We start from the raw sequence: 70,411 nt of genomic DNA on the forward strand, positions 1-70,411 counted from the left end.
CAGAGCAGCATGCACAAATGATCACGACAATGTCTATCAAGTGACAAGTGAGTCTACTGCAACAGCATTCAATATTATTTAGTTCTATGCAAGCAACAATACTTCTAGAGTAATCTTTGATCATCGTTGGCTGAAAAAACGTCTCTGGCAGTCGTGGTGCAAATCCATCAGCGGCCCGTGGTTCCTAGGTATGTACTCCCTAGAAATGACGCCTTTATCATCATACATATTAATGGCAACTTCATCTATATAGGATGATCCCATTTTCTCACGTGATCGCTCTTTGCTAAGGGGATTAAATTTTCTTGATCACACCTTGGTGTAGTAGTCGTTGTAATCACGTGACTAAGGATATTTGTATAACAGCATAACGCATATGATAAGAGTATCGTTTGCTCGACACTTCCATCAAAATTTAGGTAAAGTATCTAGTTATCTAAACTATAGCTACAGAAGACCTGTGTTTGTGTGTGTGTGTGTGTGTGTGTGTGTGTGTGTGTGTGTGTGTGTGTGTGTGTGTGTGTGTGTGTGTGTGTGTGTGTGTGTGTGTGTGTGTGTGTGTGTGCGCGCGCGTTCTAGTACACCCAACAAGAGTAACGCCCACCTTCACAAACATACGGGCCTTTGTGTCAGGCGTAAGTCTGATCTACATAGTTTTATGGAAAATTCCTCTATTCCAATGTTGCTTTGAAAAAGCCACTAGAGGAGCTAAGCTTGAAGCAAGCACTAGTCGCTTTGAGCATAATGTACGTGGCACTGCAGTGGAGCTACCTAAAGAAATTCACAGACACCGAGACTAAAAGGACGTTTACAAATGTGTGCTATGGACACTGGGCACTCTAACTGTCGCCACACAAGTATATCGCATTTTTCAGAATGGCCAGTACAGCTGTTGTGTAACTACTTAGAGTTGCAATTGTCTAAGGTTGGACAACTTTCGGTTTCTATCTAGGATTCAGCAACGCTTGTGGACTCACAGGTGACAATTTCATTTTTTCAGCGTTTTTCGTAGTTTTGGTTACAAGCTGCTGGCGAACGTTTCTGATTCGTGACGTTGTCTCCAAAACGCCACAAGAACAGCCTGTCTCTGCTGATTTGGTAGATCATCACACAACAGACGGTACCAGTCAACACTAATTTGTATAACAATTATTAAAATAAACATGCCAATGTTTACTAAATATAGTACCATACTTTCAAGAATTATAAATAAAATATATAAATTATTTAAATTATTAAAATTGTAATATTTAAAATATTAAAAATTATTATTCAAGTTTTCAAAAATGTAAATATTAAATTTTAGTTAGCTGTTCAGTGTATGTGCTAAGTCTGTAGGTCAAACGTCTTCAGCTCAAACGAGCAGCCTCCCATCGGACGGATTGCATGGACCCACAAACAGAAGTTCGTCGGAGAGCTGTAGGTGCAGCTGCGAACCTTGATAACAAAGTCAATGACTCGCTGTTGTTGCAGGTATTGTAAAACCCATCTGTTTCTGTACTTAATTGCTTATTCAATATCTAACCCATTTTCTAATCAATAATATCATCACAACCTCCATACATTGATTAGCTGAGACGTTCAGTAGTCTGTGCCTGTTTGATGAAATGTTGAAAGAATTGCCAAGCAGACGTTAGAACTACTCCTTTTGTGCATTAATTAAGTAAACTCTAGTCTGTCACAGTTGCTGCTATAGTTTGAAACGCATCTTGAATCACATTTACAGCATATCAATAAACCACATTCCAACTCTTAACAATTCATTAGACCTGAACCAGGAGTACAAATACTCTCGAAATAGTAAATCAATTGTTAGACTAAATCTGTAGTAACAGATTGTAAATTGTTGATAATTAATCACCAGTCTTTTTGAGAATGTGGGTTGCAATCCCGCTCCTTTCACCACGTATCATATCCTGCAATGGTGTACACATTTACACTACAAAAACTGTCAATTGTTAATATCAACCCTTACAGATGAGAATAAACGTTGTTGGGAAATGTAGGGTTTCCCTGATTAACCCAGCTAAATTTTTAACAAAGGTATCTTGATTCATGGAAGTCATTTCGAACTGGCTCAGGAAAGTTGAGCACATGTTGTTGCTTACTTAATTAAGTTACCATATTGCATCCTTATTTAGTCAATGTAAAGGACAACCGGATTTGTGAGGCGTTCCCTGATTGTTTATGCAACTATGTTTAGGTCCCCAGCAGTGAGGGGGATCCTGTGGCTCTCTGTACGCAGGCGTGGAATTACGCGTAGGTTATGGCGTCCTATGGTGGCCAAACTGTCAATCTAACGGACAAGATCGGACAGCTGCAACTTCTGCAGGTTGATACTTGGCACCATAAAGTAAACAAGTTTGTTAGGCGTGCTATAGGGCAGGCGCCACGACGTGGATATAGGCGTGTCTGCATTGTCTAATCTTTTAATTTTAAATTAACGCATGCACATACGTTTTTTTGCATGCTCCACTGATCAAGTACAATAGCCTCGTTACAACGATGTAGGAAGAACTAGACAGATAGTTTGCAGCTCCGTCACTGGACTCCCTGTCTGTCTAAACAGGAACATGAGACGTTGCGTCATGCTTCCGCTCCTCGTTTTCCGTTGTTCAGCTTCCACTCACCGCCTACTAGGGCCTTTATAAATCATAACTTCTCATGGTAAAGTCTCCATGTCTGTGCGGCACTGCATGAGTGTTGCCATGCACAGTCAGCACATATACGTAAGCTCTTTTCGGACACATGGAACACAAGACACACGCACACATAAAATTAATTGTCTTGCTACACAACTTAGTCGTGCACTATGGCCGAGTAATTCCCACCAGGTTTAATGTAGCTACAGGAATGTTAGTCACGTGAGTCCACCTAATCAATGTGATCCAACAGGAACGTACTACAATAGCTTACTAGAATACCAAGTTTGAACTTTAGACAAAAGACACACATTTCACTGTTTTTGTTGGCACAGTATTTTACGTTGTCTGAAATCTGTTGCTTTCTTGACAGGTTTCAAAAGAACTTGGAGACCTATGGGAAGAAATTGGCATTGCCTTAGAAATACCAAATGGGGTCTTGAAAAACATCGAGCATAAGCACAGGGATAAATTGGATAAGCGGCTTTTGGAAGTCCTAAGACAATGGTGTGATGGTGAAGTTAATCCCACTGTTGGAGCTCTGGTGGAAGCCTGTAAATGTAAAGGAGTGAATGCAGAAGTAAGATGTCAGAAAGCTCTCGGTCTTATTCCCAAGTAAAAACTGGATTCATCAGCTCACATCAGTGTGATGACTTGTGTACAACTTGCACGTCTTTTATATGCTGCAACATGTCAAATTGCATTGCACAAATGCATTCCGAGCAGCATTCATTAGCTAGTTTTAGTGTTTTGCTTTTTGCTTTTTCATGATAGCTATATGCCTAGTACCTATAGACTCATCCCCAGTCCTCATTCACGCTAGGTTGCTACACCACTTGCGCTACCTGTCATGTGCGTGTCTAAGGCATAGACATAGGAAGTTTGGTGAGATTGGGGGGGGGAGAGTACAACCAGGTACTGCATTTTAGATATTGTTATATTAGTTGTAAATATTAGGTGGGCCATGGCCCCCTGGACCCCCGGTTCCTACGCCTATGTAAGGCATACACTAAAAGTCACAAATGAAGGACTGTAGTCTATTTCCAGGGGCAGCGAAAGATCCTTTGGATTAGGGGGGAGATAAAATTTTTGTAACAGACTGCCACCATTTTGATTGTAACTAAATAGAGTTGTTTTGTCATTGATTAATCTGTGACAGAAGTAGCCAGAGCAGCATGCACAAATGACGACAATGTCTATCAAGTGACAAGCGAGTCTACTGCAACAGCATTCATATTATTTAGTTCTATGCAAGCAACAATACTTCTAGAGCATTCTTTGATCATCATTTGTGAAAAAAGTCTCTGGCAATGTCTCTCTCAATCTGATTAAATACATAGTTGCCAGTATTGGAGGGATGATGCCCCTATCCCCATATTGCCCCTCCTGACCCGGTTCTTTCGCCACTGATTTTTTATCATTACATCCATCAATTTCTGATTTCTCTCACAAGTTCAATTAGTGGACTGTAGTACAGTATAGTACAAAAGACTAGATGCCAAAGTCTCAGTGCTCTGGCATTAGTGTATGTTCATAGTTTCAAGCAACGAGACCTCTCAGCTCCCTACTGTTTGGCGGAAAAACTGGTCTGGCTATGGGAGACTAACATGTGTAAATACAGGGCCACTGGAGCCGCTATGGCACTTCCATGTTTTGTAAAGGAAAGCAAAAGTTTTCCAAAAAATTCTGGAGTTGAAGAGTTGGTATGCTCCGGCGGTTGTGAATGCAGGCGAGTATGTCCAATGCCTAACTGAGATCCATGCATCATGTCTGTTGTCGAGTATCTACTTAGTTTTCTGTGTTTGGTTAATTTTATTGGTAGCTACAATTACTTTGATCACACCTACTAACGTGCGTTACTATAGGCCGCAACACTTTACATTTGGAACTGATAGTTCAGTCATGAAGTCAACATCCGGGGTGCATTTCTGTACTATTGCTTGGATGTGTTCAAAACATACTAACTCTGATGTATGAACTGGAACAATAGATATATGTTTTAGCCTACTACTGTACAAGAAACAATTCCTTTTTCCCTCTTGACCAGACTCCCTATTGCAATAAAATTCTAATTTGTTAATTAACATAACTACAAGAAGTCAGAGTTTGTCGCAGTAGCTTAGTAAATTTTTTCTGTACTTATTAATTGCTTCTAATTAGAACCTAATATCATACATTATAGCCTAACATATATGCACGACTACATGAAGTGTTGGTGCACTCGACCTTCAGAGCTTCATCGATGCTTGAGCTACACTACCATACAAGCAAGATCCAATCACGTGTTTCTGTGCTTCTTGCTTGCCTCTTCACTTGACTTCTGCCTTGGATGCTTCTTACATTTCCTTGCTCGTTCGAATGCAAGTTTGATTGGTGAGTTCTCCACACTTGGTGCAGCACCAACAGAATCCCTTGATTCCTCAACAGACCTCTTGGATAATCTCCTAAACTCCTTAGTAACCCATTTCACTACACACCCACACATTTCCTCTTCAATGTCAATCCTTTTACGACCTTTCACAGACATTCCATGATTGGCTCCGGCCACCCAGTAAATAGCTGGCTGCGTTGCCATCTTAGCTGCTACCTCTGTGAGTACCTTCTTATCACACATCTCATCAGAGTCTCCACTTAGAAATAGTGATGGTACAGCCAAAGGTAACAAATGCTCTTTTCGAAGCGCTAAGGGTTTGGAAGGACAGTAGAGTGGATAGGACAAGAAAATACACCCAGAAATAAAATCTGACATATCTGGTTCACACGCCAAAGCAGCAGCAACTCGAGCACCCATTGATCGACCTGCAGAGTAATGTGTCAATGAGAGTCGAGTCTTAATTGATTTGATTGCCATGAGGCGATTTCTTACAACACACACACACACACACACACACACACACACACAATGCAAACATATCTGTCACCACGTCTGCAAATGACTTAATTAAGTTCGAAACTAACAAGGAAAGAACATGTTCGTTGTTAGCCTCAGCTATTCAATGTTTCTGTACTTGAAAAAAGTCCTGTCAAGTCTATATGGTCTGTAATCTCACACTCTTATAGTTACATCATTTTGTGAACATAGCATTTTTGGTCTATTTAGAAAGTATTTATTGATAATCATACAAACAGAAATTGAAAACAGAGAAGTAGAAACAGACAGCCATTCTAAGCATAACTGACAAGTGCCTCATTACAGAAATCAGACTGCAGCATCAAAACAGTCCAGTCCTCACCTAAGCTTTCCCAATTACAAACTTTCAATCAGTTGAAACTGCTAATCAGTAAAGCCAAGAGCTTACAAGACAATAATAAACAAATGTCATGTATTGTCAACATTGAAGAATCAAATAGTTACTTCTAGAATAAGCATTTAATTCTCACCTCACTTCAGCAAGACATTAACTTAAAACATCAAATTTATTATATAGAAATCATTAACAAGAAACAATGTAACCTACATAAGGTGTCCCAAAAGTCCAGCCTCTAATAAAAAGTAAAAACAATACCACAGAAGAGATTATTATTAATTTATCAATTATCATTATTAGTGTAATAATAATAATTAATAATAATCACTTCTGTTAGTTTATTAGTTACAATACATGTGTAATTAAAATGGCATTACAATGATGTTAAAATCTAGGAAAAACAAAAAGTAAACAAAAACTATATCTTATGAAGCCACTTTGCAACACATTATACATACAGTAAAGGCTAGACATCATGTTGCTTTGACACTAAAATAAGCCAAGGTCACGTAATACAACACCCCATTGCTAACCTCTTGTAGAAGGACCACCCAAGCAAAGGAAGGCCTATAAAGTGTCAAGGCTTTACAGACTGTATAATTAATTAATTAATAATTAATTAATTAATTAATTAAATAGCTACTGATAGTTAATGGCATGGGAAAATGTAAGACATACAATATACACTTTCAGCACGCATCAATATTTACCAGCAACAATGACATATTTCAATTGAGGATAGCAACTTCGAGTCCAATTCTAAAAAAAAGTTCTAAATTAGTAAATTAATCATGGCCATTCACATGCACTATTCCTGGTCTTCGTACCAGCACAGTCCGGTATGCCTTCAGACGATGCTGCATAGCGGGCGGCTTGCAAGTAAATCGAACACACAGAAACCCGGCATTCGCAACAGCTTTGGCGACAGCTGTCAGGTGCGGCATGTTCATGTCTCCTCCTGCTCCGTGTGTTAGCAGAACGGCTTTAGACTCTGAAGATGCACGCGACTTAGTAACACAAACTGGAATCGCTCTACTAGACGTAGACTTTTCATTTCCCTCGAAGTAGACATCAGTCTCCGTCTAGAAATTGTAGTACTAATGACAAAACGGTTTTAGAAACAACTAAGGAAAGCAAAGGAAACCTCGCTTATATCTTTGACAGACAATGACATTTTAATTTTGGTAAGAACAGAGCCACCACAAACTTGCCTCGTTGACCAGGCCCTCTGTGCGCGAACCTGAAAGGGCATGCGCAATGCAAGGTAGAGTACACGCATTTGTAAGCTAGTACACAATATAATTATCTCTAAAAGAATGTTATATTATACAAGTCTTTGCACTTGTCAAATGTTTCCATACTAAACGTATTTTGAGTACACTAAATGCTGACAGTAAATGTTCCAAAAATCCATCTGTACATGCGTGTTAGTCTCCTTTCTGCAGGTATTAATTAATTAATTAAGGTAACCTAGTTACCTTTATCATCTAAAAGATAATTGTATTACCACGGCATAGGCACGGAATTAATTCCACATCTATCAGTACTTAGTATACTGCATGTTGTCATATCAATATAAATATCTATAATTATTGCCTAATTACACGTCGCTGTCTGAATGAAAGCAGTTCAACTTGTGTTTCCAATTTGGTCGTCCACTTCCATGCAGCCGTAGACGTACCCACTTCTCGGCATCTGAAAGATCGCTTCCATTGTCATGATCAAAGGCAGACTCCTGACTGACGCCTGAATCTTTTCTTGAAGAGTTGCAAGTCTCGTCTGCACTCAATGTGTCTGAAGTACCCTGATCACTACAAGTTAGTGAACTGCAGCTCTCGGGGTAGGCAGAATCCAGCCTGCTTTGAGTACGAGAATGGGGCTGCTGCAGCAGCAGTGAAATACCTCTGGAAAAGTCGGCAAAACAGGGAAGTTGTTGTAGGTGTACACAAACAGAGTTGTCAATATCGCAGTTGTCAGGAATGAGCCAGTCACGCATGTGACATACATCTGTTTGAAGCTGCCTCGCACCATTCACACTAAAAAGGCAGTAAAGCATCACCGCGATTTGAGGCAACATATTAATGTCCTAAGCAACAAACTATGTCAAATTTATAAACTCATGTACAGACTAGCCTTATATACATGAATGAATCTCACAAACATGACAGAAATCAACAATAATGGATGAATTTAATCTAACAATCAGAGAACTTTAATAAAGGCCAAATTGTCTGCCTTCATTCTACAATAACTCAAAGAATACAAGCCCAAGATATTCTTGGTGTCACGACCAATTCACAGATCATCCACCGACGTAGGAAACAAGGAAGATGAGGGACTGAAGCCCTTGCTCAGTGTAGGAACTGAACCTTTTTGTGCCAAAGACTTTTGAAAATCTGTATATGGTCTGGCAACTGAGGTAGTCTTTTTGCTTACTCATGATGACATCGACAGTAAAGCTCTCCCCCCTCCCCCCGCTCGTGAACATCTTCCTATGCCACTGCAATCTATCTGTTACTTTCTGTCACATGTGATTGTATCTAGGATGAAGGCACAAAAACATGAACACCAAGCTAAAAACATACACAAACAAACAAAAACATAAAAACATACACAAACAAACAAAAACAAATTCTTGTTACTCTTTACATACCGATACTTAACAAGCTACTGCCATCTTGAAACAAGTACAGTCGTGTGTCACTTATCCGACACCTTTGGGACCGGCCCCCTGTTGGATATGTGAAAATGTTGGATAACCAAAGCTGTTATGAACTCAACTATTGTTCATATTAGATGGCAATTTTTTCCACATTAGGTATACCGAATGTAGATGTAGAATGAATGTAGATGTAGATGAATGTAGAATATGAGAAGAAACGCTTGAACTCACTCTCAAACTTGCTTCAAAAAACAACTGACATGCACGTGGATATACATGTACTGTACACATACTCAGCTGACCAGCAACGTGATCAACCACGTGACAAGCTTAACCTGCCGGTTAACCGGCTTGTTGGATAGGTGATCTTCGAATAGGTGACACCGGACTGTATTGTATGCATTTTCAATCGCAATCAGTTATAGCCTTTTAGTAGTTTGTATGTTGACAGTCAAACATCATACTCAACAACTGTGCCTGAGACATTGTTATTCATGTAATTTGAATGCAACATAAACGCACCTGAAGATAATCTTTCTTTCAAACACATGCTGTTTCAAAGTCTCCACAGTGACTGTGACTGCAGTAGTTAGCACTTGTGACTGAACTTGTAATGGAAAATTATTCAAGCCAGACAAAAACGGGTAGAGCAGCTGAAGAATAGCAGAATCGATATATTCAGAATGTGCATTGATGCCCTCTGTCATAACAAACCAATATTGAGAGACATTTTGAACACAAAATATCTATTAATTAAAGCTTTGCATGTAAAAAATATACCTTATGTATTGAAGAAAATCTGGACATTGTATTACATAGTAGGAAAAGTGTGCAAGGTGATCAAATCAGTACCTTTTGCTTTGTGTCTCCAGATCTTCTTGGATGGAAAAGCTTGATGCCAGAAATCGTGACACATTCGGTGACAGTCACACTCAAACTGATCTTGGAATTCAGTTTTTAGAATCTAAATACAGTACATATGTAAAATTAGAATCCCAAAAGCTGTGTTACATTGTCAGCAAGAAACATAATGCAATTGCCTGACAGAAGTGCATTGCCTTTTTGCAGGTTGCTTCAGCCAATAGTCATTAATTTATCTATCCTGTAAGTTTAGAACTGCTAGGTAATTTACCTAAAATCCTTCACTTTTTTTCCCACATCGACTTTGACAGCAGATGCTACTTTTTAAGTTTACTTCTAAAAAGTACCAAAACTGTAAGAGTTAGCAAGTGCTATAATATCTAAAGCACAATATGTCAAAGCATTTTCTTGGAGACATTCAAGAAAAAGGCATCTAATACATAGTTACGTCGATTAGTTAAGACTGCACTGATATGCCAATTTTACTTATTTTCAGAAAACTGATAACCTAGGCCAATCTACCAATAGCCAATCCCTGTCATGTTGACAACTTAAGTAATTACCATTGATTCATATTCCTGGTAGTGGTGTAGGTCTTCGTACTAGCGCAACGCCATGACAAAATAACTAACTGCAAACATTGCAGACAGCAAATCGTGTGTCTTAATTCTCTCAAGTGAAATTGTTCCAGATAGACGGTCACTTCTTTAGCTCCGAACTCATTGCTACATGCACCTCACACGCCAACCATACTACACACGCATATAATCTTATCTGTATTATCAACTGCAACCAAACAAATTCCGATACAGTCTGACACTAGCTATATCAGCTGAGATATCTGATAGCAAATCTGATTTTTGGTCAAACATTACTATTAGGATGTCTGCTTCTCTGTAAATCAGTCAATCCTGCATTTATGGAAACAAATATATCTTTTCTGTGTGTTTGGCCATGCTGTAATTTTCAATAACACGCACTTACTTAATTAAAAGTAATGCAGAATTGAGTTTGCCAAATGCAAGTTTTAATTAATTACAGTTACTTTTCTGTCTAAGATTCTCACCATGATTTTATCCAACAACTGCATGCCCAAAATAGTCACGTGATGATAACCAAAATGGCCACAATTGCTGACACTCTCAATAACTGTCTTTAGTTCGTCTGTCTTCTTTTGAATGACAGGAAGATCACAGTAAATCAACAAAATCATCTTGCTGACATTCCATGTTGACAAACTTTGACCTGATTTACTCAACAGCCACAAGTATGCATAACGAAGAGTTTCACACAGCCGCCACAACGTGTGCTGTAGTCCAGACACTAGCACGGACCGATTCAAAGTTGGTAAACAATGACACGAGTTTGTCTTTGAAAGGTGCTCGGTAATGACTTCAAGTTGTGATTTTAGTTCATCAAAACAATTCAAAAGGAAGTGTGTTGTTGATGTTAAGACAGTAGGAGTATCTACATTAGTTTGACTTGGCAGACATTTGTCAGATGCTGCAACTCCAAGAACATGACAAAAACCTATACAAAAATATTGTGCACTACAAACATAGCAAACCCTGAAAGATGTCCTACGTTTGTCCCAGTTACATTCTTGATTGAAAAGTTGCATATGTGAATACACTAGACAATACAAGAAAGTTGCATTTACAGTGCTTACAACGGAACAAAAGAACAGACAACAAACAGAAAAATGAGGTTACAAAATGAATAAACGAATAGTGAATCCGACCAATAAACACAGAACACAGGAAACAAAACATACGTGTTGCTTCATAGCTGTAATATGCACATGCATGAATACACTACTGTTTCTAGATTAGAATGCCTAATTCATGTTAACAAGTTACTTAAACTAGCCACCAATTTGACATCAATTACAAATATGCATATGCCTACAAATTAGAAAACTAAAAAGATCTCTATCAATGAACAGCCTGCGTCCATGTGCTAACACAGTCGCCGTTGTATCATGCCTAATATCTGATTTGCTCCTAACTTGTTACATTTGCATATGTAAACTTCAACTCTTCCCCTGTACTGTACATGTATCTGTTGGGATGCTTTACACCCTCTGTGCATAAATCTTAAAACTGATGCATGTCTGCAAAAACATACAAACAAACAAACAAAGACACAAACAGACAGTCAACACAAAAAGTGTATCAAGCAAAGTCAGTTTACAACAAATGAAGTTGATCATCTTAATGCAGCAAAAGCTGCAGACTTTTGAAGGAGAAACACCATTCCGTTGTAAAGATGCAATAGGTCATTCTGGAAAAGCTGGTAACTTAATTAATGCCAAAACAACTAGCATTAATAATATATTTATAGCACTCAGTATTGGCAAATAGTCAAAATGATGCTCAACGTCATCTGCTGTACCTTCCTCCTGTCCTTTCTCGTTGTTATTAGTCTGATTATAATTCCAGCTCTAGTAAATTGACTTACAACAGACATGTCACTGGTTTCCAGTTGTTGACTTGGCATGCCAACAATTCGGTTTTGGCATAACCATGCATGGAATATTTAGCACGCTATGATTTTGTCTAGAAATAATTCTGTGGAGACCCATTGGAGTGTTAGAATAACAAAATTTTTGGAACCATATTTAACGAATATAGCTCAACGGTGACAAATGCAACAACTGGTCAGCACGAATAAAGTAAAAAAGCCCACCACACAGACTCGGAAGGCTGCTGAGCACACAAGCAAGGGCATGTTGTTTACAGCCAGCTATGGTTTACCAAACTATCCATAACTGAATTAATGTAAAGACAAACAATAGATCACAAGGTAGACAGAAATGTAACTAACAAACAGTCAAACAATATAAGCCACAAACATCTTCAAACAGACAATTTACCTGCAGAAAGCCACGAGACCCGAGTTTCATCGAGCAAGTCCTGCTTAGCACGTAGCATACCACACAACGTGGTCACAACACAGAGTTCAAGTATACCACCCTTCACACACATAGAACACCCTGTACATTGAGCATCATCACACCCAACTCTCCCTTTACTACAATAGCCACACAATGTCAGACGATCTTTCCTCAAGTGCCTACAAAGATCCAAAAGTAGTGCCTTAACATCTCCGCCCAAACACTTCACAGCAGTAGCAGCAACACAATCCAACGTCTCGGACAGACTCCTAACATGTTCCTCTACCTCTTTGCCGCCATCACGAATGAATCTAGTAATTTCCATTGATACATATAGTGCTTGATAGTGCAATAAATCACTCAACACGCAAGAAGCATTTATCGCCAACCGAGATATAACATGCGGATGTTCGTAAACCGACAGCAAGTAAACTATTGTCTTCAACGGTCGTTTCTCATTACGATCACAAATGTCATCCATGATGCTGCTGTACTCAACGGCACACGACATCAAGTTAGACATCTCATGACTGTCCTCTACTCTCCAATACACGTCAAAGCACTTCATCTTGATGTCTGACAACAAGTCCCCTAACAATGGCAAGAGAGTAGTTAATATCTCCTCGTAAAATGCACTAGAAACAAGATGAAGGTAACGTTCTACACGTTCCAAAACACTCCGAAGCTCAGATATAGTCTTAGTACAAATTTTAAAATCCGGGTATTTTCTCTGTACTTCTTCGCCTAGCGTCAGTCTGGTTTTCAATCTCTCCATCTCTCTGCATTCCAATAGCAGAGATCGTTTGCACTCTAGATCGTTTCTACGTTTGTAGGATTCCGAAAGGTCTTTGTAAGCGATTGTTAGACGATTCCAGCCCTTTCTGATGTCGAACACGTGTCTCTGATGGTAAGACAATGGCAAACACATTGCCGTCTGGCGCCCAGGAATTAGAAGAAAATCGGGTTTAAGTAGACCGATCTTCTCTACGCCATCAACTGCGGACGGAGTTCGACGGCCTCGTATCGGTGGCAAGAACGTCGAGAGTTTAGCGTCCTGCTGATCGGCTGCCATTCGACGCATCAGGTGACGTGTATCTATGGAAACGTTCTGCGCAAGCGCAAACGACAACGTTTGCAAATGCTACTTGCGCAGTCAGGGAGTTAGTGATCAAGCCTTGTTTGCAAGTTGTAAGTTCTTATATGAGTAAATTAATTTTTTCTCATCAATAAAGAAGTATCTAATATGTATTGTAATTTTTGGAAATTGACAATATCCATGAATGTTAATTAATGTATTTAATTAATTGACTATTTTTGTTAAATCGAAGTTTAGCAAATTTCGTTACACAAACAACGTAACATTGAAATGTATCTTTCTTGCAAACGGATCTATTGCACTGAAATTTGAAATATATCAATATATCCTGTCTTGGTATCTAGAAACGACGCCAATATGTAAACAACTTGAGTAGATATACAACTTATAATTGCTTGCTGTGATCGAACGCCATGTTTTTTATGTTTTGACTGGAGTGACTGTGGGATGTTTTTAAGGGATTGAGCTATTTAGATATACTGGAACAGGAACATTGACCATGATAATTAATGCTACGATTTTGAGATAATATTACTTAATTTCATTATTAATATAAGTGTGGTCGTTTTCTTGGATACACGTATTGAAATCTAAAGTTTTATGCAATTTGCATATTTGAATTATGCATAGATTTACTTTACCTTTAAATTACTGTATTTTCTCTCTCCATGCGCATAGTGACAGGACTACGCGAACATTGATCTGAGTGAATTTATAGTGTTGAATATTTATTCAATTGTCATTGTACATTATTGCCATTCATGATGCATAGACAGAGGTATACAGGTCGTTGAAATAGCTTAATCAGAAAGTTGTTTACGCATGTTACACAGTCAGCAAACTAAAGTCTCATATCAACCTTAGGCGCGCATGCGCTATGGCTACAATATATTTGAGAGCAGTAGTGTGAAAATGAACCCATTTTCAGGGTACATTTCAAAAAATGACTTACTTGTGCAAGTCTGTGATCAATGCCATATGATGACTGTCTTGTCACTCGATGCTGTTGCTAACATCTTGCCATTGTGACTGAAACTGCAGCTTTGTATCCAATTTTTATGGCCGCTCAGTATGACCAGTGGTTTGCTTTCTGTCATGTATGTGTTCCATATTGAGATGGTCTTGTCGCCAGAACCAGCTGCTATCATTTGCCCATCAGGAGAGAATGAACTGCACTGAATGGGTCCTTCGTGCTGATCTTTCATGTGATTCGTCACTTCTCCTACCATCACATTCCACACTCGCATGGTGTTGTCTGAGGCAGTTGCCAGCCTGCTGCTGTCAGGCGAGAATCTGCAAAACTTTATCCCTCCGAAGGGGTCGCTCAGCTTGTGTGTTGCTTTACCTGAAGATCTGTTCCACAGCCAAACGCATTTGTCTGTAGAACACGATGCAATGAGCAGATTGTCGGGAGAGAAGTCGACAGACAAGACTGGACCCTTGTGAGCTACCAGAGATTTACTCTTCCCTTTCTTGTCCAAGTCCCACAATCGAACTGTCTTGTCATTGGATGACGATGCAATTGTCTTGTTATCTGGAGACACTCGACAGTCTGTGACTCCATCGGAATGACCAGTAAGATTCAACAAAGGCTTGTAACTATCGAGATGCCACAGGATCACTTTACAGTCGAGTGATGAGGAAACAAACTGGCTGCCACTCGGTGAAAAAGAAACTGCAGTCACTGCTGCTTGGTGGGCGTTTAAGCCTTTGATCTGTTTGCCCGTTTTTACTGACCAGATTATGATGACTCCGTCCTCAGAACCAGATATCAGCAGTTTGTCGTCGGGAGAGAATGCACAGCCTAGAACTGCATCACTGTGGTTGGTTAGAGTGAATTTGGGCTCTCCACGAAAATCTGTGCTTTTGCCTTGCCCCATTGCGTCTACAAATAAACAAATCTGTTTGAAGAATAATGGGGCGGAATGACACGCCCCAGGCTAACATGTACATCACGTGCACTTGAATTGTTAAAAATAGGAAGTCGATCTATAAATGATATTGCCTCTCCTATTTGTAATTCAAGCTGATAGAGCGGAGAAATAGGTTTTATTTAACATTGTCATGTCAGCATAGATATACCAGCATTGACAATCAATGGGATAGAGTTTGAACGCTTACCATGCACCTAATTAATTAATTGATTAGTTAAATATATTGTAAAGTTTATTTTTAAAATTTCATTGATTTAATATTTGGTACGCTTTTTTGAAAATGACTGCATTTTATAACTTTAATTAAACTTTAGGTGCAATGTTAATATGGTCACGTGTGGAGACCACGTGTGCCAAGCGAGCCGTCACGTGATCAATCTTGATGCCTGATGGCTGCTAGAACTGCTTTCGCCTGCATTCGCTCGCTACAGTTTACATCAAGGTGCAATATCTAGTTTCTAGACTTGAATCGGATGAACATGAGCAACATACAGATGTTATGTAACGTTTAGGTCGACAAGACGTCTTTCTCTTCTACAGAAACATCTGGTAAGCACAATGACACTGCGGTATCATGCTTCAGTTTTGCGTTCGATGTCCTAGTGGAAAATTGTTATCTACCTGATCTAATTTTAGAACTATGTGCGCAAAAGAATTTGTACAGTATTACTGTTTTTGTTATTATTGTTATTATCACTGGCCAGTTTGGCTGTGGTAGTACTAGTACATTGTATGTGGAGACATTTGTTGTATGATTTGGAAAAAATAAATCAAATAATAATTTAAGTATACTAAACATTATTTACTATTATTATTATTGTATATAGAAACATTTGTTGTATGAATTGAAAAATATAAAATAATAAATTATTTTTATTTATTTATAAAGTTTGAATTATATTATCTAAACCTGGCGGTTGCTCAGTTTTACAGGGTTTGAAATTATGGTTAATTGTGTAGGCAGCTGGTAGACATTTTTCTGTTGAAGCAATGGATGAAGAAGTGATTGTGGAGAGATGTGGTAACGCTGCAGTTATCACACTCAATAGACCTAAAGCTTTGAATGCACTGAATATGAACATGATCAAGATCATTTATCCTCAGCTAAAGGTCAGTTGTCTGCCTTTCTGATCGCTCATCTATCAGTTAATTTGTTTGCATGTTTGCCGTTTTGCTGGATTTTGTTCAATTTATTAAGTCCTTGTGTGGACATGTGCAGTGAAAGCATATAATAGTTATATTATAGTTTGTGTGTGGGTGTGCATTTGTTACTGTGGTATCTACTCTACTGCTACTAAGTGTTTTCATGGGTATAATACAGTATTGTATTTTTGGATTTCAATTGCACAAACAGCTAAGCTTTTCAATTATGTCAGTTTTCTCAAAGGCTACTGCAATCCATCCCTGATATTTTAACTAAAGCCCTGTCCACACTAGGCCAGAATGGATCGCACTGCACTTTGAAAACGATACCTTCGCCGCATTTTCGATATCATGTGACTGATGACTAATGTGTATGTGTGGCTTCTTTGCTTGTGGAAAGCGGTGATACAGCGACGTAAGGTGAGCGAGAACAAAGACAAGTAAGGACTGTTAGATGTTAAGACTACATATGTAGCATACGTGAAGGTAACGTCCACTATTTCTAATTGGATTCAATCGATCGTGATCGAAACCACCTCGCAATGTGGATTGGATTTATCGCGATCGGAGCGCAATCCAGTTGCAAGTGTGGACATTGTTGCGGTTGGATCTCGATCCAGTTGCCAGTGTGGACAGGCCTTAAGTTCTCGCATACTCTAAGAATGTGTGAGTGTTTCTTGTTGGAGCTATTAAACAGTTTAGTGTTTCTTACCAAGATTTACATAGCCAACTGATATGTCTATTATCATTGCATTAATACTTCAGTAACTTTAGTTTTACTTATTTTTTCTAGCAACCTTATTAACAGGCATCTTGGCACTTGATAGGAGGAAAATGATTGACTGTGAAAGTTGATCTTTAGTTTACTGCTATATGTGCAGACAATTGATTTTCCAGGAATGGATGTGGAAGGTGATGTACTAGCTAGGTAATTATAGAACATGAGAGGTAGTATAATACAGTGACTCTAATTAATCTTGTTTTGCATATGTGGGATTTCTGGCTGTTCGTTACTTTTTGTGACATGATTTTATGTTGTGTTAAGTAAACATTAGATTCAGATTTAATCAGAATATTCCGTGCAACTTATTGCATTTATAGATGATGGAAAATGATCCAGATGTGAAAGTTATTATTATGAAGGGTGCGGGAGACAAAGCATTTTGTGCAGGCGGAGACATTCGAGGTATTATGTTATTGATATATTTATAGCTCCTGTGTCTTTGATACTGTGTAAACGAAGCTGTTGCTGATGGGAAGAAATCGGGAAATACAGTACCATCTGAATTCTTTAGAGAAGAGTATAAACTCAACTATGCTATTGGTTGGTCTACTTTAGAATTACGCTATTGTAAAAGTCTTAAGTCTGTGAGATTTCTGTAGGAACACTGAAGACTCCATATGTTGCTCTCATACATGGAATAACAATGGGAGGGGTAAGATATAAATTAATAATTGTTTGAAAATGGTTGTGAAATATTGCAAGCCACGGGTGTTTGTTATGTGAGTTTGTTTATTGGTTTTTTATTATCACATGGATGTATACCGTACATGCAGACTCCATAGTCTAAAATATTAAATGAACTTATCAGTTCTTTCTTAGAGGTTTTGATGGAAAATGTAAGCATGTTCAGCAATTAGGTACCTGTATAAGCAAAATCTCAGTCTGAAATCGCAGACATACATAGTATAAAACAGATTTAAAGCCTTTCATTCTGCAGATGATTGTTCATTACACAATGACAAGAAAATGAAGGCATTGTGCTACAAGACAAATATGTCTGAGAAGAATACACTCACAAATTTATTTATGTTAAAGTTTGTTCATACATTTGTACCTGATGTGAAATTTCAGAATCCATCTTTTGTTATAATTGATGTGGTTTGATTGCAAAAAGAGATGGTTTCATTGGTTTTGTAATTAATTGACTGTGCGAGTTCTGGATGGGAGACACAACATTTATGGCGTGCTTATAGGCAACCATATATGCAGCTCAAATCAAATCAGATCAGCATATTGTGCCATTACGTGGATTCTTTGTGAGACATGACTGAGTGAACCTCTCTTACAACTACTCTTCTGTTTGTTCTCATATCTACTGTAGGCATGCATTATCCGTTCTTAGTTTGATGACTATCTGATCTATACCTTTTACTACTATGTCGTTGTCTACTTTAGTGGAACATTTGGGTGTTACTTGGTAATTGATTATTTATACGTCTTGATATAGTATGGCAATACTGCATCATTATCTAGCTGCTAGTCCCATGAGTCTGGGAATGTCTGAACAGAATTTAGTAGACATGATAACAGCATTCTTGTTGGCGGATTTATTGCATTTTACGTGTCTTGGTAACAGAAGTGAATCTGGAATCGCAGAGCTGGCAACTAATTGGACAAGAGAGGAATGTGAAGATGTATCAGTATGTAGTCTAACCATACTAGATTGTACCAATCTGTAATCTCATAGACAGTTTATAATGAGTAATGCATTTAAAGCAACGTGTTAGAGAGATGTTTCAACTGTATATAGATGTGACAAACTTTTAGCAAAACCTCAAATACAAAGTGTATATTTTTGGTTGCTTGTTGTCCAAATATGCGTATCAGAAGTTTATGTTGCAATAGCAGCATTATTCTTATCTAGGGTGTTGGTTTGTCTGTTCATGGCATGTTTCGTGTTGCCACTGGCAAAACAGTCTTTGCGATGCCTGAAACAGCAATTGGTATGTGTTCTCCAGTTGCTACATATGTGGATATATTTATTACTTGTGAAATTTAATTAGTTCTTTCCTCTCTGTGTAGGATTTTTTCCAGATGTTGGAGGTGGACATTTCTTGCCACGGTTGCATGGAAGGTTGGGACTCTATTTGGCTCTTACTGGTAGAGGATAGTTTATGTCATATTGTATTCTCGATAGCAAATTTTGTGTGTATGTGCGTAATGCAGGTACACGACTAAGAGGTCGTGATGTGCAATTGGCAGGTGTTGCAACTCATTATGTTGATGCTGACAAGGTTGTCTGATGTGATGTATTTGCAAGTACTTGTACATACTACTTGTGTGTGTGCATGTGTGTTACCCGTAGTGTATATTGTGTATCTGTTGTAATGGAAAGTTTTAGTCTAGTACTGTCTTGTTTCTATTCAGATTGGGGACTTAGAATCACAGCTAATGTCTGTAAGTTCAGACAATGCATTAGAAATTGGCAAAATACTGGATGATGTTCACCAAAAGGTTGGTTTGTTATTTATTGTCAATCTTAGTGTATTGTGTTGAAATAAGAACTAGACACACACACAGACCCATGCACACACACACACACACACACACACACACACACACGCACGCACACCCTGTTCATCGGTAGTATGTGACAAATATTGCTTATCACATGGCTACGAGGGTGATATCGGATTTGTCAGATTGACTCATGCAAGGGTTATGAGATAATTCCCAAGTTCAAGCTAAGGGAATTATCAGGTAGACGCAAGAATGGAGTTTCTGACAAATTCGATATCGCTTGAATAACATGACATAACCGATTTATATCTCGTTCACGGTTGCGATGTATGATTCCAAGTTCCAGCTTTTCTCACCAATTTGAGCATGTTAGTTGGGCAGCATCTTTTGTGTTCAATTTCTATGTCAAGTGACTAAGAATTGTTGTTGGATGTGTATAGCAATTGACGTGTGTGTTGACAACTGCACAGGCATCGTAATTAGCCATTGTCCAGGACGACGGGCTGACAATTATATCAGCCAGGGCTGATAACCTATATCAGACCATTGTCCTGAATGATGAGATGATATAGGGTTTACCATCTGGCCAGTTTCTTGGAACTTCCCTAGCAAGGATATAAGTTGATTTGGGAATAATTTGAGTGGGTAAAAATGTTCATTCAAACTATATATATTCGTCAATTTTTATGGCAATTGGCTTTTTGATAATGTAGTCATTAATATAACTTTACATATCAAATTTTGATAAAAATAAATATTTTGGGGGTATTTTGTGTTAAACTTTTTAGCTAGCAGAATTGCACTGATATTTGTTCCGTGTAATTTGATACTACACACAAGGATCAAACATTACATTGTATCAAAGAGTACATGTTATTTGTTCTGCTGACAAAATAATACATTGTTGTTGTTTGTTGACAATGTTATATTTCATTAGCTTTCTTACATTATTTGTCTATGAAATTCGCTGACGGGTTCATTGAGAAAAATTAATCAGGGTCTCCATCAAGAAAGGAGACCCTGGAATAGTGACAACGTAGGTCAGAAAGGTTGACCATACTTTCTACAAGACAAACAGATTTTGTAAATGGAGGCAGTGTGAGGTGTTTCAATTTTAATTGGTATTAATGTGGCAGATGAATGTCTGGCCATATTTAATGTGTGCTTTAGCTTGTCTGGAATTGTTCATTCTTGAGTAGCTGCTATTATACTAACATCAACGTAATTTGTCTCTTAAATGTCATTAATTATTCTAAAATACCTATGTACTTTACGTCTATTTTTGATAGTTTTATTATGAATCCCGGTTACAGAGAATTTATCTATTTAGATGTATAAACTGTTTTGAGAATTTGGCTTTAATTATTCGTATGTCTAGTTTGTGTAAATCAATTTTTTTATTAACCAATGCCACTAATCAACTTGCCATCTGTATGTGTCAACAGAGCTCATCAGAGGAAGCCGACTTCTCATTGAAGAAGCGCTTGAATCAGATCAACAGGTACTGAACATGTTCAACATTCTATTTTGCTCTAACATATAAATGTTGGTTTTAGATGTTTTGAATCAAATTCACTAGAAGGCATCATGGATGCTTTACACGCTGATGGCAGTGATTGGGCAAAGGAACAACTAGTCGTAATACATCATTTTTCGTCAACTATTTGCTAGTTAACCTGCATAATGTTTGTTTTCTGTTGAAGACGTTGAATAAAATGGTGAGGGGTTGTTTGTGAAGGCTCTTTGTGATATTGTTGTTGCAATGTGTGGTTGGTATCAATTTTGTCTTGATACTGTAGTCACCAACGTCTATGAAGGTGACAATAAGGGAGCTTGAAGAAGGTCGAAGACTTAACTTGAAAGAAGACCTAGAGATGGAATACAGAATTAGTCAGCGATTTATGGTAAGATGGTGTCGTGGGATTGGATTTGCATGAAAGCTTAGTTTTTAATTGTTGTACAGGATGGAAATGACTTCTTTGAGGGAGTTAGAGCAGGTCAGACATATGATGTCATGTATAGAGTGTTGTGATGTTTGTCAGTTGTAATGGGGTTCTAGTTGCTGACTTGTTTGGAGGTCTCCCCATTGGCCATTTTGTTTCAATGTGTGTTTGTGTGCTTGTTTGTTTGTAAATTCCTGTCTTTGTCTGTGTGTCTGTTTATGTGCAATGCTTGGTGTGTGTGTGTGTGTGTGTGTGTGTGTGTGTGTGTGTGTGTGTGTGTGTGTGTGTGTGTGTGTGTGTTCGTGTGTGTGTGTTCGTGTGTGTGTTTGTATTTTTGTTGTGAGTGTACACGCATGTGGATGTTTCTGTGTGTATATGTTGTGTGTGTGTGTGTGTGTGTGTGTGTGTGTGTGTGTGTGTGTGTGTGTGTGTGTGTGTGTGTGCGTGTCGTGTGTGTGTGTGTGTGTGTGTGTGTGTGTGTGTGTGTGTGTGTGTGTGTGTGTGTGTGTGGTCTTTTTGTGTTTATCTATTTGTTCTAGTCTATACGAAGTTAAGGCAGCCCTAACTATTCAATTTTTTCCAATACTTTCAGTTCTTGTTGATCGAGATAATTCACCCAAGTGGAAACCTTCTTCTATATCTGCTGTTACTCAAGATGAAGTTGGTACTTACTTTCAATCCCTTGGAGATCAAGATCTGAACCTGCAATGAACTAAACTGCACAAATGCTAGGCATATCTGTAATACAGGAACTCGTTCATAGCCTTTGTATATGCAGTTCAAGGACAGCTAAGTACCGTAGAGACAGAAACCTGTTTTTTCTACTGCATTTCAGACCCGATCTGAAATCAGAAGTGCTATGGGGCACTGAAGACCTGTGGTTATCCTCGAACTCTTAATTTCTTGACCAAAACACGATTTCAATATTTAACTAGAAGTTACAGAAGGATGAAGCAGCTTAACTTTGACAATGTATAATTGATTCCAGTCTTTGGTTTGCTTCTGATTCCACACCACACTGCGCTTGCCTTGATTTTTTCACAGTTCTTTGATATTCATGGTACCATTCACCGGTTATATGCTACCCACTAAGTATCAAAGCACTAGAGCTGTCTAATGCATCTCACCTACTGAAAGGATGACCAGGTAACAAATACGGAGCGAGTTTACCTGCAGAGTGAAGCCAAAATCAATTTGCACAAGGGTAGGTTATTATCACCTTCCGCAAATTTTTGTGTACAGCAGTGTGGTAGTTCAAATGTTTAGAATGGAACAGCAGCAAGAAGCGAAGAGCCGAGAAATATGAGCATGACACCTTGAATGAGACGTCTGTGGCTGTAGAACACGGTTTGAACAGAAGGTATCGTTCGTTTCGGTGTGACATGAAGCTACGCTCTAGTGTTTTGTCCTGTGTGTATGGGTAGTAAGTATATCACCAGGGATATGGTACCCTTGGTACCAAAACACCGGGGTATACCGAAGTGTTCCACCGATACTGCAGTGTGGAAAATATGGAATTATTTTGGCTCAGACAGACCAAACCTAGGTAGGATATTCTTGTATGGTGTTATATGTCTAATTGAGTGCCTCCCCACTCCAGCCATTTTGCATGTTATGTTTTACAACTAACTTCCAAGGGAGAAATGGCGTTAAAGGCAGGTGAGGTTTTCTCTGGATAAAGCATGCTAGGAGGCACCTAAGTTCATGAGATTAAAAGTTACACCATTGAAAGGCCATCACGTACTAAGATACAAGGTTTACCTACCATCTAGATGCACACACAGGTGGACGTTTTGTCCAAACACCTGCCAACACTGGTGCAGTATTTGGTTGGACAAACAAATTTGGTGGGACATTGTCGTATGTTCTACCATTATTTTTCACACTGTTCATCAGTACTGTCTTGGTATGGGTGCCGATACCGCAGTTGGACAGTAGTATGGGTACATGTATCGGTAAAATTTCGCCTGCTGATATCTCGCACGCGGGTCTAGCACCTCGAAGTTTTAGTGATGTGCTCCTGCCATGTTGACTTGTGCCAGTGGTATTTGATCTATTTTGTAGTCTCAGCAGTAGGCAATAGTAAGGAGCAGTGTCCATATGCTCAGAAAGCATTCTGAGGGGTGGGACAAGCTCAAAAACTTATTATACCTCAAATAATAGAACACCTGCAGAGAAAGCACCCTGACAGGTTTAGGCTACTGAAGGATTCAGAAAAGGGTTCTAGACAAGACAAGCAGCAATCAACAATCAACGAAGTGATGCAGAAGGGGGCAGCAGTACGACTTCCATCATCCTGGGGCCCGGGAACTACATCTTATTGGGGAGATGTTTGCAGTAGACAAGTAAAGTACTAATGTTGAGGCGAATACAAGACTTTTGTTTTTGAATCAATACTCTCTCTGATTTAACAAATACCAAAACAAAGAATTGAAATGTTGGTACTTGTATTGGTATCAGCATCAGCCAATAACCAAGGTATCGGTATAGGTAGTATGGGCAAAACTTGATATTGGTGGAAATAACGAAACCACCGTGACTTTAACTCTCGACAATGAAACCCACTTTGCTTTTAAAGAGTAAAAAGAAATGCAGCGGTATGCAAGCAGTGCAGAAATCCATTCAGTGGGGCTGTGGTGCATGCGTGTAACCTGTCAGTATCACTTTATTGATAGAAGTACCGCTACAGTAGACTATAATCGACTTACAGTATCAAAATGTATAACATATTTCCATGTGAGTTGCTATTGTCAACCATGCCCAATTACTTATACGAAGGGAGTCTGGCCTGAACTAACAACAAGCCCTTAAGTAATCTAAACTATTGACGCAAACGGTTAACAGCATGGAACCTTCTCTTAGCAGTGTCTATAGTGAACGTATCCCAGTAGTGGTGGTTACCGCTTGGCGACTGAATGGTGGACACCTTGGCATCTCCATTGTATAACTCTGCAGTTGCTTTGCACAAGGCAAACGTCAAATCATCTGAGTACACATGAACGTAGTGTTTGTATGTACCAACAGCAACTCCTTCGTGAACTACACAATGAAGGAAACATGTTATACTTGCATGCTGTCTGAGATTTGAATCACCCATAACAAGTACTTACTGGTGATAGTTTCCGGGCCGAATCGGTCTCTGTCGTCATTATCTAGGCTGACGTTTGCAGTTCCGGAAAAGCAATATCGGTGGTTTTTGTCATAGCTCACTCGACAACCACCTGGCACCTCCATGTAGGCGTCAAGGTCACGTGCTTCTGCTCCCCAGGTGATCACAACTTTCCAGGTACCTGATTGGTAGAAGTCATGACATCATCAATCAACACTATAGTCAAACTTCACACAATCGATTACCTGAGGTCAGTTCTTTAGAGAGTACGATGTTGGCCATAACACAATCAGGTCCCTCTTCAGATACAGTGACATTTTTCGAGTTAGAAACATAACCGGGTCCAATTGCAGTCAGTGTGTAAGGGAGGCAAGGAACATTAGTGAAGGTGAAGTAGCCTGAACTGTTTGTTCTTGTCGATCGACCTCCTAGAGAGACTATCGATCTGACGATGCCTTTGCCAGTAGATGCGTCTTTTACAATTCCCGTGACAGTGTAGACCCGACGATCACAAGTGAGACCGTCACCGAGGTATCCATCATTGCAGTGGCACGAGTAGCCGCCTATGGTGTTGTTGCAGCGTGCTCTAACGTTGCAGATATGATCACCAGTCGAACACTCATCGATATCTACAAAGAGGCATCAGTCTCACCGGTACCGCTCGTGACAGCCGGGTTGGTATGACCATACCTTTGCAGACCGGTTGAGTTCTGGACCACAATGAGTTTGTACGACACTGTATGGAGGACACCCCTTGCAAACGATATCCGGCATAGCATTGAAACATCACCCTCTTCCCACAGAGATTAGAACGACTGGAAACACTTCCATAGAGCGGAGCCTCTAGCATACTACATCTCTTGCCTAAAATAGTTTGATCATCTACTTTGACCATTGGTCAAACAACACTTGTGTTGAGGTCTACTCACTTGTACAAGTCACCCCATTGCCTCTGTAGCATGAGTTGCAAGTGCATGTGAAAGATCCGTAAGTATTGGCACATTTGGCCTGAGAGTCACAGTTGTGGGTACCTGCCGCACACTCATCAATATCTGAAATACATATAACTCTCATGACTGTACTGCAAGAACTGTCATCAGTCGAAGGGATGTCTTACCAGTGCAGAAAGGAAGAGAACCGGTCCAGGTGCCATCAGCCTGGCACTGACGGGAACTGTAACCCTGTAGTATGAATCCGCGATTACAAGAGAATTTGACTACATCATGAAATGCACGTCCGTTGCCTATGGTGAAGCCGTTGGCTGGAGCTGCAGGGATACTACAGAGCTTATCTACAATGAGATAAACACGCAGTGGATAAAGTTATGTTCACAAGGGAAAGTCATCACTGATATAAAAACTTACTGCATTTCGCAACTGTTGCAGAGAATGTTTTGTCACATTTTTGACATTGAGCTTGGTATAATCTAATTGTTGGACACCCAGATTGAGTATTCCCGGAATGCAAGCAGACATCACGTACACACTGATTGTATACCCACTCAGGGTTGGTATAGGCATGACAGGTAGCAAACGGTCCTTTCGAGTCGATAATAACCCTGCAAAATTTCTCCACCTTCTTTCTATATTTCAGTTTTTGGTCACAATAAGGAACACCGGAGGGATCACTACACGGACTGTTACTCTTCAAAATCATTCTGTTCTTGCCCAGTGCAGCCCAGCTGACACCAAATGTATGGTAGTTTGAAATAAACTGAGAAGACGTGAACGCTTTCACGCTCAGAGACTTTCCACTGGGCAGCATGAGGTCATCATTCGAGTTTCCATTGTTATTGCCACACAATCCACACATATGATTTCTAAATGATGATGGAACAGACACAGTAATTTTATGTTGACCAACCAAACTAATCTTGACTTTCGAAGTCGCCAAAATGATCTCGACTTTGTGTTGCTGTCCTTCAGAGGTCAGTACCACTTGTGATCCATCAATTCCGTGATTAGTTGTTAGCCAAGAAAGAAGTTTACTATTCATATAAACTGTTGTGTTCTGATCAGAGAAAGTTGCTCTGATAGTGCCAAGTCCAGCAGCTCGAATGGCAATGCCCCTTGTCCAAGCAGTTCGAATGGCATTGGGAACAGGAGAGTTGTTTTCAATGTGAATGTCAAACAGACCTCCAGTGCAGTCACGTGCCAAAGTGTATTCACAGGAGCCTTGGAATTCGTGAACAAGGCAATCAAAAGTTACATACTTTTGCTTCGATCTCGATAGGGATGCTGGTGGGGTACTAAACACGGTGCACTCAGAGTATTTGCAGCTGCTGCCGTTGCCATAGCATACTCCACATTCATCCGCAATTGTACCAACGTCAAGATCATCTTCTCCAACATTTCTGCACTGGGATTCGTAATCTCGCACAGCAGAACACCCACAACTTTCATCCCCGCTGCATTCACATATTTGCCTGATGCACAAGTTGTATTGCTCGGTCGGATCGACGTAAGGATGACAAGCACCATATGGTTGACCCGTTTTGGCTATAACGTTACAGTACATTTGTGCCGACTTCAAGGCGGTCTCTGAACAAATCTTCGTCTGTTGTGCTTTCTCTGCGACTGTTCCATATGTGGCTGCACATATAAACGTCAATATTAATATACTGTAACGACGCCATATTTACGTGCTCGTGTCTGGTATCTAGAGCTGAGGCTACAGGCACGGCAGACGAGCTTAGCGGATGGTGGCGCCGCTGCCTGTTTGCAAGACATTCTAGACGCCTGGAAAACATGCAGGGAGCCGTCTAGAGTGTGTAGCTACTCGTCAAGCTGGAAAGAGGAGACCGCCAACGTGTGGGCGGAGGCGTGAGAAGCCCTCTGTGTCAATTCCAATGTTGTTGCGTAGGGACTTGTACTGTAAACTCTAGTAGTGTCAACAGTTACCATCCAAATGTTACATTGTACACGACAGTGATACACGCTGGCAGCTTCCAGGGTGGCATTCCCTGTAAACTGCAGCTGCATAAGCTCGCAAATACCAAAGAGAACGGCTACATTAGCAACAGCGAACAAACACTTTGCCTAGCCAGAAAAACTCACCCAAAACGTTGAGACTCAGTAGAAACAGCAGACTCTGAAATTGTGTTCTCCCTACCGCAGAATTTCGGCTAGAGGCATGACAATCACTTGTGTAGACATTCACAGATAAGAATTATTGATTGTCTGGTAGATTAGATTGTACCTCATTCTTGATGATTACTTAGACTCGAGACAATACTGAAAACTTTCTGGGTCGCAGTTGCTTATTGTGTGGGTCTGCTAGAAAACACAAAATCGATTGACTTTTTGTGCATCTATAAGAGCACGTTTGCTTGTAGAACACATACATGACAGACACGTGTACAGACACAAATACGCATCTTTCTACCACGGACGCACGCACTGCAGAGGCTTGCTAGCTATTGCGAACACACCAAGCCAAACGTGCGGCGGCCACGAACGTCTTGACGAACGTGGCCATCAACGCTCTCACCTGCAAGACGTACAACTTCGCCAACAACGAAAGATAACGATAGATGCGACGACGACTCCCTGCAGTCGATGGCTCAAACCCTCTAAAACAAGAGCAATTCAAATGATTCGATCGCGTGGTCTAACCAATTATATTGGCAAGATGTTAGCTAGCTGTGACGTCAAACATCAGATATCAAATTAAAGATCAAATATCATTGTCGTTATTATTACATGTATTTGGACTCAACCATTGGCCAATCAGACAGACCGACGTCGCAGCTCCACGTGAATTGGAGCTCAAATTTCCACGCTTCCGATGTTTCATTGCTAAGGTATTCTAGTGGGAGAGAAGCGTGAAAGTGTTAGAGAAAGTGGGAGCGATCTTTTACATGCAAGAAAGCGTTACCACCACGTCTGAAATTTAGTCCAGACTTAGAAGTCGTCATGCATGGCAGTGATCCATACTAGATACTTTGTAGCCTTACGTTTTTGACGTCGACGTCTGCACGTAAAGGGTATGATGGCACATCCATGTTTGCTAATTAATTAATTTCTTGGCGTCAAAGTTTGATTAAGGGGTGTAACCTGCCACTTTGAGATCTTCCTAGGGAATGAAACCGAATACTCGTATTTCCATTCAGTTGCGAAAGGGCTGGAGCAGCACAGTGCATACGCGCGTTGTGACGGATATCCACAACTTAGAGACGATATGTTGCAGGCGATACCATTCACGTCTAGCCTATGTCCGCACAGTTTCTCATGCATGTACTTATTATTCACATGGCCAAGTAGGGAACCACGTTAAGACATGTGTACTCTGCTGACGCAATGTCACAACATTCCCAGACATCGTTTACTGTGAAACAAACCGTGACGTCTGCCAACGCGACCATGCACAAACAAACAAAACGAGTATCATCGAGTCGAGACGGCACCGACGTCATATCAAGTCACGCCTTTAGATAATTAACACTGTAGGTGTTAAACTGGGGGAAGTCCCAGAGATCGCAATTTTACACTTTTGTACCATGGAAACACGCATGCACACCTGTCCTGTCCTGTTCAAAAGCTACCGTAAAACGGACACGCTTGCCTCCAAGAGTCAGCAAGTCTGATGAATGAATATTTGGGCCTGCTAGAATTCTATACATCTGTGAACTGTCAATCCTCCTGAACCATTTGAAACAATTTGAACGTTGGATTGCACCTGTTGTTCCCTTCTAGGTTTCTTTCCTTCTTCCATACACTTGTGTCTCGCCTTATCACTCTGTCTTCTAAAGATCCTGGAGCACACCTCACACATCACATCCGGCCTTGACTGTCACGTACCGGCACATGTCCCCATTGTCCATTCTCTCTCTCCAACGTCCCAAACCACACGACACAATGTACTCCAGCCCGCTCTCGACCTCATAGCCTCATCATAGTATGATACCATTCCTCCTCTGATGCTTCAATGTCTTTAGCTAGAATCTCTTCTCATCATATCTCTCCATTTCTTTGACCACATCTGGGGCGGGGCTGCAGGCAACCAACAAATAAGTTGATTTTAGTATTCTATGGTCTGTGTCCCAACCATTCCAACCTTTTCCTCTTCACTTTTTCAGATGCAGACTCCTCATCGATCTCCCCACCTCCTCCTCATTTCTGCCATTGTGATGTGCTCAGACCATTGCTGCCTGGTGGCATGCACCACACACACACACACACACACACACACACACACACACACACACACACAGACACCACATTGACAAGGAGCAAGATATAGTAAGGATGTTGTGGTAATCACTTAGAGAGAAGAAAGCCAAGTCTTCTGATGCTGATGCAAGAAACAGAACAATTTTAAATTACCTTAATTAAATAATTCGAAGCATATAATATTGTTTACGTCATCTGATCATGAAGCATCTCTCTCTAGATATAGACATTGCTTTTTATTTCTAGAGCATAAGTTCGATTGTAATCAGATAGCTAATGAGAGCCTACTAGTTAATTAATTAACAGTTCAGGAGGGAACTACTTGAATAAATTAAACCTGCGCATAGCAACGTGGTCTTTAACAGGCTAGAGGTCAGCTGGTCGACTAGCTTGCGTCATGTCTATATAATTGCATGCACGCCACTACACTGTACTAGTAGGTGCTTCATGCTTCCTCAGCCTCAACACTCAGAGACAGAATGGCTCCATCACGTACATGCATGGCCAAATGAGACATGTTCATAGTTAAGGTTTTTTGTCTTTTATTTATTTTTCAAGACGGATCGTATCTTAATTGGCATGATGCAGATTTGAGACATTGATTGCAATTGATTGTTCAGCCAAGACAAGCCATCGGAACAGTGCAGTTGCACTCGACCATTAAATCTAAAATCCTGCGTGTGTGTCACGTGATCAAATTCATTCAGATTTATTCAACATTGCCCGAGTAGTAGGCGCACAAACATTTATGATCTTGTATATATGTATTACATATTACAAATTTAAAAACTAACTGCATACAAAGGGTAATTATAAACAACGTTAATTAATTAAAACTATTTAGTGACTACTAGTCTATGTAATGCCAAAGTCCAATGTAAAATCTAGAGAGCACATACATAGCCGAGTATAATTAACTAGAAGGCGGATGTAAACTTAAACTGTTAACAACTTTGGGCTTTCTCTTCTCAGTGTCGATGGTAAATGTATGCCAATATTTCAAAGGACGATCAGTGGCTGGGGAAATAATTCTATCCATTTTCAGTTTTCCGTTGTATAGTTCTGCCCATCCCTGTCCGTCAGCAAAGCTCCTTCCATAGGCATGAACATAATGTATGTATTCACCAGGCACAAATCCTTGATTAACTGCATAAATATAAAACGTTAAATAATAAGATATATATAACAGGATTCAACCACTTACCAGTGATTGTCTCGATGCCATATGCTGTACGATTATCGAGATCCAGGGTAACAGTCGCAGAATTGTAAAACAACTTTTTACAGTCGTAACTTATGAGACGTTTTTCAGTCACATCAAGCTCCTCGTCTTGCAGCACGTAATCTCCCTTTGGTAGCCTCAAATAGGCATCTAAATCTAGGTTTGGCTTTCCCCATCCAATGACAACCTTCCATGTGTCTAGTTCATAAAATGTCACTATGAAATCGACTTGATCAACAGTCGATATTAATTGATCGATTTACCTGCTTTTAGTTTTTGGCTAAGAAAGACGTCGGCTTCGGTACCTTTTTCAATATTTTCAGACACACTGACGTTTCTTGAGTTACGAATATACCGTTTCTTGGTTGCTGTTATTGTGTAGTTCCCCGGACCAACTTCAAACACGAACTTGCCAGATTTATCTGCTCTTGTCTTTTGACGCCCACGTGAGGCCATTGAATTGAGTGAGACCCATGATTTTGGAACAACTTTACCAGTCGACGCATCTATGACTGTTCCTTCAACCGAATATGTCTGAATACAAGTTCTACCATCGCCCTGGTATCCTGGCTTGCACGAGCATTTGTAGCTGCCGATAGTGTTCTTACAATCTCCATTCGTTTTGTCACAAGTATGAGAGCCACTGAAACATTCGTTGATATCTACCAACAACAATCGGTATCAAAACAGATAACATATTTGTTGACATATACGTATATATAATACTTTAATTAAGTTAATTAATTAAACAAATTGAAGTTTGTAAATGCTCTTACCAGTGCAAACTGCAGGGTCTCCGTTCCAGGTACCGTCCAATTGGCAGGTCCGTGAATTTGATCCCAACAGAGTAAATCCTTGCTTGCAAAAGAAAGAAACGACATCTCCAAACGAGTTTTCGTCGCCCAATTTGTATCCATGAACAGGAGCTTCAAGGACTGGGCAAGGTATATCTATAATTAGATAAAATAACTTTCTTTAAATTATCAAAGAATAATACTAGAGTAAAACTCACGGCATTCGGGCACAGCAATCTCGTTAAGGAACTTTATGTTACATCTTTGGCATTCCAATTGGTATGATCTGATCATAGAACATGCGTGTGTTCTATTTCCACGATGCAAGCAGCCAGTCATCACACATTGTTTGTAAGCAAAATCTGGGTCTGTGTAGGAGTGGCAGTCAGCAAACGGTCCTTCGGGATCAATGAGTACGTTACAAAATTCTTCCACCTTTGTTCTGTGTTCAGGTAGTTCATCACAGTAGAAAGGCTCGATGGTATCATGGCAAGTGTCATCATTGTCTAGAATCAATCTCTCTTGGCCTACAGCAGCCCAACTGATGCCAAATTTTTGATAAGTGGAGAAAGATGAGGAATCCTGCTCGTTACTTACGCTCACATCCTCACCACTTGGCAAATTCAGGTCATCGTCTGGGTTGTCGTTGTAATTACCACATAGTCCACACATTTTCCTTCTAAATGAAGGCGGTACTGAAACAACAATTTTACGTTGATCTACCCAAACTATCTTGACGCCTGTGCTTGCCAACACGATCTCGACTCGGTCTTCTAGAACGCTAGATGACAGCAGCACTCGTGATCCGTTGTCTCCATAATTGGTTGACGGCCATGTTAAGAGTTTGTCATTCATATAAACTGTTGTATTCCGATGAGACAATTTTGCTCTAACTACGCCTAGTCCGTCTGAACGGATGGCGACGCTGCTGGCCCAAGCAGTATGAATGGCATCATGAAGGGGAGAGTCGTTTTCGATGTGAATATCAAAGAGACCTCCAGTGCAGTCACGTGCTAGTATGTATTCGCAAGATCCTTGGAATCGGTGAACGAGACAGTCAAACGTTACAAACTTCTGTTTGGATCCTAGAAATGATGCTGATGGGTTACTAAAAACGGTGCATTCTTTTGCCCCATTGGAACGGTCTTCATAAGAATGTTGAAAATTTTCTTTGATTCGCAACGCTTTCCCACGTACACCTACAAAATCAATTTTTAATTTCAAAATGAAAGTTAGTTTAACATTTACTTCATGTATAGTTTATGACCTAAAAGGGCTAAATTACATGCTACCTCTATGCGGTATGGCTGCTTTGTGCAGCTAGCTACAAGGCAGATGGTCACAATGTACTCAGGCAAATATATCAATACAGAAGGTCATGCAGCAAGTCAATATAGGAACAAGCAGTAATCAAGATCTAGACCTCGAGGCTCGCTTGCAGACTTGTAAACTGTAACTGGCATATGGACGTGCCACTCTACAAGAGCATGCATCTCTGTTTCCTTCTATTAGTATTGACAATTGCTATTTTCTAGTGACTGGACTAGTAGAGAGTATAGAATCTACACCGTTGATAAACTAATACTGTTGTCTAAGTAACCACACAAGCCAATAACATCATCTCAATCATAGACACTGACCTAGACAGTTCATAGTGATTGACAGAATGAGAAACAAAAGAAGAGATTGGAATGTGCTTGTCAAAGAAAGTCTTCTCAAAGAGTACATCCTACAAGACAAAGCAAATTGAAACAAATGCTAGAGAGCATTGTTCTACTTCGACAGCATCACACCTCATGTTGATCAGTAGAGACGAGATAGACAGAAAACGTTAGCTTTGCTATAGACTTCGAAGGGCGACGACTGAAGTAATGAATTTGGTGCTCATGGTACTCAGCTAAATAGCACAGAAACACCTACGCAAAAATTATCAGGTGACGTCAAACCACACATAGTCTGATGTTTCACAGCTCAAGCATCCGCTTTACACAGCGTGGGGTTTTCGCTGTCACGTCGTCGAAACACTTTGCATAAGGTTAGATGTCTAGAACATGTGAAAGGTCGACCATTGACGTCGTTCACAACACTTTGCATAATATGCAAACTTGTGGTGTTTGGATGCTAAACCGCAAGCTCTAACATCCTGACTTCCTGTAATATCTACAGACCTGACAAACAAATGAACCACAATTTCCCCTCTTTTACGATTATTTCTTGTTTCTCTAGCACTATATTACAACAGAACACGCGATTAACAAAAATCTTAATCCCAAACTCTAGAGTTGATCGGGTCCAAAGCTCTTCCCAGCGTAGACATGTGCTTGCCTGTCGATGATATTTATAGTACATTGGTTCATAATGTCGTCAGAGCGGAAGTTGTAACAAAAGTGGGCGTAACATTGTTGTTCTTGCACTCAAATGTCACATTCCTGTGGTAAACCAAACCCGAGTTGGGCACAATTATGAATACAGACTTTCGTATGACGTATTTGAAATCGTTTGCTTGATATCCGAATTACTATTTTGAGTCACATTTGTGGACACAAAATCTGAGAACTCGGCAACATCCTGGAAGTGTAGAAAAATGGGCGTAGTTTTCACGCTGGTGGCTAGTTACAATGTAAACGCCACGGTCCGCTACGAGCGCATCTAGTAAGAGATGGAAGGAAGCTTCGAAGTTGTCGACAACAAATTAGCTTGGCTGTGTATGCGAAATTAAAGCCTGGATGCAGAGGCAGTGTAATCGGATAGAAACGTCCGTGCATGACGTCAACGGATGTTGGCGGGGCATGACGTCAAAATTCCCTCTTCAAGTGTCTAGCTACCAAGTCGAGGCAAACTGGGCAATGCAATTGAATTTGTCTACCCAACAGTTGCTGGGTACTCCGTCATTAATATGCAGTCGTTCTGAGTGTCACTTCGAATTCTAGGTTTGATCATTAAATTTTAGTAGGAAACCTTTCGTCCACTAGATCCGAGTCCACAAATTTGTTACGACAATGCTTACAATACGGGGGCTGTAGCCCGGTCTAGACATGCCACACTGCGTTCCTAAATATTAGTCTACTGTATCGCTCCTGCTAGGCAATTTTTGCATTCTAGTTTAGGTATACTCCGACACACCCGATTTGAGCAAAGACGTCCACCAGTGTTATTGACAATTCTAGATACCCCTTTCAATCCGGGAGCAGCACACGCGCATAACGGATATCCACAACATAGAGACGATATGCTGCAGCCGATGTACACCGGACATCTAGCATATGTCCGCACAATTTCTCATGCATGTACCTACTAGATAACGTGGCCAAGTAGGGATTCACATCCGGTAAGACATGTGTACAGCGTACTCTGGTGACACAACATTCCGAGACATCGTTTACAGTGCCACAAACCATGACGTCCCGCCAACGCGAACTTGGACAAATATACTAAGCGACATCTTATAGTACTTAACACCTTCGGTGTTAATTTGGGGGAAGTCCCAGAGCTCGCACTTACACTCTTGTACATGCAAACACGCATGCACACTCACCACACACACACACATACACACACACACACACACACACACACACACACACACACACACACACACACACACACACACACACACACACACACACACACACACACACACACACACACACACACACACACACACACACAACAGATTAACAAAGAGCACAGTATTACATCAAGGATGTTGTGGTCACTTGAAGAGAAGAAAGTCGAGTCTTCTGACGCTGATGCAAGAAACAGAGATACTTCATGATCAGATGGCGTAAACAATGCTTCGACTAACCTAGTTAACTTACTAAGGTAATTTAAATTGTTCTATATATAGACATTGCTCTTTATTTCTAAAGCATAAGTTCGCTTGTAGTCAGATAGCTAATGAGAGCCTACTAGTAATCAGTTTACAGCTGAGTTACAGTTGAATTTGTGGTTTGTTAGATTATTCAATTTTTATCTGTTTTCTGTCAATAAAAATTTAATGCCTGACCGTATTGTTAGAGATAATATAAACGTGGAATGCAAACCTGCAAATTCTAATTAAAAAAGAGCAAATTTTAAAATGTAAAATACAAAATTGAAAATACAATCGAGCAAGATACTCTCTGCAAAATAAAAATCTGAACTAGAAATTGCAAAGTTGCTGTATTGCTTTGTCTTTTTGAGATTGTATTGGCTGGGACTTACTGCAGGATCAGGGGTAACCTGCCTCTGGTCATAGACTAACGCGCGAGCTCCATCATATTGCTTAGTTAAATTAATGTTGTCATACTCAATTAGTGAAATTATTAGATTGCTTTAATAAAGATATATTTACTACTAAGTCGATGTTAAAATATTTGCTTTTAAATATTTTGTTTTAAATATCTGAGTCAATGTTCAGGAGGAAAACAAGAAACTACTTGAATAAATTAAATCTACGTACAGCAACACCATATAAAGTAGGCTAGAGGTCAGCTGGTTGACTACTAGTAGCTTGTGTCATGTCGATATAGTTGCATGCGCACCACTACACTGTACTAGCTGTTCATCCTTTCTCAGCCTCAACACTCAGAGACAGAATGCCTGTCACGTACATGCGTGGCCAAATGAGACATGTTCATGCAGTTAATGTTCTTGGTCGTTTTATTTATTTTTCAAGACGGATCGTATCTTAATTGGCATGATGCAGATTTGAGACATTGATTGTAATTGATTGTTCAGCCAAGACAAGCCATCGGAACACTGCAATTGCACTCGACCATTAAATCTAAAATCCTGCGTGTGTGTCACGTGATCAAATTCATTCAGATTTATTCAACATTGCCCGAGTAGTAGGCGCACAAACATTTAAGATCTTGTATATATATTAAATATTACAAAATTAAAAAAAACCAACAGCATGCGAAGGGTAATTATAAACAACCTTAATTTATTAAAACTATTTAGTGACTACTAGTCTATGTAATGCCAAAGTCCAATGTAAAATCTAGAGAGCATATATATATATAGCCGAGTATAATTAACTAGGAGGCGGATGTAAACTTAAACTGTTAACAACTTTGGGCTTTCTCTTCTCAGTGTCGATGGTAAATGTATGCCAATATTTCAAAGGACGATCAGTGGCTGGGGAAATAATTCTATCCATTTTCAGTTTTCCGTTGTATAGTTCTGCCCATCCCTGTCCGTCAGCAAAGCTTCTTCCATAGGCATGAACATAATGTATGTATTCACCGGGCACAAATCCTTGATTAACTGCATAAATATAAAACGTTAAATAATAAGATATATAGAACAGGATTCAACCACTTACCAGTGATCGTCTCGATGCCATATGCTGTACGATTATCGAGATCCAGGGTAACAGTCGCAGAATTGTAAAACAACTTTTTACAGTCGTAACTTATGAGACGTTTTTCAGTCACATCAAGCTCCTCGTCTTGCAGCACGTAATCTCCCTTTGGTAGCCTCAAATAGGCATCTAAATCTAGGTTAGCCTTTCCCCATCCAATGACAACCTTCCATGTATCTAATTCATAAAATGTCACTATGAAATCGACTTGATCAACAGTCGATATTAATTGATCGATTTACCTGCTTTTAGTTTTTGGCTAAGAAAAACGTCGGCTTCGGTACCTTTTTCAATATTTTCAGACACACTGACGTTTCTTGAGTTACGAATATACCGTTTCTTGGTTGCTGTTATTGTGTAGTTCCCCGGACCAACTTCAAACACGAATTTGCCAGATTTATCTGCTCTTGTCTTTTGACGCCCACGTGAGGCCATTGAATTGAGTGAGACCCATGATTTTGGAACAACTTTACCAGTCGATGCATCTATGACGGTTCCTTCAACCGAATATGTCTGAATACAAGTTCTACCATCGCCCTGGTATCCTGGCTTGCACGAACATTTGTAGCTGCCGATAGTGTTCTTACAATCTCCATTCGTTTTGTCACAAGTATGAGAGCCACTGACACATTCGTTGATATCTACCAACAACAATCGGCATCAAAACAGATAACATATTTGTTGACATATATATGATGTATGCCAGTAAATATCAATCTAGTCATGTACCCAAATACAAAGAATTCTTTAATAAAATTAATTAATTAAATAAATTGAAGTTTGTAAATGCTCTTACCAGCGCAAACTGCAGGGTCTCCATTCCAGGTACCGTCCAATTGGCAGGTCCGTGAATTCGATCCCGACAGAGTAAATCCTTGCTTGCAAAAGAAAGAAACGACATCTCCAAACGAGTTTCCGTCGCCTAATTTGTATCCATGAACAGGAGCTTCAAGGACTGGACAAGGTATATCTACAATTAGATAAAATAACTTTATTTAAATTATCAAAGAATAATACTAGAGTAAAACTCACGGCATTCGGGCACAGCAATCTCGTTAAGGAACTTTATGTTACATCTTTGGCATTCCAATTGGTGTGATCTGATCATTGAACATGTGTGTGTTCTATTTCCACGATGCAAGCAGCCAGTCATCACACATTGTTTGTAAGCAAAATCTGGGTCTGTGTAGGAGCGGCAGTCGGCAAACGGTCCTTCGGGATCAATGAGTACGTTACAAAATTCTTCCACCTTTGTTCTGTGTTCAGGTAGTTCATCACAGTAGGAAGGCTCGATGGTATCATGACAAGTGTCATCATTGTCTAGAATCAATCTCTCTTGGCCTACAGCAGACCAACTGATGCCAAATTTTTGATAAGTGGAGAAAGATGAGGAATCCTGCACGTTACTTATACTCACAGCCTCACCACTTGGCAAATTCAGGTCATCCTCTGGGTTGTCGTTGTAGTTACCACATAGTCCACACATTTTCCTTCGAAATGAAGGTGGTACTGAAACAACAATTTTATGTTGATCTACCAAAACTATCTTGACGCCTGTGCTTGCCAACACGATCTCGACTCGGTCTTCTAGAACGCTAGATGACAGCAGCACTCGTGATCCGTTGTCTCCATAATTGGTTGACGGCCACGTTAGGAGTTTGTCATTCATATAGACAGTTGTATTCCGATGAGACAATATTGCTCTAACTACGCCTAGTCCGTCTGAACGGATGGCGACGCCGCTGGCCCAAGCAGTACGAATGGTATCATGAAGGGGAGAGTCGTTTTCGATGTGAATATCAAAGAGACCTCCAGTGCAGTCACGTGCTAGTATGTATTCGCAGGATCCTTGGAATCGGTGAACGAGACAGTCAAATGTTACAAACTTCTGTTTAGATCCTAGAAATGATGCTGATGGGTTACTAAAAACGGTGCATTCTTTTGCCCCATTGGAACGGTCTTCATAAGAATGTTGAAAATTTTCTTTGATTCGCAACGCTTTCCCACGTACACCTACAAAATCAATTTTTAATTTCAAAATGAATGATAGTTTAACATTTACTTCATGTATAGTTTATGACATAAAAAGGGCTAGGTTACATGCTACCTCTATGCGGTATGGCTGTTTGTGCAGCTAGTTATCAGGCAGATGGTCACAATGTACTCAGGCAAATATATCAATACAGAAGGTCATGCAGCAAGTCAATATAGGAACAAGCAGTAATCAAGATCTAGACCTTGAGGCTCGCTTGCAGACTTGTAAACTGTAACTGGCATATGGACGTGCCACTCTACAAGAGCATGCATCTCTGTTTCCTAGCTTCTATTGATATTGACAATTGCTATTTTCTAGTGACTGAACTAGTAGAGAGTATAGAATCGACACCGTTGATGAACTAGTACTGTTGTCTAGGTAACCACACAAGCCAATATCATCATCTCAATCATAGACACTGACCTAGACAGTTCATAGTGATTGACAGAATGAGAAACAAAAGAAGGGATTGGAATAGACTTGTCAAAGAAAGTCTTCTCAAAGAGTACATCCTACAAGACAAAGCAAATTGAAACAAATGCTAGAGAGCATTGTTCTACTTCGACAGCATCACACCTCATGTTGATCAGTAGAGACGAGATAGACAGAAAACGTTAGCTTTGCTATAGACTTCGAAGGGCGACGACTGAAACAATGAATTTGGTGCTCATGGTACTCAGCTATGTAGCACAGAAACACCTACGTACTAAGTTATCAGGTGACGTCAAACCACACGTAGTCCGATCTCACCACTTGAGCATCCGCTATCTACAGCGTGGTTTTAGCTGTCTAGAATCGACGACGTCCCCAAACACCTTGCTTAACTTTAGATGTCTAAGACCTGTGAAAGGTTGACCATCGACGTCGTTAACAAACACTTTGCATAATACACAAACCCGCAGTGTTTGGACGGCGTCGACCTTGCACATGTTCTAGACAGGTAAACCACAAGCTCTAACTTCCTGACTTCCTGTAATATCTATTGATCTGACAGACAAATGAACCACAACTTCCTCTCTTTTGCGATTATTTCCTGTTTCTCTAACATTATATTACAACAGAAAATGCGCTAAATAACAAAAATGTCATTCCCAAACTACTCTAAAGTTGATCGAATCCAAAGCTCGTTCTCAGCCTACACCTACGCTAGACCAGATCGATAATATCTAGAGTACGGAGGTTCAGAGGTCGTCAGGAAGTTGTAACCAGTGGGCGTAACATTGTTGTTCTTGCACTCAAATGTCACATTCCTGTGGTAAACTGAAACGCGTGTTGCGCACAATTATAAATAGAGTCCTTTCATGTGACGTAATTTGAAATCGTCTGCTTCATATCCGAATTACTAGTTTGAATCACATTTGTGGACACAAAATCTGAGAACTCGGCAACATCCTGGAAGTGTAGAAAAATGGGCGTAGTTTCCACGTATGTGGCTAGTTACAATGCAAACGCCACGGTCCGCTACGAGTGTATCTAGTAAGAGATCGAAGGAAGCTTCGCAATTGTCGACAACAAATTAGCTTTGTTGTGTCGATGCGCGAAAATTAGAGCCAGGATGCGGGGGCCGCAGTGTAAACAGGATGAGAACGTCTATGCATGACGTCAAAGGATGTCGACAGGGCATGACGTACAAGGGGAATGATACGTGACTGGCGCTCCCTCTCCTGGTGTCTAGCTACCAAGACGAGGCAAACCGGCGGATGCAATTGAGTTTGTGTACCCAACAGTTGCTGGGTACTCCGTCACTAATAGGCGTCGTTCTGAGCGTCACTTCGAATTCTAGGTTTGATCAATGAATTCTTGTTAGTAGTAAACCTCGTCGTCCACTAGATTCGAGTCCATAAATTGTTACAAAAATGTCTACAATGCGGGGGCTATGGCCCGGTATAGACATGCCACACTGCGTCCTTGAATTTTGGTCTACTGTAGCGCTCCTGCTAGACAATTTTGCATTCTGGTTTGGCTATACTCCGACACACCCAATTTGAGCAAAGACGTCCACCAGTGTTGTTGAAAATGTTAGATACCTCCCACAGGTTAGAAACGTGCGCTTTCCGCTCGCGACACTGTTGAATTTTTACAGTAGCGGTTGTGTTTGCATTGTAAGTTGTAGACACAGACGTGCTGCTCGTTCTCTACACTTACAGAATGTTGTTGAGTTCTTGCAATTGGTTGTACAGGCTATCCTACGAATGTTTTTTTATGATGGGGACGTCGACGTTTTACCAAGGCACGCCCAGGCGCTGGCGTGTTAACAGGGGAACTCCCTAATTAGGCTCAGACGATAACTAACGTGCGCACTTCAGGGCAGTTCGACGCACTCTCTCTCACTCACATACACATACACACATACACCACACACTCACACACACACACACACACACACACACACACACACACACACACACACACACACACGCACGCACGCACGCACGCACGCACGCACACACACACACACACTCACACTCACACTCACGCGCACGCACGCACGCACACACACACACACACACACACACACGCACACACACACACGCGCACGCACGCACGCACGCACACACACACACACACACACACACACACACACTCACACTCACGCTCACGCGCACGCACGCACACACACACACACACACACACACACACACACACACACGCACACACACACACACACACACACACACACACACACGCACACACACACACACACGCACGCACGCACACACACACACACACACACACACACACACACACACACACACAGTACCAAGGTGTTAGTGAACTCACAAGGTCACTAGACATAGTGCCCTCTATCTATAGAAACTGCTTGGTGAAGGTTGAGATCAGTGTATAGACTTGACTTACATACCATATATTTTAAGTAGGGCATCTTTGTTGCTAAGTATACCGCAGAAGGACGCTAAAGCAGTAAAATTGGCGTAAGACAGACGTCTAGCTAGTACTACGTACGTACGTACGTAACACGGTTCTGTAGTCACTAGAGTAAACGTGGGTTACAACTCTACGTGTAATTAACTTCCAGTCCGGTACACTGTCCTGCATGTAAGCCAGCTACGTGTACCCACATCTGTAAACGTCAACTGTTATGATGCTTCAATCCTGTAACAGCGCCTCCGCATCCGAGTCTTACACCGAGTTTGTACTAACTAGTGAAGAAGGAGAACAATCGTTTTTATTGTCTACAATTTCGATGTTTCCTTTGATCTCGTAATTACGTTTTCTGAAAGTTCAAAATGCTGCGTAGTTAACGACGCGTTGTGTTCGCATTGTAGAGTGTAGCCACAAGCGTGAAAACTACGTATTCGTTGATACTGTCGGGATGTTATTGAATTTCCTGGATTTGTGTGTGGTAGACAAAAATGTGCATGAAAATAGTAATTAGGATATCTAGCAAACAATTTCAAAGTACGTCATATGACGTTTCCTAGAAATGTCTGACCGTCAATCGCATTTGCGATAGCAATTGGATATTAATAGCGCCGGATTTGCGTTTATCACACAGGTATAAGTGACATTTGAGTGCAAGGCTTGAAATGGCAACAAAGTTACGCCCACTTTGTTACAACTTCCGCTCACACGAGCTGAAACATCTTGTCCATCCGACCTAGCCAAGATGTAGGCTGGAAAAGAACTTTGGATGCGATCAACTTCAGAATAGTTTTGGAATAATATTTTGGCTAAACGCATGTTCCGTTGTATTTTAATGATAGAGAAACAAAAATAATCTCAAAAGAGAGGAAGTTTGTGCTACATTTGTATAACAGGTATATATGATTAGAGGAAGTTAGGAAGCTAGAGCTTGGTGGTTTATTTGTCTTCGAGGTCATTCCCAAACACTTTGCGTAAGCGGAATTTTGTGAGACATCCAGACTTAGTGGCTTGGGGTCAGCTGTTACGTAGGTTGTTTTGTGCTATTTAACTGCGTATCATGAGCACTAGATTCATTGTTTCAGTCATTGTTGTTTGAAGTACTAAGGAAAGCCAACGTTTCCGTCTATCTCTAGCTGAAGTCTATCTCGTCTCTACTAATCAACATGAGGTGATGCTCTAGAGACGTATAATTCTAAATCTTTTGCTTGACTTTTCTTTACCTTGTAGGATTTACTCTTTGAGAAGACTTGATTTGACAAGCAGATGTCAATGTCTGCTTTTGTTTCTCATTCTGTCAATCACTACGGAAATTCCAGGTCAGTGTCCGGGATTGAGATGATAGATAGTCTTGTGTAGTTACCTTCATCAAGAGCGTAGACACGAGTAAATATACTGTTACAGTACTCTCTACTAGTCCTGCTGTTAGTCAATATCAATTGTCAACAGCATTCAAAGAAACGTGCAGATGTGCATGCTCTTCAGGACTGCAAGCGAGACTTAGGGTGTAGATCTTGACTGCTGCTTACTAGTTCGTTGACTTGCTGCACGATCTTTTGTATTGTTCTACTGCATGAGGACATTGTAGCCTTTTGCCTGATAATTATCTGTATACAGAACAACCATAAACCAGACCCATAAATGGTAACGTGTAATTTAGCCAATTTGTTTTATGTGATGAATTACATCTGAACTCAATTGAGTAAATCTTAACATTCTTTTGTAGGTGTACATGGGAATGAGTTGCAAAACAAATACAATTTTCTACAATATCATGAAGACAGTTCTAATGGGGCAAAAGAATGCACTGTTTATAGTAACCCATCAGCATCATTCTTAGAATACAAACAGAAGTTTGTAACATTTGACTGTCTCGTTCACCGATTCCAAGGATCCTGTGAATACATACTAGCCCGCGACTGCACTGGAGGTCTCTTCGATATTCACATCGAAAACGACTCTCCCCTTCACAATGCCATTCCTAATGCTTATGCCAGTGGCGTGGCCATCCGTTCAGACGGACTAGGCATAGTTAGAGCAATATTGTCTCATCGGAATACAACTGTCTATATGAATGACAAACTCTTAACATGGCCGTCAACCAATTATGGAGACAACGGATCACGAGTGCTGCTGTCATCTAGCGTTCTAGAAGACCGAGTCGAGATCGTGTTGGCAAGCACAGGGGTCAAGATAATTTTGGTAGATCAACATAAAATTGTTGTTTTAGTACCGCCGTCGTTCAAACAGCGAATGTGTGGATTATGCGGTAACTACAACGACAACCCAGACGACGACTTGATGTTGCCAAGCGGCAAGCATTTGAGCGTTAGCCACGTAAACGAATACCCAACAGCTATTTCTTTCTCAACTTATCAACAATTTGGCATCAGTTGGGCTGCCGTGGGCCAAGAGAGATTGATTTTGGACAAAGCTGACACTTGCCGTAATACCATCGAGCCTCTCTATTGTGATGAACTACCTGAACACAGAACAAGGGTGGAAGAATACTGTCACTTACTCATCGATCCCAAAGGACCGTTTGCTGACTGCCACTCTTACACTGACTCCAATTTTGCTTACAAGAAATGTGTGATGGCTGGATGCTTGCATCGTGAAAGTAGAACACACACGTGTTCAATGATCCGATCATATCAATTGGAATGCCAGCGATGTAACAAAAAGTTTTTTGGCGAGACTGTGCCTGAATGCCGTGAGTTTATATTCTTGTGTTATTCTTCGATAATTTCAATGACATCATGCATTTTATCCAATTGTAGATATACCTTGCCCGGTTCTTGAAGCTCCTGTTTATGGATACAAAATAGGCAAGGGAAACTCGTTTGGAGATGTCGTTTCATTCTTTTGCAATCAAGGATTTACTCTGTCGGGGTCACATTCTCGTACATGCAAATTGGACGGTAGCTGGAACGGAGTCCCTGCAGTTTGCACTGGTAAAGTATTTAAATAATAACATATTTCGTAATTTTAAATTTATTTAGCTAAGGCCAGAAGCTTATCTCATGAATATTTAAATATATCACTCGATCAATATTTGCCGTAGTTGAAATATACTATTACGAGTCAATAAATATGTTATCTGCTTTAATACCCATTGTGGCTGGCAGATATCAACGAATGTATGAGTGGCGCTCATTCTTGCGACAAAACGAATGGATATTGTGAAAACACGATCGGAAGCTATAAATGCTCTTGCAAGCAGGGATACCACGGCGATGGCACAACCTGTAGTCTTCATACATATTCAGTCGAAGGAACGGTCATAGATGCTTCCACTGGTAAAGCAATTCCAAACTCATTGGTCTCACTCGAATCACTTGCATCCCTTGCTTCACATGGGCGTGAAAAAACAAAAGCAGATAAATTTGGCCAGTTCATGTTTACCGTTGGTTCGGGCAACTACACAATATCAGCATCTAAGAAACGATATATCACTAACACAAGAAACGTCATCGTCTCTGACAATATTGAAAGAGGTACTAGAGCCGACATTTTTCTCAGCCGAATGCTAGCAAGAGGTAAATCTAATTTAATATATACTATTGCGCAAGTCGATTTTACAGTAATTTTTTATGAAATTAGATACGTGGAAAATTGTGATTGGATGGGGAGAGCCAAACCTAGATTTAGATGCTTATCTGAAACTACCAGAGGGAGATTACTCGCTGGCAGAAGATAAGCGCGAGTGCAAGAATCCTGAAAGGCGTGTCATAAGTTACGACTGTAAAAAATTATTCTATCGTTCTGCGGTTGCTTCCCTGGATCTCGATAATCGTACAGCATATGGCATTGAGACGATCACCGGTATAAGTGATTTAATTTCTGTTATATATCTCATTACTTAACGTTTTTATATTTATGCAGTTAATGAAGGATTTGTGCCTGGTGAATACAAACATTATGTCCACGCCTACGAGGAAGGTAGGAGCTTCGCTGACGGACGAGGATGGGCAGAACTATACAACGGAAGGCATAAAATGCATAGAATTGTTTCCCCGCCCACTCCAACTGATCGGCCCTTGAAATATTGGCGGACGTTTACCATCGACACTGAGGAAAGAGTGTACAGAGTTGATAACAATTTAGATTCTGGTCCAACTACTAGTTAGACTTGGATATTTACAGGTTGTCTTTATGAATTTCAAAAATCTAGATTTTTGTCTGTATTTTAAACTTTTTAATGTTTGGTGTGGTAGAATTTCTACTTTTTGTGATGTTGGATGAATTACAATAGATTTGTGCACAACATATTTGAATGAATTGGTACCATGTTTCTGTGTGCATTTTTAATCGAATGTTTTCTTGATGGTTGCTCTCTTGAACATTGACTCAGACTTTCATCAAAAACAAAATATTTATAATCAAATATTTAACACTTGACTCGGTTGAACAGATATAATCTTAAACAAGCAGCTAATTTAATAAATTCAAGTACGACCAGCTGCATGTCTGTTCTCTGTCCCACCTAACAAGCAGTGGCCTCTTCACGTCGTACCACATACAAATTGTAGTTCAATGGCCGAGCCAATACGATTTCAAAAGACGAATCAATGTGACAATTGTATTATTTGTAATTTTTGCATTGTGTATCTGGCGTTTAAGGTTTTTAATTTTTAAGTTTTATTTTATATTTTAGAAGTGGGCGTTACGTTGTTGCCATTTCCATTCTTTCACTCAAATGTTACGTTCCTGTGCTAAACGCAAATTCGTTGCACAACTATACTAACCAATTGCCAATGCACAAATGCAAATGAAGGCCAGATCTGTCTAGAATACGATATATGACGAAATTTCGAATTGTTTTCTAAATATTCTAATTACCATTTTGATTCACATTTGTAGATAAAACACAAAAATCCGAGAAATCAGCCACATCTTGAAATTGTACCAAAATGCGTAGTTTGTAGCTACAATTTATAATGCAAACGCCCACGCTCCTCTACAAAGTGTTTGAAAATTTTAAGACTGTGAAAAACTAGTACGCAGACCCATGCCCTTATAGACTTTCTATTTTTGAAGTCCCGTGACGTTGTACTCTTCACCAGGCAAAGTTGTAGCTGGACCCTCTTTACTACCTAATAGCTTCAATATACTCTTTTCACATTTCCAAATCGACGCCGTTAGAAAGAAATAACACAATTAGGGGGCGTGTTTTACAAAGTTGTGCGACATCTGCAACCGCACTAGTGCCTAAAACACGTACGTATTCTGGTAGAAACAGCAAAGTTAGTTTCAGATAAAGCAACATGTACTCAAAAAAACTGTGCACACATGTCAAATAGTTCGACAAAGTTAGGAAGCTAGAGCTTGGTGGATTAGTTGTCGTCGGCGTCATTCCCAAACACTTTGCGTAAGCGGAATGTTGTGAGACATCCAGACTTAGTGGTTTGGCGTCATCTGTTACGTAGGTTGTTCTGTGCCATTTAACTGTGTATCATGAGCACTAGATTCATTGTTTCAGTCGTTGCTGTTTGAAGTGCTAAGCAAAGCTAACGTTTGCATCTATCTCTTGCTGAAGTCTATCTCGTCTCCATTAATCAACATGAGGTGATGCTCTAGAGAAGTCCAATTCTAAATATTTTGCTTAAATTTGCTTTGCCTTGTAGGATTTACTCTTTGAGAAAACTTGATTTGACAAGCAGATGTCAATGTCTGCTTTTGTTTCTCATTCTGTCAATCACTACGGAAATTCCAGGTCAGTGTCTGGGATTGAGATGATAGATAGACTTGTGTAGTTACCTTCATCAAGAGCGTAGACTCGAGCAAATATACTGTTACAGTACTCTCTACTATTCCTGTTGTTGGTCAATATCAATTGTCAACATCATTCAAAGAAACGTGCAGATGTGCATGCTCTTCATGTCTGCAAACAAACCTCAAGGTGTAGATCTTGACTGCTGCTTGCTACTCTGTTGACTTGCTGCACGACCTTCTGTATTGTTCTACTGCATGAGGACATTGTGGCCTTTGGCCTGATAATTATCTGTATACAGAACAACCATAAACCAGATTCATAAATGTTAACATGTAATTTAGCCAATTTCTTTTATGTAATGAATTACATCTGAACTCAACTGAATAAATCCTAACATTTCTTTTGTATGTGTACATGGGAATGAGTTGCAAAACAAATACAATTTTCAACAATATCATGAGAACAGTTCCAATGGGGCAAAAGAATGCACCGTTTTTAGTAACCCATCAGCATCATTTCTAAGATACAAACAGAATTTTGTAACATTTGACTGTCTCGTTCACCGATTCTAGCCTCGCAAGCCAGGCTCTTCCGCGCAATCGCTGAGCTAAACGCACGTGAATCACACGAGGAGGAGGAGCTTTTACCGGAATTGCTCCAGCGCGAGAAGAGCCCGGCATAATGACGTGTACACCGGATCCGGTTTCATAGCGTTATAAAGCTAATTCGATTTCCTAAAGAGCTCGTTAGTGTAATTGCGTGTGATACATGAAGCAGACAGGGAGCCCTCCGCGGAGAACACGTGAACAGGAAAGCCAGTGAAGCTGTTGATGGACAAAGTGCTGGTGAATAATGAGCCCAGGAATGGCCTACATGGGACTGGTCCGCTGAACCTACACTCTCCAGCAACGTTTCTTTCTACTGAACTCATCTGCAGGTTTGCGCGAATTAAAACCGACGTAGAACTGTTCACCACTCTAGCGCGTCTACTCTGACATCTATAGTCTGTTGATCGAATCCAAAGCTCGTTCTCAGCCTACACCTACGCTCGACCAGATCGATAATATCTAGAGTACTCGTCAGGAAGTTGTAACCAGTGGGCGTAACATTGTTGTTCTTGCACTCAAATGTCACATTCCTGTGGTAAACTGAAACGCGTGTTGCGCACAATTATAAATAGAGTCCTTTCATGTGACGTAATTTGAAATCGTCTGCTTCATATCCGAATTACTAGTTTGAATCACATTTGTGGACACAAAATCTGAGAACTCGGCAACATCCTGGAAGTGTAGAAAAATGGGCGTAGTTTCCACGTATGTGGCTAGTTACAATGCAAACGCCACGGTCCGCTACGAGTGTATCTAGTAAGAGATCGAAGGAGGCTTCGAAATTGTCGACAACAAATTAGCTTGGTTGTGTCGATACGCGAAAATTAAAGCCAGGATGCGGCGGCAGTGTAGACAAGATGGGAACGTCTATGCATGACGTCAAAGGATGTCGACAGGGCATGACGTACAAGGGGGATGATACGTGACTGGCGCTCCCTCTCCTGGTGTCTAGCTACCAAGACGAGGCAAACCGGCGGATGCAATTGAGTTTGTGTACCCAACAGTTACTGGGTACTCCGTCACTAATATGCGTCGTTCTGAGCGTCACTTCGAATTCTAGATTTGATCAATGAATTCTTGTTAGTAGTAAACCTCGTCGTCCACTAGATTCGAGTCCATAAATTGTTACAAAAATGTCTACAATGCGGGGGCTATGGCCCGGTATAGACATGCCACACTGCGTCCTTGAATTTTGGTCTACTGTAGCGCTTCTGCTAGACAATTTTGCATTCTGGTTTGGCTATACTCCGACACACCCAATTTGAGCAAAGACGTCCACCAGTGTTGTTGAAAATGTTAGATACCTCCCACAGGTTAGAAACGTGCGCTTTCCGCTCGCGACACTGTTGAATTTTTACAGTAGCGGTTGTGTTTGCATTGTAAGTTGTAGACACAGACGTGCTGCTCGTTCTCTACACTTACAGAATGTTGTTGAGTTCTTGCAATTGGTTGTACAGGCTATCCTACGAATGTTTTTTTTTTATGATGGGGACTTCGACGTTTTACCAAGGCACGCTCAGGCGCCGACGTGTTAACAGGGGAACTCCCTAATTAGGCTCAGACGATAACTAACGTGCGCACTTCAGGGCAGTTTGACGCACTCTCTCTCACTCACATACACATACACACATACACCACACACTCACACACACACACACACACACACACACACACACACGCACGCACGCACGCACGCAGGCACGCACACACACACACACTCACACTCACACTCACGCTCACGCACACGCACGCACACACACACACACACACACACGCGCGCGCACACACACACACACGCACACACACACACACACACACACACACACACACACACACACACGCACGCACACACACACACACACACACACACACACACACAGTACCAAGGTGTTAGTGAACTCACAAGGTCACTAGACATAGTGCCCTCTATCTATAGAAAGTGCTTGGTGAAGGTTGAGATCAGTGTATAGACTTGACTTACATACCATATATTTTAAGTAGGGCATCTTTGTTGCTAAGTATACCGCAGAAGGACGCTAAAGCAGTAAAATTGGCGTAAGACGGACGTCTAGCTAGTACTACGTACGTACGTACGTAACACGGTTCTGTAGTCACTAGAGTAAACGTGGGTTACAACTCTACGTGTAATTAACTTCCAGTCCGGTACACTGTCTTGCATGTAAGCCAGCTACGTGTACCCACATCTGTAAACGTCAACTGCTATGATGCTTCAATCCTGTAACAGCGCCTCCGCATCCGAGTCTTACACCGAGTTTGTACTAACTAGTGAAGAAGGAGAACAATCGTTTTTATTGTCTACAATTTCGATGTTTCCTTTGATCTCGTAATTACGTTTTCTGAAAGTTCAAAATGCTGCGTAGTTAACGACGCGTTGTGTTCGCATTGTAGAGTGTAGCCACAAGCGTGAAAACTACGTATTCGTTGATACTGTCGGGATGTTATTGAGTTTCCTGGATTTGTGTGTGGTAGACAAAAATGTGCATGAAAATAGTAATTAGGATATCTAGCAAACAATTTCAAAGTACGTCATATGACGTTTCCAAGAAATGTCTGACCGTCAATCGCATTTGCGATAGCAATTGGATATTAATAGCGCCGGATTTGCGTTTATCACACAGGTATAAGTGACATTTGAGTGCAAGGCTTGAAATGGCAACAAAGTTACGCCCACTTTGTTACAACTTCCACTCACACGAGCTGAAACATCTTGTCCATCCGACCTAGCGTAGATGTAGGCTGGAAAAGAACTTTGGATGCGATCAACTTCAGAATAGTTTTGGAATAATATTTTGGCTAAACGCATGTTCCGTTGTATTTTAATGATAGAGAAACAAAAATAATCTCAAAAGAGAGGAAGTTTGTGCTACATTTGTATAACAGGTATATATGATTAGAGGAAGTTAGGAAGCTAGACCTTGGTAGTTTAGTTGTCGTCGACGTCATTCCCAAACACTTTGCGTAAGCGGAATTTTGTGAGACATCCAGACTTAGTGGTTTGGCGTCAGCTGTTACGTAGGTTGTTTTGTGCTATTTAACTGCGTATCATGAGCACTAGATTCATTGTTTCAGTCATTGTTGTTTGAAGTACTAAGGAAAGCTAACGTTTCCGTCTAACTCTAGCTGAAGTCTATCTCGTCTCTACTAATCAACATGAGGTGATGCTCTAGAGACGTATAATTCTAAATCTTTTGCTTGACTTTTCTTTACCTTGTAGGATTTACTCTTTGAGAAAACTTGATTTGACAAGCAGATGTCAATGTCTGCTTTTGTTTCTCATTCTGTCAATCACTACGGAAATTCCAGGTCAGTGTCTGGGATTGAGATGATAGATAGTCTTGTGTAGTTACCTTCATCAAGAGCGTAGACACGAGTAAATATACTGTTACAGTACTCTCTACTAGTCCTGTTGTTAGTCAATACCAATTGTCAACAGCATTCAAAGAAACGTGCAGAGGTGCATGCTCTTCAGGACGGCAAGCGAGACTTAAGCTGTAGATCTTGACTGCTGCTTACTAGTTCGTTGACTTGCTGCACGATCTTCTGTATTGTTCTACTGCATGAGGACATTGTAGCCTTTTGCCTGATAATTATCTGTATACAGAACAACCATAAACCAGACCCATAAATGGTAACATGTAACTTAGCCAATTTGTTTTATGTGATGAATTACATCTGAACTCAATTGAGTAAATCTTAACATTTCTTTTGTAGGTGTACATGGGAATGAGTTGCAAAACAAATACAATTTTCTACAATATCATGAAGACAGTTCTAATGGGGCAAAAGAATGCACTGTTTATAGTAACCCATCAGCATCATTCTTAGGATACAAACAGAAGTTTGTAACATTTGACTGTCTCGTTCACCGATTCCAAGGATCCTGTGAATACATACTAGCCCGCGACTGCACTGGAGGTCTCTTCGATATTCACATCGAAAACGACTCTCCCCTTCACAATGCCATTCCTAATGCTTATGCCAGTGGCGTGGCCATCCGTTCAGACGGACTAGGCGTAATTAGAGCAATATTTGCTCATGGCAAAACGACAGTTACTATAGACGACAAAAGCTTAACATGGCCGTCAACCAATTATGCAGACGACGGATCAAGAGTGTTGTTGTCATCTAACGCTTTAGAAGACCGAGTCGAGATCGTGTTGGCAAGCACAGGGGTCAAGATAATTTTGGTAGATCAACATAAAATTGTTGTTTCAGTACCGCCGTCGTTCAATGAGCGAATGTGTGGATTATGCGGTAACTACAACGACAACCCAGACGACGACTTGATGTTGCCAAGCGGCGAGCATTTGAGCGTTAGCCACGTAAACGAATACCCGACAGCTATTTCTTTCTCAACTTATCAACAATTTGGCATCAGTTGGGCTGCCGTGGGTCAAGAGAGATTGATTTTGGACAATGATGACACTTGCCGTGATTCCATCGAGCCTCTCTATTGTGATGAACTACCTGAACACAGAACAAGGGTGGAAGAATACTGTCACTTACTCATCGATCCCAAAGGACCGTTTGCTGACTGCCACTCTTACACTGACTCCAATTTTGCTTACAAGAAATGTGTGATGGCTGGATGCTTGCATCGTGGAAGTAGAACACACACGTGTTCAATGATCCGATCATATCAATTGGAATGCCAGCGATGTAACAAAAAGTTTTTTGGCGAGACTGTGCCTGAATGCCGTGAGTTTATATTCTTGTGTTATTCTTTGATAAATTCAATGACATCATGCATTTTATCCAATTGTAGATATACCTTGCCCGGTTCTTGAAGCTCCTGTTTATGGATACAAAATAGGCAAGGGAAACTCGTTTGGAGATGTCGTTTCATTCTTTTGCAACGACGGATTTACTCTGTCGGGGTCACATTCTCGTACATGCAAATTGGACGGTAGCTGGAACGGAGTCCCTGCAGTTTGCACTGGTAAAGTATTTAAATAATAATATATTTCGTAATTTTAAATTTATTTAGCTAAGGCCAGAAGCTTATCTCATGAATATTTAAATATATCACTCGATCAATATTTGCCGTAGTTGAAATATACTATTATGAGTCAATAAATATGTTATCTGCTTTAATACTCATTGTGGCTGGCAGATATCAACGAATGTATGAGTGGCGCTCATTCTTGCGACAAAACGAATGGATATTGTGAAAACACGATCGGAAGCTATAAATGCTCTTGCAAGCAGGGATACCACGGCGATGGCACAACCTGTAGTCTTCATACATATTCAGTCGAAGGAACGGTCATAGATGCTTCCACTGGTAAAGCAATTCCAAACTCATTGGTCTCACTCGAATCACTTGCATCCCTTACTTCACATGGGCGTGAAAAAACAAAAGCAGATAAATTTGGCCAGTTCATGTTTACCGTTGGTTCGGGCAACTACACAATATCAGCATCTAAGAAACGATATATCACTAACACAAGAAACGTCAGTGTCTCTGACAATATTGAAAGAGGTACTAGAGCCGACATTTTTCTCAGCCGAAAGCTAGCAAGAGGTAAATCTAATTTAATATATACTATTGCGCAAGTCGATTTTACAGTAATTTTTTTATGAAATTAGATACGTGGAAAATTGTGATTGGATGGGGAGAGCCAAACCTAGATTTAGATGCTTATCTGAAACTACCAGAGGGAGATTACTTGCGGGCAGTCGATAAGCGCGAGTGCAAGAATCCTGAAAGGCGTGTCATAAGTTACGACTGTAAAAAATTATTCTATCGTTCTGCGATTGCTTCCCTGGATCTCGATAATCGTACAGCATATGGCATTGAGACGATCACCGGTATAAGTGATTTAATTTCTGTTATATATCTCGTTACTTAACGTTTTTATATTTATGCAGTTAATGAAGGATTTGTGCCTGGTGAATACAAACATTATGTCCACGCCTACGAGGAAGGTAGGAGCTTTGCTGACGGACGAGGATGGGCAGAACTATACAACGGAAGGCATAAAATGCATAGAATTGTTTCCCCACCCACTCCAACTGATCGTCCTTTGAAATATTGGCGGACGTTTACCATCGACACTGAGGAAAGAGTGTACAGAGTTGATAACAATTTAGATTCTGGTCCAACTACTAGTTAGACTTGGATATTTACAGGTTGTCTTTATGAATTTCAAAAATCTAGATTTTTGTCTGTATTTTAAACTTTTTAATGTTTGGTGTGGTAGAATTTCTATTTTTTGTGATGTTGGATGAATTACAATAGATTTGTGCACAACATATTTGAATGAATTGGTACCATGTTTCTGTGTGCATTTTTAATCGAATGTTTTCTTGATGGTTGCTCTCTTGAACATTGACTCAGACTTTCATCAAAAACAAAATATTTATAATCAAATATTTAACACTTGACTCGGTTGAACAGATATAATCTTAAACAAGCAGCTAATTTAATAAATTCAAGTACGACCAGCTGCATGTCTGTCCTCTGTCTCACCTAACAAGCAGTGGCCTCTTCACGTCGTACCACACACAAATTGTAGTTCAATGGCCGAGCCAATACGATTTCAAAAGACGAATCAATGTGACAATTGTATTATTTGTAATTTTTGCACTGTGTATCTCGCGTTTAAGGTTTTTAATTTTTAATTTTTATTTTATATTTTAGAAGTGGGCGTTACGTTGTTGCCATTTCCATTCTTTCACTCAAATGTTACGTTCCTGTGCTAAACGCAAATTCGTTGCACAACTATCTAACCAATTGCCAATGCACAAATGCAAATGAAGGCCAGATCTGTCTAAAATACGATATATGACGAAATTTCAAATTGTTTTCTAAATATCCTAATTACCATTTTGATTCACATTTGTGGATAAAACACAAAAATCCAAGAAATCAGCCACATCTTGAAATTGTACCAAAATGCGTAGTTTGTAGCTACAATTTATCACGCTCCTCTACAAAGTGTTTGAAAATTTCAAGACTGTGAAAAACTAGTACGCAGACCCATGCCCTTATAGACTTTCTATTTTTGAAGTCCCGTGATGTTGTACTCCTCACCAGGCAAAGTTGTAGCTGGACCCCATTTACTACCTAATAGCTTCAATATATACTCTTTTCACATTTCCAAATCGACGCCGCTAGAAAGAAATAACACAATTAGGGGACGTGTTTTACAAAGTTGTGCGACATCTACAATCGCACTAGTGCCTAAAACACGTACGTATTCTGGTAGAAACAGCAAAGTTAGTTTCAGATAAAGCAACATGTACTCAGAGTAACTGTGCACACATGCCAAATAGTTCGACAAAGTTAGGAAGCTAGAGCTTGGTGGATTAGTTGTCGTCGACGTCATTCTCAAACACTTTGCGTAAGCGGAATGTTGTGAGACATCTAGACTTAGTGGTTTGGCGTCATCTGTTACGTAGGTTGTTCTGTGCCATTTAACTGTGTATCATGAGCACTAGATTCATTGTTTCAGTCGTTGCTGTTTGAAGTGCTAAGCAAAGCTAACGTTTGCATCTATCTCTTGCTGAAGTCTATCTCGTCTCCATTAATCAACATGAGGTGATGCTCTAGAGAAGTCCAATTCTAAATCTTTTGCTTGAATTTGCTTTGCCATGTAGGATTTACTCTTTGAGAAAACTTGATTTGACAAGCAGATGTCAATGTCTGCTTTTGTTTCTCATTCTGTCAATCACTACGAAAACTTTAGGTCAGTGTCTGGGATTGAGATGATAGATAGTCTTGTGTAGTTACCTTCATCAAGAGCGTAGACTCGAGCAAATATACTGTTACAGTACTCTCTACTAGTCCTCTTGTTAGTCAATATCAATTGTCAACATCATTCAAAGAAACGTGCAGATGTGCATGCTCTTCATGTCTGCAAGCGAGCCTCAAGGTGTAGATCTTGACTGCTGCTTGCTACTCTGTTGACTTGCTGCACGATCTTCTGTATTGTTCTTCTGCATGAGGACATTGTAGCCTTTTGTCTGATAATTATCTGTATACAGAACAACCATAAACCAGACCTATAAATGTTAACATGTAATTTAGCCAATTTGTTTTATGTGATGAATTACATCTGATCTCAACTGAATAAATCTTAACATTTCTTTTGTATGTGTACATGGGAATGAGTTGCAAAACAAATACAATTTTCAACAATATCATGAGAACAGTTCCAATGGGGCAAAAGAATGCACCGTTTTTAGTAACCCATCAGCATCATTCCTTAGATACAAACAGAAGTTTGTAACATTTGACTGTCTCGTTCACCGATTCTAGCCTCGCAAGCCAGGCTCTTCCGCTCAGTCGCTGAGCTAAACGCACGTGAATCACACGAGGAGGAGGAGCTTTTACCGGAATTGCTCCAGCGCGAGAAGAGCCCGGTCGCTTTCGAGAACGCCATAGTGACGTGGGACACCGGATCCGGTTTCATAGCTTTATAAAGCTAATTCGATTTCCTAAAGAGCTCGTTAGTGTAATTGCGTGTTATACATGAAGCAGACAGGAAGCCCTCCGCGGAGAACGCGTGAACAGGAAAGCCAGTGAAGCTGTTGATGGACAAAGTGCTGGTGAATAATGAGCCCAGGAATGGCCTACATGGGACTGGTCCGCTGAACCTACACTCTCCAGCAACGTTTCTTTCTACTGAACTCATCTGCAGGTTTGCGCGAATTAAAACCGACGTAGAACTGTTCACCACTCTAGCGCGTCTACTCTGACATCTATAGTCTGTGGAGGAAATGGTGTGAGAACTTCCGGCACAGTTTCACTCAACTGTTCTTCAAAGCAGTGGCTTAGAGCTTGTTGAGTTCTCCACGTCATGATCAGATTGGCGTGTATTGCTAACGCAGTCTATCTGACGGTACTTTTGACTCAGCAAGCAGCTCTTTTGTACGATATTGGCTCTCCTCACGGTGAACTGGAAACATCTAGGCATGGGAAAACAGAATTGCAGTGGACCTACCATGTTCAAGAAGTGTAGAGTTGACTCGTAGTTGCATGTGTTGTGTACTACGTACGACTTGTTTCAATGCACGGACTCTGACTGCTACACATACACTAACCACTTGCAATGAGTTCATTTCTCAAACTACCGCGATGTGGATCTAGATTCGGCGGTGTACTGTTGGCGAAACTGAATGCTGAAATGGAGTCGTGACATTGCAGAATATTAAATGGCTGAGCTGTCTATCTAGGTACTAGAAGCGACCGATGATTTCAACTACGTATACGTACTTCGTGCAAAACAAGCAAGTGCGTGAAGCGATGTCGCATGTTCTCGACTTTCTTAACTACATGCTTACCTAACCGAACTAGCTTTATCAAGCTATGAAACCGGATTCTGGGCTCCACGTCACCATGACGTTCTCGAAAGCGACCAGGCTCTTGTTGTGTTGTAACAATTTCGGTTAAAGCTTCTCCTCCTCCTCGTGTGATTCACGTGCGTTTAGCTCAGCTACTGCGCGGAAGAGCCTGGCTTGCGAGGCTACACCGATTCCAAGGATCCTGTCAATATATACTAGCCCGCGACTGTACTGGAGGTCTCTTCGATATTCACATCGAAAACGACTCTCCCCTTCACAATGCCATTCGTACTTCTTGGGTCAGTGGCGTCGCCATCCGTTCAGACGGACTAGGCGTAATTAGAGCAATATTTGCTCATGCAAAACGACAGTTACTATAAACGACAAAAGCTTAACATGGCCGTCAACGTTACGCAGACGACGGATCAAGAGTGTTGTCGTTATCTAACGCTTTAGAAGACCGAGTTGAGATCGTGTTGGCAAGCACAGGGGTCATGGTACTTTGGTAGATCAACATAAAAAATTGTTGTTTCATTACCGCCGTTATTCAATGAGCGAATGTGTGGATTGTACGGCAACTACAACGACAACCCAGACGACGATCTGATGTTGCCAAGCGGCGAGCATTTGAGCGCTAGCAACGTGGACGGTTACCCAACAGCTATTTCTTTCTCAACTTATCAACAAATTTGGCATCAGTTGGGCTGCCGTGGGCCAAGAGAGATTGATTTTGGACAATGATGACACTTGCCGTGATCCCATCGAGCCTCTCTATTGTGATGAACTACCTGAACACAGAACAAGGGTGGAAGAATACTGTCACTTACTCATTGATCCCAAAGGACCGTTTGCTGACTGCCACTCTTACACTGACTCAATTTTGCTCACAAGAAATGTGTGATGGCTGGATGCTTGCATCGCGGAAGTAGAACACACACATGTTCAATGATCCGATCATATCAATTGGAATGCCAGCGATGTAACAAAAAGTTTTTTGGCGAGCCTGTGCCTGAATGCCGTGAGTTTATATTCTTGTGTTATTCTTCGATAATTTCAATGACATCATGCATTTTATCCAATTGTAGATATACCTTGCCCGGTTCTTGAAACTCCTGTTCATGGATATAAAGTAGGCAACGGAAACTCGTTTGGAGATGTCGTTTCATTCTTTTGCAATCAAGGATTTACTCTGTCGGGGTCGTGTTCACGTACATGCAAATTGGACGGTACCTGGAACGGAGTCCCTGCAATTTGCAAAGGTAAAGTATTATATAATAATATATTTCGTAATTTTAAATTTATTTAGCTAAGGCCAGAAGCTTATCTCATGAATATATATTTAATATATCACTCGATCAATATTTACTATAGCTGACATACATTAATTAATACGAGTCAACAAATATGTTATCAGTGTGGTTGGTGTTGGTAGATATCAACGAATGTATGAATGTCTCTTAGTCCTGCGACAAAGCAAATGGATATTGTGAAAACACGATCGAAAGCTAAAAATGCTCTTGCAAGCCGGGATACTACGGCGATGGCACAACCTGTAGTCTTCATACATATTCAGTTGAAGAAACGGTCATAGATGCTTCGACTGGTAAAGCAATTCCAAACTCATTGGTCTCACTCGAATCATTTGCATCCCTTGCTTCACGTGGGCGTGCTGAATTAAAAGCAGACAAATTTGGCCAGTTTATGTTTACCGTTGGTTCGGGCAACTACACAATAGCAACATCTAAGAAACATTCTATCACTAGCACAAGAAACGTCAGTGTCTCTGACAATATTGAAAGAGGTACTAGAGCCGATATTATTCTCAGCCGAAAGCTAGCAAGAGGTAAATCTTATTTAATATATACTATTTCGCAAGTCGATTTCACAGTAATTTTTTATGAAATTAGATACGTGGAAAATTGTGATTGGATGGGGAGAGCCAAACCTAGATTAGATGCTTATCTGAAACTACCAGAGGGAGATTATTTGTTGGCAGTCGATAAGCGCGAGTGCAAGCATCCTGAAAAGCGTGTCATAAGTTACGACTGTAAAAGGTTATTCTATAGTTCTGCGATTGCTTCCCTGGATCTCGATAATCGTACAGCATATAGCATTGAGACGATCACCGGTATCAGTGATTTAATTTCTGCTATATAATATATATATTTTATTATTTAACGTTTTACATTTATGCAGTTAATGAAGGCTTTGTGCCTGGTAAATACAAACATTATGTCCAAACCTACGAAGAAGGTAGGAGCTTCGCTGACGGATGAGGATGGGCAGAACTATACAATGGAAGGCATAAAATGCATAGAATTGTTTCTCCGCCCACTCCGACTGATCGTACTTTGAAATATTGGCGGACGTTTACCATCCACCCTGAGAAAAGAGAGTACAGAGTTAGTAACAATTTAGATTCTGGTCCGACTGATAGTTAGACTCGGATATATAAAATTTGTCTTTTTGAATTTCAGATTTTATATTTGTCTGTATCTTTAACTTTGTGATGTTTTGTGTGCGGATAGATTTGTATTTTTTTTAATGTTGAATGAATTATAATAGATTTGGGAACATTAGATATTAATGAATTTGATACCTTGTGTCTGTGTTCATTTTTAGTCGAATATATGGTTGACCTCTTGAACATTGACTCAGAAATTTATTAGAAATAAGAATATTTGAAACAAGTATTTAACATTTGACTAATATGCATACCCATCTTCATTCAATTAATCAGTTAATTTAATTAATTAAGTACGATCAGCGGCAGATGTGTCCCCTGTTTGCTAGCTAGAAGTAGACGTCTTCACGTTGAAACAAATACATATTGTAGTTCAGAGACCGAGCAATACAATTTTAAAAAGGCAAACAAATGTGACAGTTGGCAAATTTTCTTGGTTATCTCTTTGCATTTTTCGTAATTTTTGCATTGTGCATCTTGCATTTAAGGAAATTATGCCATAGCCCGCCATCACTGTGACTTGAACTTGTAACCAAGATGATTCCATTCTGCAAAGCACTCTCTAACCAGTTGGACTACAGGACCACACACACACACACACACACACACACACACACACACACACACACACACACACACACACACACACACACACACACACACACACACACAAACACACACACACACACACACACACACACACACACACACACACACACACACACAAACACACACACACACACACACACACACACACACACACACACACACACAAACACACACACACACACACACACACACACACACACACACACACACACACACACACACACACAAACGAACACAGCTTTTCTAAATATAGTATATAGATGACGATAAAAGTGTTGATCAAGGCATTCTCGTACGTGCTGCTGTCACATAAATACTTCGTCACATATAGCAACGGCTAGTAAGAGAGAGGTGTGGTCAAGAAAAACTGAATCCCCGTATAAGAAAGCTGTCACGTGGGAGAATGGGATCAACCAATTATAGATAAAGTTTCCATTAATATATATGGCGATAAAGGTGTCAGTTATAGCGAGTGACAGTGCCCCTTTGTTAGGCACCCGTTCAGCGTTTCGATCAGCACATGCCCGTAGTTATCCACATCTGATCATAAACCGGCGGCGAGCGTTGCAACGTAGAATGGACTGACGTTTCCCGAGTTGCGGTCGAGAACTCTTCAGATCTTTCTCTGCCAAAGTTCAGAAGAAGAGGTGGAGCGAAAATAATTACCGTAGGCTCGTTAACACAGCTCAACCTTTGTTTTACGTCCGTGACGAGTGATCGTAGGAGGCATCACCAGATAGTACACGTGCAGAACAGAAATTGCAAAAGTCGCCTGTTCTAGTTATCAAACCTTCTGTTTTTTTCTATAGAAACGCATAATGCCTACTCCATCTCTTCGAAGATAACCTATCGTTTATCGTTAGAACCAGAAAAACAATCACTGTTAGACATTCTTGCATGTATAACCACATCATGTTACTCAACACGCCTGGGTCCAGCCCTACTTTTGCCAATTCCTCGCCTACTTTGTCAATATACACCTAAAATGCGTCTCTAACTAGAAGGCGAGCTTTCTATCACTTCACCAAGCTAACGGGTTATTACCATTGTTCTCCCATCTGCCGACTTGGTCGTTGTCCCAATTTGCTTGAAGACTCCAGCTGTTTCAAATTGTAAGTATCGCTTTCCTTTTTAAGCATTCCATGACAGTCGTCTTTCCTAACGACGTTCTATGTCCTGTAGGTCACTTGAAAACGAGAATTCATGAGGTCGGCAACTACTTGTGGTTTCACTTTCATTCTACTTATCATCGTTGGGCCAAGCTTAGTCCTAAGCCATTGGTGCAACGTAAGTTATTATCAATTGCTATGTTACATGTGTACTGGAGAACACAAGTATCTAAGTTACTAGTACATGTAGCAAAATTTGCGCTACACGTCTGTATAACGTTAATCTAACAGTACGTAGGATTTTGAAATTGTAATTGGCAGGTACGTAGGTTTGCAGTTTTTCAGGGGCATGGGCTGCTATACCGTTCTATAGCCTCACAATTTGTAGGCGTGATATAAAAAATTTGTGGAATCTAAATACATAATGCTTGGAAATGCGCTCTAATTAATTATCAGGATACCAATGCTTCACATGTGAGTCAAGTCACATGTTGATGTATATATAAGAGACTTGTAATTAATCAAACTTATAAGTGACGATTAGAACACCTGCATCTAATTTCTATATAGTATGGAGTATGTATATTGGCTAAACATAGCGTATACAGTCTACCTAGCTACGGATAGAAAGTATTAGGCAAGCTTGCATTCCCCGGTTTGCCTCGTCTTGTTTTTTGTCAATTCTTCTAGCTGACGCGCTCATACACTACTAGTCTTGATCATTTATATGTAAATTATTTTTGGTAGACATGTTTTAACCAGGCGATTGCACAAGTGCGGGTATGTACACCGTGGGTCTGGGTATGCATGTATGTATACGTGATACCACTTTAACTTAAACGTAAATAAGAAATGAGCGTGTCCCTTGGCATCATGAAGGTTAGCCCCCATTTCTAGAAGTCACGCTATGCCCCTGAACTTTTGAATACTGTGAAAAACTTTTATAGGTGCTAAACGTGTCTAGATTCTACAGGATGATGCATGTAGCAGTACCGGCACGTTCTTTTTACCTAATGTAATCTATTGGCTTGTCGGTTATTTTCCCTTATTTAATTTGCAGGTTACAAATGAGGATGCAGTTCAATATATTGTCACTCAAGACGTTCAACGAGTAATCAAGCTGCTGAGCAACCATTACGACAGTGGCCGCAATTATACGTTAATAAAGAAGTTGTTGGGAAATATCAGTTCAATTATGCTGCATGGTTCGGATATGATCAAGCTACTCCCAAGACATTCATACGAAAACTATTATATGTCAGATCTAAACGCAACAATTGCCACTTTACGAGAATGGTATGTACATTATCTGAACGTGCGTGAGCACTGTATGCAGTCAACCAGTGTATTCATTCTCTCTAGGTATCTCATATCAGACCAATTTTGGAAAACATTGCAAAAGAATGTGACCTCTCTTTCAAATCGGTAAGTAAATATTATGATGTTATTTAAGTAGGTTTGAGTGTCCAGCCAGTCGTCTCTCAATCCCAAGGAGGAGACAGACCTAACCATGGGCCTTTCCAATGGCATAGCTATGGGGGGCTGCTGACGGCACATGCCCTTGGACTCTGACTACGCCTCTGGCCTTTCTCTTCCTAACGACGGGCTGGACACTCGAGCCTAGGCGTTATTGTGATTCATGATAACAGTTTATGCATATAGACTGTGTATGAGAAGTCGCCAAGGAGGAGATGGCTCAAGTCAAGAAACTGCAGGTCAAACATGTAATACAATAAGAAAATATTGGTTGACTGGACGTAAGGTCAAGTCTTCTGTCCGTTGGATTAATCCTATTCCGGTATATGATATCATTTTAATTTCTTTTCTAAATGATGTTTGTCTTAATTTTTAAACAGAAAGCAGGAGCGGCGTTTCAAATTTATTGCGACTTTGAGTCGTTTGGCGGTGGATGGAATCTTGTATATTCGAGTAGAGATGAGAGTAGTGGTAACAACAATAACATGCAGAAAGGCAGCAGATCTACTGCTCACATCACTAGTCTTGATCCGGGAAACGCAAACAAACGCCTCGCATATGATGTCTTGAAAGCTATAGAAAATAGTCGAGAGGGATACAGTCAGATCATGTTGACTGGCTACCAAGACTACCAAAGTGAGTAGGAAACCTTCATTAAAGATTTGAGCAGAAACATTGAAATATGATCATTGACTTCGATTCTATTACAGAAAAGACAACCTTGATTAAGATGTATTTCAATAACACAGCAAAATCTGGACGAAACTTTAATACGTTTATAGATGGAAGCTACGCCGCGCGCACAACTGGATGTTCAACGGTGTGCTGTTTGCCATTTCTAGAGTTTTGATTTCTAACTATTTTACTCTTTTCAGTCATACTCCTACTACGGTACTGAACTTTCCAGTGACAAACCCATTGCTCTCAGCTGGGTATGGCTATTAGCTATAGTTTTTCATGTGCAAATAAGAACTAATAGTTAGCTATGAGCTAGAAGAAAACGAGACTTAGTAATAGTCAAGTGACGTATCGAGCCCCATACTAAAATGTCTAACGTTTGACTTACTTCCGGTCTGCATGAGGACTATGGTACATGTGTGGTCGACTATGTCGCGCCTAGAAATGTGACAGACAGAATTTTCGATTGGTTTTACATGGACAACGACAGACAATTAACGAACTGCCAATCAAATCCGCTCAAAGGTCAAAGAAATTCTTTTTACCAGAACAGTGTAGTTCATGTTTAGCAGTAATGGGTTGTGTGCTAAATAAAGAACAGAAACTTACCCATCTGCTACTACTTGGGTAATAAAGCGAAATCAATCGTTTACAACATCTAGAACGGAACCTAACACTGCGAAACCAGAAATGATACTTCCGTCCCGTGTGTGACTCTTGTTACTCTGACGATTAGAACTCTATCATGGTCACGTGAAGCGTCCATCGTTTGTAGGATTTCAGATAGAGGATACAATACAACCCTTATAAGGGAAACAGCGTCTAAATTTGTACACTTTGCGCCAACTGACAACAAAACTGTATTGTGGTTTTCGGAAGACTCATAGCTGTATAGATGTGTCGGTGTAAACACAGCTTCATTACTATCTAATATGATGTTAATTACTGCATACAGTATCTAACAGCTTTTTCGGCTGGAGCAACTTCTTCTGGTTGTGCTTACTATAAAGAAGTTTGGAATGGTTAGTTAAATTAGAACTAGTACTTATCACTGTTATCGTAATCATTATCTGTTTGCTCGTGTTGCAGAGATAAACAATCATGGAGGACACATTCTCGCACCTGAAAATTGGAACAACGCTGAATATTATACCTCTCAGACTACAGCAAAAGGAGCGTGCAAGAATCGCGGTCTCTTCCACATCTTTGTTCGCTAACTCGAGTAATAGGTAACAAACGTTTACAAAAATTTGATCAAACACACAACTGAGAAAAACTTCTTCACGCAGTTCTTCTAAAATAAAGAAGTATTGTTGCACGTAGATGCATGTCGAAACATAGTCAAACGGTATATCAATACCTACGTTGATAAATAGCTGATTCATAAATTGAGTGCATTCAATCAATACATTTATTAAATAACCGTATAGTGGCTTTCTTTAATTAAATAAATATTGATTATTAACACTAACTTACTAATATTCAAAAGCACTTGTTTGGGAAAATTATTGGGTGGGGTAATAATCAAGCGAGTACAGTACGTAACAACAACAACTTCTTCAAGCTTAACTTAATTAAATAATAAGGTGTGTGCACATGATACGCCATCTAGTAGAATGTATTCTCTTGATGTTTGCATTCACCTATTATTAACGTTGCTTTTAGTCCAGTTTTAACTTTTCTATTGTCTCATAAAAGCGTGGTATAGCTTTTCGTCTTTAGCATCTCTCCCCTTAGGCTCGTGCTCAGTCCTCGGTTGCTACACCACGTGCGCTATATATCACGTGTACATAACTCCATGTGGATACTAAAGCCCGGTTCACAATACACCTTACGTCGCGTCGTTTCCTATGCGATGCGACGTGTTGGATAGGATTTGTTACTATTCCAGAACAGGTCGAGGCGAGACTTGACACGACGTGTAGTCTTTTGTATATTGTGAACCAAGCTTGAGCCAACCACACATGCAAATAATTGTCTTGAAAGCGATGAAAAATAGTCAAGAGGGATGCAGTCAGGTCATGTTGACTGGTTACCAAGACTAACAAAGTGAGTAAAACCGTCACTAAAGATTTAAGCAGTAACTTTGAATTGGGTCGTTGTCTTCGATTTTATTACAGCAAAATCAACCGTTATAACTAAAACAGCCACGTCATAAATTTTTTAACGCGTTTATAGATGGAGCTAGATTACGCCGGTAACTTTGGATGTACAACGGTATGATGTTAATCTCGTTACTTTTACAGTTACAGATTCTATTAGCGGTGTCAAACTCATTGGTCACGTGAACATATATGATTTCGGGTAGATTTTTCAAGTGGCTTTTTAGGAGGAAAATGAAGTCTGCGTGCACGTTGTCAGAAGGCCCCTAGCTGTAAAATTGACAGTGTAAACAGTTTTAATTATTATACAATATTTTGTTAATTATTGAATAGAGAATAGTAGAAAGACTTTTTATGGTTAGAGCAACGACTCTATATAGTTATGCTTGCTAGAGAGAGGAATGGAACGGTTTACTCAATAAATTTACGAGAACTCGTATACTTATCACAGTCTTCGTATTCTTTATCCATTTGATTGTGTTGCAGAGTTAAACAATCATGAAAAACACATTTCTCGCTCCTGAAGATTGATACAATGCTGAAATATATTCCTCCCAAGCTACAGAAAATGGAGTGTGCCCGCATCGCGGTTTATTCCACATCTTTGTTCGATAACTTGCGTAATGACAATCTATTGCAGAAGTTAGATCAGATGCAGCTGAGGAAAATAAGTTGACTTAGTGCTTCTAGACTTAAAGAAGTATTGTGGCGCGTAGCTGGCGCAAAAATATAGTCAAACACTATCCGTCATCTCTAGGTACACATTCATAAATTCAGATCATTTAGTCAATAAATTAATAATTCACTTTCAATAATTTTGAAAATACAGTAACTTTCTCTAAATATTGATTATTACTACCATTCTACTATGATACTAATATTCAAACCGCACCTTGAAACTTTCATACGGGCACCGGAATAGACTAGCATGGATGAAGCTAGTGCTGTAGTAGGATAAAGGAGCACTTCACCCTTTGACGCACGCGCAGTAAACGTTAACGTACGTTAAAATTTTGGGCTGCAGACTGAACGCTTGCTGTGTTGCGCGGCGCATTGTTTTGCTCTTGCTTTCCGAGGCCAACTACGAGAGCACACAAGAGACGGGTCTAGACGCTTCAGGCGACTCTAGCAGTGGAAGAGAACAAGTTACAGTTCATAAGCTACTCGGTCGTTCGTACGTTGTAAACTCCACATGATCGTATTGAGCGACTTGCAATCGCTTGATCTTTCGCACTTTCCTCCGTGTTTCTTTCTACGAATGGACGCCATACTACAGTACAAAAGGTCTTGCGTGATGCGAAAACACACGGAAACGTGCGACACCGCACATAATCATGTGACACAAAGTGCCTTCATTCTACAGCCGAACCGTCGCCGTATGTGTGCTTTTCGCCGTCGATTGAAGGTCAGTCAGTGATGCGAAGGCACAGTTTACTTCCGTCTAAGTAAATATCAAAGTTACGTGAAGAGGTAAAACGAAACTCGCACTTAGTGGACGTTATTTGAAAAACCGCCACGTAGGTTTTTGTTTTGTGGCCTTATTAGAATGCTCAGCTATCAAGTTTGCTCTAAGATAGCGCCAAATTCCCAACTTGCCAACTTGATGTGTGACCAGAAATGATTAGCGGCCGAGGGCGGAGTCAGAGTTGCGCGGAGCGGTGAAGTGCTTCTTTAAGAAAATTTAGCAAGTCACTTAGTGGATTGAGTTTAACTGTCACGTGATATAGTGTTAGAGCTTGAAGATGGCCGCTGACGCCGTTGCTTTGATTTTATCTTTATTTTGTTTGTATAGCCATGGGATTGTCTCAAAAGAGTAAGTAAAAAAGAGATAAACCAGTATAGCTACTGCATGTGCCTAGAAACTGAATTTGAAGTTTCTGTACCAACTACTGTTGCTACGACCGAGCGCCCCAACGTGTACATTGATCGAGGAATACTGCGCCATTGTAAGCGGCTTTGTCTGAATATTCCGGATTCCCAAATCCCTACTAGTGAAAACTTTAAGTTTCGCTTATCCTCAACCGGAGGAAGGGTCTGCATGGTACAGTTGCTTTGATAAGGTTGGTTTCCCGGGATCACCGATAGACAGTAAAAGTAAGTGAGGTTATATACAGTAACCAAGTGACCGTGGCTAATTAACTCAATTGTGCATGCGCTGTTGTTTGCCAACGGCCGACTATTAGAATGCAGCGCATACGCGCTTATTGTTATCGCTGGAGTGCCAGATGTCGACACAATCCCAAAGTGTCCAGCCCCCTTCTCACGCTTTTCTGTTCAGGGTAACGGGCAGCACACCAGTGAGTACAGCAGCTGTTCCTTAGCTAAGCTAACAGAGAGTGTTTTAGCACTTTTTCATGACCGACGGAAACGCTGTGGTTTCCAGACCTCGTCATGTCTCTCATGTGTAAGCTAGAACATCACCCATGACCAAGCTAGCAAGCGTTTCGGTGAAAGAAAGCGGCCACCAGATTTGAAAAGATGCTGTCGTTCTGATTGCATAGAAGAGGGAGGGGCTGGCTAGGAGAGACAATGGAATGAGAGTGGCACCCACAACTAAGAAACCGAACGTGACGCATTTTGCAAAGCACCGCACGACGTTGAGAAACAAGCACCCAAGCTGCGACTACGCATTTATCCAGTTTTCCCGTATAGACGGTCTTTAGAAAGTTAGCTAACATTCTTCAGATCGTCTCCGTCAAAGGTGAGGGAGGAGAAACCTCTTACGTGAGACAATTATGTTAATTAAGCTGCATTTACAATACAACGCTCAAGCGTTGCTGTCGTCGCGTGACACGGTGAGAGTGGCAAGCGTCGCGTCGCGCCACACACATTGTACCCTTTACAATATGGTTTCAACGCACTAGTAGACGTCGCTACATAAATTTTTAATTGACCACTCTCGATTAGAATTTTTACAGCCAGAATTGTGTCGACCCTCAGCTTGATAGATATTGCTTTTCGCGTTGGAATTCCCGTGCACAAACACGAATTAAGGTCTTTGTGCATCATCCACAAGCAACGACAGCTCCATAGACAATCTATTAACAGCTCAACGTCGAGTACAGAGCTGAAATCAAACACAATCACTACACAGTTACACACACATTTTCATTTGGGTGTGATTGGTCGAAATCTACATGATACTTCCGGCGCGACGTGTACAGCTTCCAGTTCGACGCCCAATTAGATCTCGATTCTATTTGAATGTGTCACATCGCGTCGACCCATGAACAATTTGAATTCGTACCATGCATTTCCATATTGTAAACGCACCTGTATACTTGTCAATCTTTGTTTTGGATCAAGTGACAAGTGACGGCGATGGTGAGAGGAATCAACATGTAGCGCACATGCAAGGAGCAAAATGGCCGATGATAGAAACACACACACACACACACACACACACACACACACACACACACACACACACACACACACACACACACACACACACACACACGCACACCAGAGTTTCTCTTCACGTGCATCACATGCATGATACTTACACCATCTATTCGAACATAACCTTCCGTCTATGTTTAGAACCAGCAAAACACCCACTAGCACACAATATGCAGTATAACCACATCATGTTACTCAACACGCCTGCGTCCAGCATTGTTTCGCCAATTCCACGTAACTGTAGATACATCTAAAGATGTCTCTGAAAGGCGTGCTTTATATCACCCCGTAGTCTTTAGAAAGCGTGAGATATATCACTTCCTACAGTTTGTAGAAGTCCGGTGCTTTATATATCAATTCACCGCGTTATCCATCTATTCTCATTGCTCTCGCTCACCCAATTCGTTTGAAGACTAGACTCTAGCTAAGTATGGCACTCTTTGTGAAGCATCGCATGAGATTTGATCGTCTTAACGTTGCTTTTGTTCTGCAGGTTACTTGCAAACGAGAAGACATGGTGTCGACAACTACTCGTGTCCATATTTTCATCTTACTTTTCATGGTTGGACCTAGCATAGTCCTAAGCCATTGGTGCAACGTAAGTAGGTAAATGTACTGGAAAACGGAAGTATTCAAGTGACTAATAGTAAATCTAGTGCTAAGCGTTTGTAACATAGATCTAAAAGTAAGTAGGATTTTGAAGTTGTA

At 40.5% G+C, this 70,411-nt stretch overlaps 8 protein-coding genes across 15 annotated transcripts; 3 read left to right on the forward strand and 5 right to left on the reverse strand.

The window, feature by feature from the left end:
• The first annotated feature begins 628 nt into the window (after positions 1–628).
• Positions 629–3,446, forward strand: LOC134195092 (uncharacterized). 5 transcript variants are annotated; one of them, XR_009972310.1, is made up of 5 exons: positions 629–925; positions 1,001–1,120; positions 1,339–1,473; positions 2,204–2,332; positions 3,016–3,277. XR_009972310.1 is itself a non-coding variant. In XM_062664103.1 (3 exons), exons 2-3 carry the CDS (start codon positions 1,387–1,389, stop codon positions 3,259–3,261), a joined length of 333 nt encoding a protein of 110 aa, XP_062520087.1. In that variant the 5' UTR covers positions 629–1,120; positions 1,332–1,386; the 3' UTR covers positions 3,262–3,446. The 5 variants fall into 5 exon arrangements, 2 of the variants coding, with proteins under 2 accessions (XP_062520087.1, XP_062520086.1); XR_009972311.1 differs by having other exon boundaries at positions 629–1,120; positions 2,204–2,353; XR_009972309.1 differs by having other exon boundaries at positions 629–1,120.
• A 119-nt stretch (positions 3,447–3,565) lies between these two features.
• On the reverse strand, positions 3,566–7,109 carry LOC134195091 (testis-expressed protein 30-like). Its single transcript, XM_062664101.1, has 4 exons — positions 7,035–7,109; positions 6,718–6,972; positions 6,601–6,649; positions 3,566–5,441 (listed from the first exon to the last, which is right to left on the reverse strand). The coding sequence occupies exons 1-4, from the start codon at positions 7,062–7,064 to the stop codon at positions 4,921–4,923; spliced, it is 855 nt and encodes a 284-aa protein (XP_062520085.1). The 5' UTR covers positions 7,065–7,109; the 3' UTR covers positions 3,566–4,920.
• Positions 7,110–7,185: 76 nt separating this feature from the next.
• On the reverse strand, positions 7,186–13,381 carry LOC134194545 (uncharacterized). Its single transcript, XM_062663487.1, has 6 exons — positions 12,289–13,381; positions 10,998–11,045; positions 10,480–10,943; positions 9,405–9,516; positions 9,075–9,252; positions 7,186–7,926 (listed from the first exon to the last, which is right to left on the reverse strand). Exons 1-6 carry the CDS (start codon positions 13,379–13,381, stop codon positions 7,491–7,493), a joined length of 2,331 nt encoding a protein of 776 aa, XP_062519471.1. The 3' UTR covers positions 7,186–7,490.
• Positions 13,382–14,136: 755 nt separating this feature from the next.
• On the reverse strand, positions 14,137–15,331 carry LOC134194896 (uncharacterized). Its single transcript, XM_062663877.1, has one exon. It carries the CDS (start codon positions 15,283–15,285, stop codon positions 14,374–14,376), a length of 912 nt encoding a protein of 303 aa, XP_062519861.1. The 5' UTR covers positions 15,286–15,331; the 3' UTR covers positions 14,137–14,373.
• Positions 15,332–15,707: 376 nt separating this feature from the next.
• LOC134194703 (3-hydroxyisobutyryl-CoA hydrolase, mitochondrial-like) lies at positions 15,708–22,498 on the forward strand. Its single transcript, XM_062663647.1, has 16 exons — positions 15,708–15,781; positions 15,852–15,888; positions 16,300–16,449; positions 17,584–17,668; positions 17,726–17,806; positions 17,866–17,918; positions 19,131–19,209; positions 19,289–19,366; positions 19,433–19,500; positions 19,634–19,720; positions 21,172–21,227; positions 21,283–21,364; positions 21,430–21,444; positions 21,526–21,630; positions 21,690–21,723; positions 22,262–22,498. Exons 1-16 carry the CDS (start codon positions 15,729–15,731, stop codon positions 22,378–22,380), a joined length of 1,182 nt encoding a protein of 393 aa, XP_062519631.1. The 5' UTR covers positions 15,708–15,728; the 3' UTR covers positions 22,381–22,498.
• Positions 22,499–24,316: 1,818 nt separating this feature from the next.
• On the reverse strand, positions 24,317–28,386 carry LOC134195190 (mucin-19-like). 4 transcript variants are annotated; one of them, XM_062664192.1, is made up of 10 exons: positions 28,268–28,386; positions 27,977–28,053; positions 27,835–27,902; positions 26,143–27,369; positions 25,896–26,069; positions 25,708–25,830; positions 25,469–25,642; positions 25,024–25,407; positions 24,780–24,959; positions 24,317–24,708 (listed from the first exon to the last, which is right to left on the reverse strand). In XM_062664192.1, exons 2-10 carry the CDS (start codon positions 27,979–27,981, stop codon positions 24,491–24,493), a joined length of 2,553 nt encoding a protein of 850 aa, XP_062520176.1. In that variant the 5' UTR covers positions 27,982–28,053; positions 28,268–28,386; the 3' UTR covers positions 24,317–24,490. The 4 variants fall into 4 exon arrangements, with proteins under 4 accessions (XP_062520176.1, XP_062520174.1, XP_062520177.1 ...); XM_062664190.1 differs by having other exon boundaries at positions 27,835–27,920; XM_062664193.1 differs by having other exon boundaries at positions 27,977–28,050; positions 28,268–28,376.
• Positions 28,387–30,634: 2,248 nt separating this feature from the next.
• On the reverse strand, positions 30,635–39,989 carry LOC134194546 (IgGFc-binding protein-like). Its single transcript, XM_062663490.1, has 14 exons — positions 39,924–39,989; positions 39,771–39,859; positions 38,345–39,325; positions 38,109–38,282; positions 37,555–37,953; positions 37,274–37,489; positions 36,988–37,215; positions 33,759–33,795; positions 33,606–33,694; positions 32,184–33,164; positions 31,948–32,121; positions 31,435–31,833; positions 31,154–31,369; positions 30,635–31,095 (listed from the first exon to the last, which is right to left on the reverse strand). Exons 1-14 carry the CDS (start codon positions 39,926–39,928, stop codon positions 30,863–30,865), a joined length of 4,221 nt encoding a protein of 1,406 aa, XP_062519474.1. The 5' UTR covers positions 39,929–39,989; the 3' UTR covers positions 30,635–30,862.
• Positions 39,990–62,124: 22,135 nt separating this feature from the next.
• On the forward strand, positions 62,125–63,474 carry LOC134194547 (uncharacterized). The gene is made up of 3 exons (XM_062663491.1): positions 62,125–62,223; positions 63,106–63,341; positions 63,408–63,474. The coding sequence occupies exons 1-3, from the start codon at positions 62,140–62,142 to the stop codon at positions 63,472–63,474; spliced, it is 387 nt and encodes a 128-aa protein (XP_062519475.1). The 5' UTR covers positions 62,125–62,139.
• The last annotated feature ends 6,937 nt before the right edge of the window (positions 63,475–70,411 follow it).

The sequence above is a fragment of the Corticium candelabrum genome, chromosome 19 (genome assembly GCF_963422355.1).
Source record: "Corticium candelabrum chromosome 19, ooCorCand1.1, whole genome shotgun sequence".
Taxonomy (NCBI): domain Eukaryota; kingdom Metazoa; phylum Porifera; class Homoscleromorpha; order Homosclerophorida; family Plakinidae; genus Corticium; species Corticium candelabrum.

Bases quoted from the DNA above. Each gene is read 5' to 3' on its own strand.
- LOC134195190 (XM_062664190.1), bottom strand. The intron at 27,370-27,834 runs GTGAGTTTTTCT...TTATATGTGCAG, and splicing joins ACTGAGTCTCAACGTTTTGG to CCACATATGGAACAGTCGCA. The intron at 26,070-26,142 runs GTAAGTTTTTAT...ATCTCATTGTAG, and splicing joins TGCAACAGTTGCGAAATGCA to ATAAGCTCTGTAGTATCCCT.
- LOC134194546 (XM_062663490.1), bottom strand. The intron at 32,122-32,183 runs GTGAGTTTTACT...ATCTAATTATAG, and splicing joins GATTGCTGTGCCCGAATGCC to ATATACCTTGCCCAGTCCTT. The intron at 31,096-31,153 runs GTAAGTGGTTGA...ATATTTATGCAG, and splicing joins TGGCATCGAGACAATCACTG to TTAATCAAGGATTTGTGCCT.
- LOC134195091 (XM_062664101.1), bottom strand. From the start codon at position 7,064: ATGTCATTGTCTGTCAAAGATATAAGCGAG. The intron at 6,973-7,034 runs GTTTCCTTTGCT...TACAATTTCTAG, and splicing joins CTGTCAAAGATATAAGCGAG to ACGGAGACTGATGTCTACTT. The intron at 5,442-6,600 runs GTAAATATTGAT...ATTACTCTGCAG, and splicing joins GAAATATGTCATTGTTGCTG to GTCGATCAATGGGTGCTCGA.
- LOC134194896 (XM_062663877.1), bottom strand. From the start codon at position 15,285: ATGGGGCAAGGCAAAAGCACAGATTTTCGTGGAGAGCCCAAATTCACT.
- LOC134194547 (XM_062663491.1), top strand. From the start codon at position 62,140: ATGAGGTCGGCAACTACTTGTGGTTTCACTTTCATTCTACTTATCATC. The intron at 62,224-63,105 runs GTAAGTTATTAT...TTTAATTTGCAG, and splicing joins TCCTAAGCCATTGGTGCAAC to GTTACAAATGAGGATGCAGT. The intron at 63,342-63,407 runs GTATGTACATTA...CATTCTCTCTAG, and splicing joins ATTGCCACTTTACGAGAATG to GTATCTCATATCAGACCAAT.
- LOC134195092 (XM_062664103.1), top strand. From the start codon at position 1,387: ATGGACCCACAAACAGAAGTTCGTCGGAGAGCTGTAGGTGCAGCTGCG. The intron at 1,474-3,015 runs GTATTGTAAAAC...CTTTCTTGACAG, and splicing joins ATGACTCGCTGTTGTTGCAG to GTTTCAAAAGAACTTGGAGA.
- LOC134194545 (XM_062663487.1), bottom strand. From the start codon at position 13,381: ATGGCAGCCGATCAGCAGGACGCTAAACTCTCGACGTTCTTGCCACCG. The intron at 9,517-10,479 runs GTGAGAATCTTA...TACTGTATTTAG, and splicing joins AGTTGTTGGATAAAATCATG to ATTCTAAAAACTGAATTCCA. The intron at 9,253-9,404 runs GTACTGATTTGA...TTGTTATGACAG, and splicing joins CTGGAGACACAAAGCAAAAG to AGGGCATCAATGCACATTCT.
- LOC134194703 (XM_062663647.1), top strand. From the start codon at position 15,729: ATGGCTGCTAGAACTGCTTTCGCCTGCATTCGCTCGCTACAGTTTACA. The intron at 19,367-19,432 runs GTAGAGGATAGT...TGCGTAATGCAG, and splicing joins ACTCTATTTGGCTCTTACTG to GTACACGACTAAGAGGTCGT. The intron at 19,721-21,171 runs GTTGGTTTGTTA...ATGTGTCAACAG, and splicing joins TGGATGATGTTCACCAAAAG to AGCTCATCAGAGGAAGCCGA.